Source organism: Mustelus asterias, chromosome 10 (genome assembly GCF_964213995.1).
Source record: "Mustelus asterias chromosome 10, sMusAst1.hap1.1, whole genome shotgun sequence".
Lineage (NCBI taxonomy): Eukaryota > Metazoa > Chordata > Chondrichthyes > Carcharhiniformes > Triakidae > Mustelus > Mustelus asterias.
This window is the reverse complement of record NC_135810.1, coordinates 121,906,468-121,978,556: the sequence shown is the minus strand read 5'-3', so window position 1 is coordinate 121,978,556 and position 72,089 is coordinate 121,906,468. Positions and strand designations below refer to the sequence as shown.

General features: G+C 46.2%; 1 protein-coding gene across 1 annotated transcript; it reads right to left on the bottom strand.

The window, feature by feature from the left end:
- Positions 1 to 12,836: 12,836 nt before the first annotated feature.
- dgat2 (diacylglycerol O-acyltransferase 2) lies at positions 12,837 to 62,477 on the bottom strand. The gene is made up of 8 exons (XM_078222589.1): positions 62,172 to 62,477; positions 46,118 to 46,246; positions 44,424 to 44,531; positions 43,611 to 43,681; positions 24,240 to 24,444; positions 20,575 to 20,749; positions 16,143 to 16,345; positions 12,837 to 13,169 (listed from the first exon to the last, which is right to left on the bottom strand). Exons 1-8 carry the CDS (start codon positions 62,209 to 62,211, stop codon positions 13,015 to 13,017), a joined length of 1,086 nt encoding a protein of 361 aa, XP_078078715.1. The 5' UTR covers positions 62,212 to 62,477; the 3' UTR covers positions 12,837 to 13,014.
- Between the last annotated feature and the right edge of the window lie 9,612 nt (positions 62,478 to 72,089).

The window sequence follows — 72,089 nt, the reverse complement described above, 5'->3', positions numbered from 1 at the left end:
GTGAGGCCCTCCCCTCTGTGAGGCCCAGCAGCAGAAGGCATCCTCAAGGACGGTACTTTCCACACTTGTGTGTCAATCCCCTGGTCTCCCCGAGTAAAACCACCCCCTCTGGTCTCCCAGTGCGTTGGGTTCCATATTAACAAGCGCCCCCCCTCCCATTGACCAGGGAGATGAGGAGACATTTTTTCACCCAAAGAGTGGTGAGCCTGTGGAATTCATTACCACAGGAAGTAGTTAATGCCAAAACATTGAATGTATTCAAGAGGCGGCTGGATATAGCACTTGGGGTGAATGGAATCAAAAGTTATGGGGAGAAAGCGGGATTAGGCTATTGAGTTGGACGATCACCCATGATTGTGATGAATGGCGGAGCAGGCTCGAAGGGCCGAGCAGCCTCCTCCTGCTCCAATCTTCTATGTTTCTACGCTTCCTGTCTTATCCCAGGACCCACGATTCAACCCTGGTGAGTCCCGAGTCCATAGAATCAGGATAGTGCAGGAGGGGGACAGTCATCCCATCGAGTCTGCACAGACTCTCTGAAAGAGAATCGTACCCAGCACCCTTCACCCCTGCAAACCTGCACATTTACTGTGGCCAATCCACCTAACCTGCACATAAGAACTAGGAGCAGGAGTAGGCCATCTGGCCCCTCGAGCCTGTTCCGCCATTCAATAAGATCATGGCTGATCTTTCCGTGGACTCAGCTCCACTTACCCGCTCGCTCACCATAACCCTTAATTCCTTCACTGTTCAAAAATGTATCTATCCTTGCCTTAAAAACATTCAATGAAGTAGCCTCAACTGCTTCACTGGGCAGGGAATTCCACAGATTCACAACCCTTTGTGTGAAGAAGTTCCTCCTCAACTCAGTCCTAAATCTGCTTCCCCTTATTTTGAGACTATGCCCCCGAGTTCTAGTTTCACCCACCAGTGGCAACAACTTCCCTGCTTCTATCTTATCTATTCCCTTCATAATCTTATATGTTTCTATAAGATCTCCCCTCATTCTTCTGAATTCCAATGAGTATAGCCCCAGTCTACTCAGTCTCTCCTCATAAGTCAACCCTCTCAACTCCGGAATCAACCTCTGCACCCCCTCCAGTGCCAGTATATCCTTTCTCAAGTAAGGAGACCAGAACTGTACACAGCACTCCAGGTGTGTCCTCACCAGCACCTTATACAGCTGCAACATAATCTCGCTGTTTTTAAACTCCATCCCTCTAGCAATGAAGGACAAAATTCCATTTGCCTTCTTAATTACCTGCTGCACCTGCAAACCAACTCCTTGAGATTCCTGCACAAGGACACCCAGGATCCTCTGCACAGCAGCATGCTGCAATTTTTTACTATTTAAATAACAGTCCATTTTGCTGTTATTCCTATCAAAATGGATGACCTCACATTTACCAACATTGTACTCCATCTGCCAGACCCTCGCCCACTCATTTAGACTATCTATATCCCTTTGCAGACTTTCAGCATCCTCTGCACATTTTGCCCTTCCATCCATCTTAGTGTCATCTGCGAATTTTGACACACTACACTTGGTCCCCAACTCCAAATCATCTATGTAAATCGTAAACAATTGCGGTCCCAACACTGATCCCTGAGCCACACCACTAGTCACTGATCGCCAACCAGAAAAACATCCATTTACCCCCACTCTTTGCTTTCTGTTAGTTAACCAATCCTCTATCCATGCTAATACATTACCCGTAATACTGTGCACCTTTATCTCATGTAGCAGTCTTTGGTGCGGCACCTTGTCAAATGTCCTCTGGAAATCCAGATATACCACATTTACAGGTTCCCCATTGTCCACTGCACATGTAATGTTCTCAAAGAATTCCACCAAATTAGTCAAACATGACCTGCCCTTCATGAACCCATGCTGCATCGTACCAATGGGACAATTTATATCCAGATGTCTCGCTATTTCTTCCTTGATGATAGATTCAAGCATTTTCCCTACTACAGAAGTTAAGCTAACCGGCCTATAGTTACCTGCCTTTTGTCTACCTCCTTTTTTAAACAGTGGCGTCACATTTGCTGTTTTCCAATCTGCGGGAACCACCCCAGAGTCCAGCGAATTTTGGTAAATTACCGCTAGTGCATTTGCTATTTCTCCAGCCATCTCTTTTAGTACCCTGGGATGCATTCCATCAGGATCAGGAGACTTGTCTACCTTTAGCCCCATTAACTTGCCCTCAGTTCTCACCTGCCATAGCCTTCCTGTCATCAATTTTTGGCATGTTATTTGTATCTTCCACTGTGAAGACCGACACAAAATACCTGTTCAATGCCTCATTTTCTCATTTCCAGTTATTACATCCCCCTTCTCATCCTCTAAGGGACCAAAGTTTACTTTCGCCACTCTTTTTTGTTTTATATATTTGTAGAAACTTTTAGAACATAGAACATAGAACAGTACAGCACAGAACAGGCCCTTCGGCCCACAATATTGTACCGAGCTTTATCTGAAACCAAGATCAAGCTATCCCACTCCCTATCATCCTGGTGTGCTCCATGTGCTTATCCAATAACCGCTTAAATGTTCCTAAAGTGTCTGACTCCACTATCACTGCAGGCAGTCCATTCCACACCCCAACTACTCTGAGTAAAGAACATACCTCGGACATCCTTCCTATATCTCCCACCATGAACCATATAGTTATGCCCCCTTGTAATAGCTCTATCCACCCGTGGAAATAGTCTTTGAACGTTCACTCTATCTATCCCCTTCATCATTTTATAAACCTCTATTAAGTCTCCCCTCAACCTCCTCCGCTCCAGAGAGAACAGCCCTAGCTCCCTCAACCTTTCCTCATAGAACCTACCCTCCAAACCAGGCAGCATCCTGGTAAATCTCCTTTGCACTCTTTCCAGCGCTTCCACATCCTTCTTATAGTGAGGTGACCAGAACTGCACACAATATTCCAAATGTGGTCTCACCAAGGTCCTGTACAGTTGCAGCATAACCCCACGGCTCTTAAACTCCAACCCCCTGTTAATAAAAGCCAACACACTATAGGCCTTCTTCACAGCTCTATGCACTTGAGTGGCAACCTTCAGAGATCTGTGGATATGGACCCCAAGATCTCTCTGTTCCTCCACCCTATAATCCACACTTAAATTTGCCCTACCAAAATGAATCACCTCACATTTATCAGGGTTAAACTCCATCTGCCATTTTTCAGCCCAGCTTTGCATCCTATCTATGTCTCTTTGCAGCCTACAACACGCCTCCACCTCATCCACTACGCCACCAATCTTGGTGTCATCAGCAAATTTACTGATCCACCCTTCAGCCCCCTCCCCTAAGTCATTAATAAAAATCACAAATAGCAGAGGACCAAGCACTGATCCCTGTGTCACTCCACTAGCAACCTGCCTCCAGTCCGAAAATTTTCCATCCACTGCCACCCTCTGTCTTCGATCAGATACGGTAAGAAGTCTCACAACACCAGGTTAAAGTCCAACAGGTTTATTTGGTAGCAAATACCATAAGCTTTCGGAGCACTGCTCCTTCGTCAGATGGGGTGGAAATGTGCTCTCAAACAGTGCAAACAGACAAAATCAAGTTACAGAATACTGATTAAATTTCACATCATTCCACATCATTCGATCAGTTAGCCAGTTACCTATCCAATCGGCCAACTTTCCCTCTATCCCACACCTCCTTACTTTCATCATAAGCCGACCATGGGGGACCTTATCAAACGCCTTACTAAAATCCATGTATATGACATCAACTGCCCTACCTTCATCAACACACTGAGTTACCTCCTCAAAAAATTCAATCAAATTTGTGAGGCACGACTTGCCCTTCACGAATCCGTACTGACTATCCCAGATTAATCCGCATCTTTCTAAATGGTCGTAAATCCCATCCCGAAGGACCTTTTCCATCAACTTACCAACCACCGAAGTAAGACTAACCGGCCTATAATTACCAGGGTCATTTCTATTCCCTTTCTTAAACAGAGGAACAACATTCACCACTCTCCAGTCCTCTGGCACCATCCCCGTGGACAGTGAGGACCCAAAGATCAAAGCCAAAGACTCTGCAATCTCATCCCTTGCCTCCCACAGAATCCTAGGATACATTTCATCAGGCCCAGGGGACTTATCGACCTTCAGTTTATTCAAAACTGCCAAGACATCCTCCCTCCGAACATCTATTTCCTCCAGCCTATTAGCCTGTAACACCTTCTCTTCCTGAAAAACATGGCCCCTCTCCTTGGTGAACACTGAAGAAAAGTATTCATTCATCACCTCGCCTATCTCTACTGACTCCATGCACAAGTTCCCACTACTGTCCTTGACCGGCCCTAACCTCACCCTGGTCATTCTTTTATTCCTCACATAAGAGTAAAAAGCCTTGGGGTTTTCCTTGATCCGACCCGCCAAGGACTTCTCATGCCCCCTCCTAGCTCTCCTAAGCCCCTTTTTCAGCTCACTCCTTGCTAACTTTTGCTATTTGTTTTTATATTCTGAGCTAGTTTACTCTCACAATCCATCTTACCTTTCTATAGAACATAGAACATAGAACAGTACAGCACAGAACAGGCCCTTCGGCCCACGATGTTGTGCCGACCTTCATCTGAAACCAAGATCAAGCTTTCCCACTCCCTACCATCCTGGTGTGCTCCATGTGCCTATCCAATAACCGCTTAAATGATCCTAAAGTGTCTGACTCCACTATCACTGCAGGCAGTCCATTCCACACCCCAACCACTCTCTGCGTGAAGAACCTACCTCTGATATCCTTCCTATATCTCCCACCATGAACCCTATAGTTATGCCCCCTTGTAATAGCTCCATCCACCCGAGGAAATAGTCTTTGAACGTTCACTCGATCTATCCCCTTCATCATTTTATAAACCTCTATTAAGTCTCCCCTCAATCTCCTCCGCTCCAGAGAGAACAGCCCTAGCTCCCTCAACCTTTCCTCATAAGACCGACACTCCAAACCAGGCAGCATCCTGGTAAATCTCCTCTGCACTCTTTCCAGCGCTTCCACATCCTTCTTATAGTGAGGTGACCAGAACTGCACGCAATATTCCAAATGCGGTCTCACCAAGGTCCTGTACAGTTGCAGCATAACCCCACGGCTCTTAAACTCCAACCCCCTGTTAATAAAAGCTAACACACTATATGCCTTCTTCACAGCTCTATCCACTTGAGTGGCAACCTTTAGAGATCTGTGGATATGGACCCCAAGATCTCTCTGTTCCTCCACAGTCTTCAGAACCCTACCTTTGACCCTGTAATCCACATTTAAATTTGTCCTACCAAAATGAATCACCTCACATTTATCAGGGTTAAACTCCATTTGCCATTTTTCAGCCCAGCTTTGCATCCTATCTATGTCTCTTTGCAGCCTACAACAGCCCTCCACCTCATCCACTACTCCACCAATCTTGGTGTCATCAGCAAATTTACTGATCCACCCTTCAGCCCCCTCCTCTAAGTCATTAATAAAAATCACAAAGAGCAGAGGACCAAGCACCGATCCCTGCGGCACTCCGCTAGCAACCTGCCTCCAGTCCGAAAATTTTCCATCCACCACCACCCTCTGTCTTCGATCAGATAGCCAGTTATCTATCCAATCGGCCAACTTTCCCTCTATCCCACACCTCCTTACTTTCATCATAAGCCGACCATGGGGGACCTTATCAAACGCCTTACTAAAATCCATGTATATGACATCAACCGCCCTACCTTCATCAACACACCTAGTTACCTCCTCAAAAAATTCTATCAAATTTGTGAGGCACGATTTGCCCTTCACAAATCCGTGCTGACTATCCCGGATTAATCCGCATCTTTCCAAATGGTCATAAATCCCATCCCTAAGGACCTTTTCCATCAATTTACCAACCACCGAAGTCAGACTAACCGGTCTATAATTACCAGGGTCATTTCTATTCCCTTTCTTAAACAGAGGAACAACATTCGCCACTCTCCAGTCCTCTGGCACCATCCCCGTGGACAGCGAGGACCCAAAGATCAAAGCCAAAGGCTCTGAAATCTCATCCCTCGCCTCCCAAAGAATCCTAGGATACATTTCATCAGGCCCAGGGGACTTATCGACCTTCAGTTTATTCAAAACTGCCAATACATCCTCCCTCCGAACATCTATTTCCTCCAGCCTATTAGCCTGTAACACCTTCTCTTCCTGAAAAACATGGCCCCTCTCCTTGGTGAACACTGAAGAAAAGTATTCATTCATCACCTCGCCTATCTCTACTGATTCCATACACAAGTTCCCACCACTGTCCTTGACCGGCCCTAACCTCACCCTGGTCATTCTTTTATTCCTCACATAAGAGTAAAAAGCCTTGGGGTTTTCCTTGATCCGACCCGCCAAGGACTTCTCATGTCCCCTCCTAGCTCTCCTCAGCCCCTTTTTCAGCTCATTCCTTGCTAACTTGTAACCCTCAATCGAGCCATCTGAACCTTGTTTCCTCATCCCTACATAAGCTTCCCTCTTCCTTTTCACAAGACATTCCACCTCTTTTGTGAACCACGGTTCCCTCACTCGGCCATTTCCTCCCTGCCTGACAGGGACATACCTATCAAGGACACCCAGTATTTGTTCCTTGAAAAAGTTCCACTTTTCATCAGTGCCTTTCCCTGACAGTTTCTGTTCCCATCTTATGCCCCCTAATTCTTGCCTAATCGCATCATAATTACCTCTCCCCCAATTGTAAGCCTTGCCCTGCCGTCCGGCCCTATCCCTCTCCATTGCAATAACAAAAGACACCGAATTGTGGTCACTATCTCCAAAGTTCTCTCCCACAACCAAATCTTTATAGCTTTTTTCGTGGCTTTCTGCTGACCTTTAAAGATTTCCCAATCCTCTAGTTTCCCACTAATCTTTGCCACTTTGTATGCATTTTCTTTCAATTTGATACCCTCTTTTATTTCCTTAGATATCCATGGCTGATTATCTCTTTTTCTACAGTCCTTCCTTATCACTGGTATATACTTTTGCTGGCACTGCTTTGAATGTCCTCCACTGTTCCTCAATTGTCCCACCACAAAGTGTTTGCTCCCAGTCTACCTTAGCCAACTCCTCCCTCATCCCTTTGTAGTCTCCCTTGTTTAAGCACAAGACACTGGTATTGGATTTTACCTTCTCACGCTCCATCTGTATTTTAAATTCAACCATACTGTGATCGCTTCTTCCAAGAGGATCCCTAATTGCAAGATCATTAATTATTCCCATCTCATTACACAGGACCAGATCTAGGATAGCTTGCTCCCTTGTCGGTTCCATTACATACTGTTCAAGGAAGCTAACGTGGATACATTCTATGAACTCCTCCTCAAGGCTGCCTTGACCGACCTGGTTTGACCCCCATGATAATTGCGGTGCCATTTTTATATGCATCAGTTATTTCTTTGTTTATTTCTCGCCCCACCATGATGTCATTATTTGGTGGCCTATAGACTACGCCTATCAGTGACTTTTCTCCTTACTATTTCTAATTTCCACCCAAATGGATTCAACCTTTTTTTCCATAGAACCGATATCATCTCTCACTACCGCCCTGATGTCATCCTTAAATATCAGAGCTACACCACCTCCCTTACCTTCCTGTCGGTCCCTCCGAACAGTCTGATACTCCTGGATACTCAACTCCCAGTCGTGACCATCCTGCAACCATGTCTCTGTAATGGTCACCAAATCATACTCGTTCACAATGATTTGTGCTGTCAACTCTTGTTTCGAATGCTACGAGCATTCAGATAAAGTGCCCGTATGCTAGTTTTTGTACCTTCTTTTTGAATTCTAACACTTCCATTAATAACATCTCCTGAGTTCTCCTTCCTTTTAACTTTTTTCCTGATTTTTGATGTAGTTGGAACCTTCTCCCCACATTTTGTCCTTGCTCCCTCCTTCTCTGACTCCTTACATAGCTTCCCATCCCCCTGGCATGTTAGTTTAAACCCTCCCCAACCGCTCTAGCAAACACTCCCCCGAGGACATCAGTCCCAGTCCTGCCCAGGTGTAACCCGTCCAATTTGTCAGGTCCCACCTCCCCCAGAACCGATCCCAATGCCCCAGGAATCTGAAACCCTCTCCCTGACACCATTTCTTTAGCCACGTATTTATCCGATATATCCTGTCATTTCTATTCTGACTAGCACGTGGCACTGGTAGTAATCCTGAGATCACTACCTGTGAGGTCCGATTTCTTAACTTTCTTCCTAGCTCCCTGTATTCTGCTTTTAGGACCTCATCCCTTTTTTTAACCTATGTCATTTGTACCAACGTGTACTGCGACCACTGGCTGTTCACCCTCCCCCTTCAGAATGTCCTGCAGCCGCTCCGAGATATCCTTGACCCTAGCACCAGGGAGGCAACATACCATCCTGGAGTCTCGTTTGCGGCCACAGAAACGCTTGTCTATTCCCCTTACAATTGAATCCCCTATAACTATCGCACTGGCACACTTTTTACCCCTCCACTCTGTGGCAGTACTAACCGTGATGCAACAAGTTTGGCTGCTGCTGCTTTCCCCAGAGAGGTCAGTCCTCTCAACAGTATCCAAAGTGGTCTATCTGTTTTGCAGGGGAATGGCCACAGGAGATTCCTGCACTACCTGCCTATCCCTCTTGCTCTGTCTGGTGGTCACTCATTCTCTTCCTGCCTGCGGAGTCTGAGCCTGCAGAGTCACCAACTCTCTATACGCGCTATCCATGATACTCTGACTCGTGGATGCTCCATCATGTCTCCAGCCGCCGCTCCAGCTCTGAAGCTCGAGCTTCCAGGAGCTGTAGCTGAAGACACTTCCTGCACACATGGTGACCCAGGGAACTGGAACTGTGCCCAGCCTGCCACATCGAACAAGAGGAGCAAACAACGGCTTGGAGTTCTCCTGTCATGTCTTACCCCTTTAAATTAAACTTTTGAAAGATGTTTTGTTTCAGATATATACAATTTTCTAGGGCCCTTCTTTCCTGCTCCTTGTTACTACCAGGTATACCCTTTTCAAACTATAAACCCCAGAAATTACACAGAAACACTATAGTAGTGTACAACAACAACTACAATGGCAAGAGTAAAAAGAAAAAATAACACTAATCAGCACTCTCGCTTGTAGCCTCTGCTGCCTGTTTCACCCTAACTCCGAGTGTTCACCCAACTCCAAAAGCAATCCTCTCCGTCAGACAGCACTCACGATGCAGCATCTTTGGACTGTGGGAGGAAATCAGAGCACCTGGAGGAAACCCACGCAGACACAGGGAGTACATGTAGACTTCACACAGACAAATGACCCAAAGCTGGAATTGAACCCAGGTCCCTGGTGCTGTGAGATAGCAGTGCTAACCACTGTGGAGCCTTGCCCCAGTACCCCAGATTCAAGCCTGTTGAGCCTAGAGTCTTATCCCTGGGCCTGCACACAACTCCAAGCTCCCCTCTGTAAGATGGTGCTCACCAGGTGCGTACGTTTTGAAACCAGTTGTGCTTTGTGCTGTTCGGACATCACGCTGCTGTGGATGGGTATTTTGACAGGGGTGGAGGGGGTTACGATTTTGGAGTACGGGCCTGATAATGAGATGCTAATGCATTCAAACGTGTTTCCCAACATTCAACGGTAGGAAGCGGATCCAGCCACCGACAGGGTGGACGGAACGGTCGCACCAAACTTTCACATGGAAGTAAAATGTGACTTTGGAATTCTCGTGATATTTTCCTCTCCCATTGCTGAACCCAGATTGGAAAATCCCCGTCACACTTAGTGCTGGAAACAGAGTAAATATTTAAGGTGGTAGATGGGGTACCAATCAAGCGGGGTGGCATTGAGCTTCTGAACTGTTGGTAGAGCTTCACTCATTCATAGGGTCAGAGGTTTACAGTGTGGAAGCAGGCCCTTCGGCCCAACTTGTCTATGCCGCCCAGTTTTTAACCACTAAGCTAGTCCCGATTGCCCACATCCCTCTATACCCATCTTACCCATGTAACTGTCTAAATGCTTTTTAAAAGGACAAAATTATACCCATCTCTACTGCTGCCTCTGGCAAGTGGAGAGTATTCCATCACACTCCTGCCAATGATACGTTTCCAAGTCAGGATGGTGAGTGGCTTGGAGGGGAACTTGCAGGTGGTGGTGTTCCCAGGTATCTCCTGCCCTTGTCCTTCTAGATGGTAGAGGTCGCTGGTTGGGAAGGTGTTGTTGAGTTGTTGCATTGCACCTTATGGATGGTACAAACTACTGCCACTTTCCACAGTGGTGGAGAGAGTGGATGTTTGTGGATGGGGTACTGAACAAGTGGCTGTTTTGGCTTGGATGGTGTCGAGTGTTGTTGGAGCTGCACTCATCCATGCAAGTGGGGAGCATTCCATCACACTCCTGACTTGTAGATGGCGGACAGACTTTGGGCCGGGCTGGGGGGCGGGGGTCAAGAGGCAAGTTAGTCACTGCAGGATTCCCAACCTTTGACTTGCTCTGGTCAATAGCAACACCCGGTGGGGGTTAGGTCCTGTAGTAACCCCCAGTGATCGTGGGGGGGATTCAGTGATGGTAATGCCATTGAATGTCAAGTGGAGTAGTTCGGTTGTCTCTTGTTGGCAAATAATAATTCTTAGAATCCCTACAGCACAGAAAGAGGCCATTCGGCCCATCGAGTCTGCACCGATCACAATCCCACCCAGGCCCTACCCCCATATCCCGACACATTTACCCACTAATCCCTCTAACCTACGCATCCCAGGACACTAAGGGCAATTTTAGCATGGCCAATCAACCTAACCCGCACATCTTTGGACTGTGGGAGGAAACCGGAGCACCCGGAGGAAACCCACGCAGACACGAGGAGAATGTGCAAACTCCACACAGACAGTGACCCAAGCCGGGAATCGAACCCAGGTCCCTGGAGCTGTGAAGCAGCAGTGCTAACCACTGTGCTACCGTGCCGCGGTACAGCACACAAAAGCCTCAATGTTGTCCAGATCTTGCTGCTTGGAGACACAGACTGCTTCCCGATGTAAGGAATTAAAAAAAACATTATAGATATGAACCCCTTCAAATCAGAGAACACAAGCTTGTTTTATTTTAAAAAAGGGGCTTTATTTTATCTCCACAATTTTGTACAAAAATCTGATTCTTGAACTTGTGCTGTGAACTGTGGAGGGGAGAGGGAGAGAAAGAGATGATGAAGGAAAAGATAAGAAGAATACAGAAAAACACCAGGTGGTATGAAGTAGCAAAGGTCACCTGCATCTAAACCCCTCAAACACTCAAAAACCGATTAACCATTCATTTAAAATTAGAGTAAGTCTATACAATTCGGCGGTTTGGTTTTAAATGATCAGATGTAAACAATTTTTTTTCCATAAAACTAGGCTTAAAAAAGTGTGGAATTTTTTTCCATAGTTATCTCCCTGAACTCTTGGTGCTGGTAATACTGTAGTGCAATTTGAATAGATTGGCTTGTTCTGCTGGTCTCCCTGAGAGAATGCAGGAGATCATCTCTCTCTCTCCATCTCTATTTGGGACCCAGATGTTCTCTTTCTTGTTTTGTTCCATGAAGATGACATCTTGTCCTCCTATATATAGATTTTGTTATCCTAACGCGAGTTGCTTTTATAAAAGCAAAATACTGCGGATGCTGGAATCTGAAACACAAACAGAAAATGCTGGAAAATCTCAGCAGGTCTGACAGCATCTGTGGGCAGAGAATAGAGCCAACGTTTCGAATCTGAATGATCCTTCGTCAGAGCTCTGACGAAGGATTCGTAACGTTGGTTCTATTCTCTCCCCACAGATGCTGTCAGACCTGCTGAGATTTTCCAGCATTTTCCATTTTCTGTTTGTGTGTACGAGTTGCTTTTGGTTCACCTCCACCTCAAGACATCAGAAAAGCACAGGCACAAAACACAGGCATTCTGCACTCAATAGCGAAAAGGGTTGATTCGTAGGGGAGGGGGCTGGAGGAATTCTCCCCTGCCCCCTTCCTCCATATACCTCACTCAACAATGCAAATGGATATTACCCTACTTAATCCAGTGTGCACATGCTTGCTCATGAGAAGGAAGGGAGCATCCCCAAGATGTAGGCAACCGTTAGTCGCACACTGGCTCAAGGCTTGTGTGATTGAACATGGCTATGGCACATTGTGCTCTCTGTACAAACAGCGAGTGGCTTCAGATGACCTGATTAATTGAGAGCGATTAATTAAGGGTGGCACATGACTTAGAATTCACTTTCCATCTTACAGCGCACTGAAAGCGCTACACTAACTCTGCCCAGTGGGAACGCTGTACTGTGCGGGTTAATCTTCCCTATCCAATCTCCCTTCAATTGATTCTGATGCTTTTGGATCTAGATTTACCAAAAGATTCCAGTCAAAGATCCGATTGCTTGGGTAGTGCAGTAGAATAGATCAGCCTTATTGCACAATTACTAAGTCACAGTGCTAAACATCATTCCAATACTGAACCCTACAACTAATCCCAACCCCTCCAACAGAAGAATAACAAGCTCCTCCTACCTTCCCCTTAAATATTAGGGGTTACAAAGGGCGATATATAAATTCAACAAAATAAGTCAAGGTGCAAAGAGCAATCACCTGATCCGATACTTTGGCATCATTGCATTGTTTGTGCATTTTATACATTCCTCCCACATATTGCCTTAAAACAAAACCCATGAATCACCAACCCCATCAAATAAAGGAATTAGTCACTAGGTTGCGTACGACAATTAAAGTAAAAATTACGACCAAGACAAAATTACATTTCCTAAGACGAATTCGTCTCAAAAAAAATTGTCCCGATGAATTTGGCAAGAATATTCCTTGGCAGAAAGACATTTTGTTCCCTTTTGTGATTATTAACAAAAAAAAAAGTGGTTTCCTTCTGTTATCCGGTATGCAGGTGTGGCTGGATTTTTTTTTAAGCATGCTTTTGAAACTGTAAGGGTGAAACTGCTGGAAAATTCTGCTTCTTTCAGGAGGTTCCCAGTCAACGGCAAGCAGACGTCTTACGAGGAGAATCCTTTACATCACCTCCAGCCGATCTGTTTCACAGTAACCAAATTTAGTCTTGTACTTGTTGAAGAGTTTGAGGAGGGAGCATATGTACATTTTGTGATAGGTGTCCACCTCCTCCGCACTCGGGTTTTCAATCCGTGGGACTGTAAATGGTTCCCCAACTGTAAAGACAAAAGGACAATGTTGTCTAAGTGGAGCGACGTAGAGGGCCTCTTACGACTCAGGACTTCTCCAAAAGCCTTCATAGATGGTGAGTGTCACTGTTTTAATGAAGAACCTCAGCTGCCATTTTGTGTGCAGCAAGATCCCACAACAGTAATGAGCAGGTAATCTGTTTTAGTCGTAGAATCCCATAGAATCTCAACTGTGCAGGAGGCGGCAATTTGGCCCATCGAGTCTGCACCGACTCTCCGACAGAGCTTCTTGCACAGGCCCTCTCCCCTGCTCTATCCCCGTAATCCCGCACATTCACCATGGCTAATCTATCTAGGGTGGCATGGTAGTTACCACTGCTGCCTCACAGCGCCAGGGATCCATTTGATTCCCAGCTTGGGTCACTGTGTGTGGGGAGTCTGCACATTCTCCCCGTGTCTGCGTGGGTTTCCTCCGGGTACTCCAGTTTCCTCCCACAATCCAAAGATGTGCTGGTTAGGTGCATTGGCCGTGCTAAATTAGTGTCAGGGGGACTAGCTAGGGTAAATGCATGGGGTTATAGTGATAGGGCCTGGGTGGGATTGTGGTCGGTGCAGACTCTATGGGCCAAATGGCCTCCTTCTGCACTGCAGGATTCTATGATTTAACCTACACTTCTTGGGACACTACGGGGCAATTTGTCATGGCCAATCCACCTAACCTGCACATCTTTGGCCTGTGGATAAAGTTTTTCTTTATTCTTTCACGGGATGTGGGCATCCTAGCCCATCCCGAACTGCTCGCTCAGCCATTTTGGAGTCTCAACCATATTGCTGGGGCTCTGGAGTCCCATGTAGCCACACCAGGTAAGGATGGCAGATTGTCTTCTCTAAAGGACATAAGTGAACCAGATGAGTAGTTTCATGGTCACCATTACTGAGCCGAACTTTCAATTCCAGATTCATTGAATTTAAATTCCACCAGCTGCCATGGTGGAATTTGAACCTATGTGTCCAGAACTTCTGGATTACTGATCCAGTGACATCACCACTACGCCATGATCTCCTCCCTGAATCAGTGAACTCAGGTGGTTTTGAACTGGATCCTTTGAAACGGCAGGGCAATGATGGTCACGTTTTGGATTATAGATCATGTGAAACTTGCACAAGAACACAACCTTTGGAATAAAGAACAGGAGGAGGCTATCCAGCCCCTCGAGCCTGTTCTGCATTCAGTGAGATAATGACTTAACTGTGACCTAATTCCATCTGCCTGCCTTTGACCCATACCCTGGAACAAATATTCATCAGAGGGTGGCACAGTGGTTAACACTGCTGCCTCACAGCGCCAAGGACCTGGGTTCGATTCCCGGCTTGGGTCACTATCTGTGTGAAGTCTGCAAGTTCTCCCCGTGTCTGTGCGGGTTTCCTCCGGGTGCTCTGGTTTCTTCCCACCGTCTGAAAGACGTGCTGGTTAGGTGAATTGGCCATGCTAAATTCTCCCTCAGTGTACCCGAACAGGTGCTGGAGTGTGGCGGCTAGGGAATTTTCACAGTAACTTCATTGCAGTGTTAATGTAAGCGTATTTGTGACAATAATAAATAAACATGTTTATGAAAGCAGTTTCACATTTAAAATTAACAATTGATTGATGCACCATCAACTGTCATTTGCGGAAGAGAGTTCTAAACTTCGAACCCCTTTTGTGTGTGTAGAATTATCTCTTAATTTCACTCCTGAAAGGTTTGGCGCTGGTTTTTAGATTTTTAGTCCCAGATGCTCCAACTCTCTTACCTACCCTATCTGAAACCTCTGATCAAATCACCCCTTAATGTTTAAATTCCAGCAAATACGATCCTCACCGTTTTAATCACTGCTCATACACCCTCGGTGTTCTCCACCATTCTAGTAAATCTGTATTGCACTGTCCCCATGGCCAATGTATTCTCCCCGAGTTGCTTACGATGACTCCAGGTGTGCTCTCGCCAGGGCTTTGTACAGCTAAAGTATAACCTCTGGGCTTGACAACTTTCATTGGTCCCATTCCAGAAGGCTCCACTATATATCTGCTTGCCTCCAATGGTTACATCCCTACATGGTGATGCGCGATATAACACGCGAGAGGCGTGATGTACTCGGGAAATAAAGGCTTTTATTGCCAACAATAACAGAGCTACCATATACAGTACACGATCCCAGACTAAAGGGTCACCAGGCAGAGCAGTGACCTTTATACCTCTCCCAGGAGGCGGAGCCGACTGGGGTGTACCATAACAACTATATTAACAGGTAGAACAGCCCAACCCTAACCCCAACAGTAACATATATACAGACTCATAGTACTGGCCAGACCATGGCTCAGCACTACCTAGTGGGAACCAACAATGGTTCACCACACATGGTCCAGCTATTAGCATCAAGGGGAGGTAGTGGCGCAGTGGTATTGTCACTGGACTGGTAATCCAGATACCCAGGATAATGGCTCTGGGGACACAGGTTCAAATCCCATCACAGCAGATGGTGAGATTTGAATTCAATAAAAAAATTTAGTGAGTTACCATGAAACCATTCTTGATTGTCATAAAAACCCATCTGGTTCACCTTTCGGGAAGGAAATCTGCCGCCCTTACCTGGTCTGGCCTAAGTGGGCCTCCAGAGCCACAGCAATGTGGTTGAGTCTGCCCTCTGAAATGGGTAATTAGGGACGGGCACTAAGTGCCGGCCCAGCCGTCCACTCCCATGAATGAAAAAAAGAAGTTGCTGGAAGCCTCCATCTTTGTGCAGCCCTGCATTCCCTCACTGATTGGACAGCCAGAATTTTCTGTTATCTGATTGGCTGGCAGTCAAAGATCATCATTTAAAAAAAAATATTTTTGTAACCAAGAAAACAAAAAGAAATTTTAAAAACCTCCATACAATTTGTGCGAATGGGTGGATGATGTTTCTTCCCCAGGGTTCTGCAACCAGCAGAGGAGTATGTTTCGGTTAACGGCAGGGACTTACCCACGGTGTTGATGGGTTTGGCGTAAGGCACCAGCCCCCAGGAGCTGCTTGAGAAAAAGCCACGGCCGTGGAAAACCAAGGGGGCAAATCCAATCAGCTTCTGAAACTTTCTCTGTATCGCTCGCATCAAACTTCCTTCCTTGAAGATGAACTGTCGATAAACCTCATTCTCACCGAAAGTATAAACTGGGACCAAATCGGCACTAGGAAACAGAATGGAAAGATCTAGAAAATCGCCATCGCTTACAACAACAACTTCCTGGAGCACTTTTACTGTGCTAATCCATCCCAAGCCACTTCATAGAATCCCTACAGTGCAGAAGGAGGCCATTCGGCTCATCGAGTCGGCACCGACCACAATCCCACCCAGCCCCTATTCCTGTAACCCCACATATTTACCCTGCTTACCCCTCGACACTAGGGTCAATTTAATATGGTCAATCAACCCAACCCGCACATCTTTGGACCCATTGGGAGCATTACCAAATGAAACTAGTCACTGAGCCACAATGGGAAGAGATATCAGGACAGGTGATCAGACGCCCAGTCAAAGAGGTAAGTTAGAGGTTTAGATTCATAGAGGTTTACAGCATGGAAACAGGCCCTTTGGCTCAACTTGTCCATTCCGCCCAGTTATTACCATCAAGCTAGGCCCAATTGCCCAAATTTAGCATAGATTTGAAAAGTTCTGACGAAGGGTTATCCTGACTCAAAACGTTGACTCTATTCTCTCTCATCACAGATGCTGTCAGACCTGCTGAGATTTTCCAGCATTTTCTGTTTAAGTTTGAAAAGAAACTCGAGAAGTTTGGAATATGCTGCCTGGGAGGGTGGTGGAGGCGGGATGCCTCACATCCTTTAAAAAGCACCTGGATGAGTACTTGGCGCGTCATAACATTCAAGGCTATGGGCCAAGTGCTGGCCAGTGGGATTAGGTGGGCAGGTCAGGGCCTTTCATGTGGACTCGATGGGCTGAAGGGTCTCTTCTGCACTGTAGGATTCTGAGATTCTGAAGTTTTTGCGCAAATTCTCCATTGAACAGCTTGTGTTTATTATCCGAGTTTTGGTGATCATCATCTCCCCCTTCTTCATGAGTGGAATGGTCTTCTCCACACCTACCCTATCGAAAACTTTCACAATGTGAAAGGCATCCATCAGGTCATCCCTCAACCTTCTCATTTTAGAGAAAAGTCGTCCCAGCTTGGCCAATCTTTCCTGATGAGGTAGTCATATGAGTTTTACAGCACAGAAAGAGGCCCTTCAGCCCATCTTGTCTGTGCTGGCCATCAAGCACCTATCGATTCTAATCCCATTCTCCAGCACTTTGTCCATGCCCTTGTATACTTCAAATGCTCATCTAAATGCTTCTTAAATGTTGAGGGTTCCAGCCTCCACCACCCTTTCAGGCAGCGAGTTCTAGATTCCCACCACCATTTAGGAGAAAATGTTTTTCCTCAAATCCCCTCCAAATCTCTGCCCCCCCCCCCCCCCCCCCCCAACCCCCCCCCCCCTAATTATTGACCCCTCTACTAAAGGAGAAAAGTTCCTTTTTATCTATCCTATCAATGCCCCTCATAATTTTGTACACCTCAATCAGGTCTCCTCTCAGCCTCCTCTGCTCTGAGGAAAACAACCCCAGCCGAACCAGCCTCTCTCCATAGCTGAAACGCTCCAGCCCAGGCAACATCCTGGTGAATCTCCTCTCGTGCAATCACATCCTTCCAATAGTGTGGTGACCAGAACTGCGCACAGTACTCTAGCTGTGGCCTAACCAGTGTTTTATATAACTCCATCATAGCCTCCCTGTTCTTATATGCTATGCATTGGCTAATAAAGGCAAGTGTCCCATAGGCCTTTTTACATAACCTCACAGTTCTAGTACTATTCTTGTAATTATTTTTTTGAATAGTTTGCATTGCCTTTTCAATACAGACACTAGAACAGTTCAGTAATCCAGATACAGCACAAACATGGTTCTACGCAACTCCTCACTTTTCAATTCTATCTGGTGCTGACTCTGTCATTAGCCTGACTGTGACTTTCAGTTAGGGTTACTGACTGCGATTAAATGTATTCCTGGAGGTTTCATCACATGACTTGCCCCCCACCGTTTCAGCCAATCCTCGGCTAACATATCCATCCTTGTGACACGCTGCCTTCCTAAGCCAATTGGAAAGCAAAAGACTCACTACCTAATTGGATGATGTTGGAGTGTCAGCCAATCAACCCTTTTGTCCCCATTTTCAATATTTTTATACCTGGTAGAGAGAAATTGTTAGTTTGTAGCATTCCAGGCGAGATTTTAGACTTCGTTAGGGACAAATGATATTTATTGATAAGAGAAACTAGTGACAAGGATTTGCAGCCCTAATCTACCTCGGGAGTGGTGCTCCAGTCTTTGAGGTTAACTACATGGCTGCTCGATGATGCTGCCCAAGAGAGGACTCCACCCTCTGGGGTGATCACTCACTCTCAGTTCCCATTGATCCCTCAAGTTAGGTGACTCACTTCTGCTGCAATATCTTAAACAGACAGACGCCACATCCACAACAGAACTGTTGAAAGGAAATGACGAAAGAAAAATTTTTTTTTATTAAAATGTCCCAGTGATGATTTTTCTTCAGGGTCACTCACAGCAGTGTCCTTGAGATTGATCTTTGATTCCTGGAGACTCCAGGATGATCCTGGAGGGTTGGCAACCCCAGTTTCAGTGCTTGTGTACTCATTCTGCTAGTTATCATAGAATCCTACAGTGCAGAAAGAGGCCATTTGGCCCATTGAGTCTGCACCGACCACAATCCCACCCAGACCCTATCTCCATAACCCCACATTTACCGTAGCTAGTCCCCCGACACTAAGGGGCAATTTAGCATGGCCAATCCACCTTTTTGGATTCCCACTGGTCCACTTTCCCTTACAGTCACTGAATTCCAAGGAGTATGTCACTCCCTTATCATTTCTACCACTGCACACGGAGATGCCAACCAAGGAAACACAAATGCACAATTCAATGGCTGACAGTACACCACAGTAAATAGCCATCCCTATTCTGGTTTACTTTTAGGGATACTGATGTTCTCACAGATAACGTTCTGCAATTCTGTGTAAGTTGAAATTCAGCAATTAATTTCCAGAGCATTGCAAGGGGCCAAAGGAAACCTGGAGGAGCACAGAAACATAGAAAAACTACAGCACAAACATGCCCTTCGGCCCCACAAGTTATCCCTACCTTCTAGGCCTACCTATAACCCTCCATCCTATTAAGTCCCATGTACTCATCCAGGAGTCTCTTAAAAGTCCCTATTGAGTTTGCCTCCACCACCACAGACAGCAGCCGATTCCACTTGCCCACAACCCTCTGTGAAAAACTTCCCCTTAACATTTCCCCTGTACCTACCCCCCAGCACCTTAAACCTGTGTCCTCTCATAGCAGCCATTTCCACCCTGGGAAAAAGCCTCTGAGAGTCCACCCGATCTATGCCTCTCAACATCTTATACACCTCTATTAAGTCTCCTTTCATCCTACGTCTCTCCAAGGAGAAAAGACCGAGCTCCCTCAACCTATCCTCATAAGGCATGCCACTCAATCCAGGCAACATCCTTGTAAATCTTCTCTGCACCCTTTCAATCATTTCCACATCCATGTGTGGGGAATTCCTGTACCTAGTGTTGTCCATGCCGAACTAGAACCTGGTACACAGTCCAAATGTACAGGAGAGAGATGTCCACCAGCTGTACCAAACTACATGGAGATGGTTTTAGGCTTACCGTGTACACAGATTGAGAAGGTTCAGTATATAATGGTCATTAACCACTTACATAAGAACACTGGAAATGGGGGCAGTAGACGGGTCAAAAAGGCCACCACCATCTTCTCAAGGGCAATTAGGAATAGGAAATAAATGCTGGTGCAGCCAGCAACACCCCCATCCCATTAGCAAATGAAAGGAAAGCCCACCAGAACTGGTCACTATACTGAAAATGTCTCATGGATTCTTTACTGATAAATAATTCTTGGCCAAGGTGTCTGATGCCCATGGGGAGGGAGCGGAAAAGGACACAACAGGGCCAGTGAGGGGGGGGCACTCAGCAACCACGATAGGCCTGGTGGATCTCAGACCTGGGCTTATCACGGGGCAGCACCCAGGTTCAATTCCGGCTTGGGTCACTGTCTCTGTGGAGCCTGTACATTCTCCCCATGTCTGCATGGGTTTCCTCTGGGTGCTCTGGTTTCCTCCCATAGTCTGAAAGACGTGCTGGTTAGAGTTGGGTTGGCCATGCTAAATTCTCCCTCAGTGTACCCGAACAGGTGCTGCAGTGTGGTGACCAGGGAATTTCACAGTAACTTAATTGCGGTGTTAATGTAAGCCTACTTGTGACACAAATAAATAAACTTTAGCTTTAAAACTTTATCACAGAGATCACTCCTTACCCATTCTGCAGAGCAATCTTCACAAACCCTTTCCGGTTTTTAAGGGTCACAACATTGTTTCCTGGGCTGCAGTCCAGAGATTCGGCCGCTCCTCCAATCACAATGATCACCGCATTCCCGGTCCCGTTCTTCGACAGCAGGAAGTCGATAGCGTCTCTTGTCACAGGGAAAATACCTGGGGCCGGGAGCAGAAAAATATAGCAAGGAACCATTACTCATCTGAACTGCGGATTGTCACCACCTTTAGTCACGCCTACAACAACATCAAGGTTAAATGGATCAAATATGACCAACACCATTCCATAGCAACCTGCATTTATATAGCACCTTGAATGTCACACTGTTGTTATGGGGCAATTAGTAAGCAATGTCTAGAAACTATGTTGGGGTTATTTCCAGAGCAACGGGGGAGTGATGGCAGTGGACGGTAGCATTGTGTTTATATCACTGGACTAGTAATCCAGAGGCCCAGATTAAGGCTGTGGGGGACGTGGGTTCAAATCCCACCACGGCAGCTTTTAATAAAAACTGGAATATAAAGCAAGTCTCAATGGTGACCATGACAACTATCATTGATTGTAGTAAAAACCCATCTGGGTCACTAATGTCCTTTAGGGAAGAAAATCTGCTGTCCTTACCTGGTCTGGCCTACATGTGACTCCAGAGCCACAGCAAAGTGGTTGATTCTCAACTGCCCCTCTGAAATGGCCAAATGAGGTACTCAGTTCAAGGGCAATTAGGGATGGGCAGAAAATAAATGCCGGCCCACCCACATCCCATGAAATATTTATCTTAAAACTGCACTTAGTCTGGGCACTGCACTTCAGTAAGGATATATTGGTCTTGTGGGGGGAGAGGGGCGGGATGCAGTGTGGATTGACCAGTATGATTCTGAGGGGGTCAAAGAACTAAGATACAAGTACAACTTCTGTTCCCGAGACTATAGAATGATCTAATGTATGTCGTTAAAATGGTTACGATAGTTGATATTTCCCTCAGGATTAGGGTTAGGGTGAGTCCAGAACAAAGGATCGATAAGGCGACTGATTTTGGCGCAAACTGTGATGTAATCCGACGATTACAGGTTCAGGTCCTTCTGTGATTGGTTGTTTGACAGGATGGGCCGAAGGGCTTCTTGTTGAGCTCTATGGCTTGTTGCAATGAAGGCTGTGTAACTTGAGCTTTCAAGCGCCTCTTGAATATTTTACACATTTCAGTTATTTGGGCCTCTCAATAAAGGCCAGAATTTTCCAGCCATTCACGCCCCGCTGCCGCTACAAACGAGGATAGTGAATTTGGCGTTCAGCCAAATCTCCGTTCACTGCAGCGGGACTGGAGAATCCTGTCGGTGCGAACGGCTGGAAAATTCTGGCCACGTATTTGTATTTGAGGTGGAGTTTATACAGGGATCACTGTCGTTGGCACAAAGTCAAAATAGATGAGACAAGTCCAACAACTGAGTCATTAGATTGCTCCACATTGCCGGCTCACACAGATGCAGCAAGCTGTCATCAGGTGTTAGAAATCAATTCGTTATCAAAACAATATGGCTCTTAAAGATACTTTGAAAAGCAGCCAGAATCATTGGGTTGGATTCTACATAGTTCCACTTCTCACCTTTCTGAAACTGATAAAGAGTTATTACGTTTGAACCTTGCTCGGAGAGACACGTTGTGTGAAAGGTACAAACACTTTTCTGGGACAGCACCTCTGGTACCAAGACCGAGACATCTCGTGATTAGATTAGATTTTTAAAAATCAAGGCAGCTCTGAAGCTGCTGACTCGTGAACCGAGAGATAGGAGGCAACCACTAGCAAAGGTGAACCTCCGAAAAGAGTAAAAACTTTCAGTCCCCCACAGAGGAGGGTCGAATCTCAACTCCCATCAACAAAACAGCCAGCCACGATTCAGTGGGCCACACACTCACCTCGGAATCAGTATTCCGTGGATTCCAAGTCTCACTCTTAAACACAAAGTCCAGTGTAGTGCCCAGTACTGCCTGTCGGAGGCGCCGTCTTTGGATGAGACATCAAGTCAAATCTCATCTAAGCCGACAGGGAATTCCCTCCCACCCCCCGGCACAATTTCCAGTGGGAGTTCTTCCTGGTAGGCCTGACCCAATGTTTAATCCCTCAATCAATGGATTACCTGGCCAGTGATCACATTGCTCTTCGCGGGATCTTGCTAGGCACACACTGGCTGGCTGTTGTGTTTGCTGCATTGCAACGGGGGCGCATTTCAAAGAGTACTTGTTAAAAAGCACTCTGAGGCATCCAGAAGTCGTGAGAGGTGCTTTCTTCCAGTGGTTTTGGAATGTTGCACAAGGGGCTTAGGGGAGAGGCAGGCAGTCAGTAATGAGGCAAAGAGAATGGGATTGAAGATCCAATGCTGGTTACAGAGATAGGGAGCCAATGTAGATGAGCAAGAACAGAGGGTGCTGCGTGAATGGGATTTGCCACGAGTTAAGGTATGGGCATCAGAATGTGGAATGTGCTCCAGTGGGTGAGGGATAGCAGGCCAGCTGCAAGTGCATTTGGTAGGCTCAAGTTTAGAAGTAAAGGCATGGATGAGGTGATGGCCTTGTGGTATTATCGCTAGACCATTAACCCAGAAACTCAGCTCATGTTCCGGGGACCCGGGTTCGAATCCCGCCACAGCAGGTGGTGGAATTTATCTGGAATTAAGGATCTATTGATGACCATGAAACCATTGTTGGAAAAACCCATCTGTCCTTTCGAGAAGGAAATCTGCCGTCTTTATCCAGTCTGGCCTACGTGCGACTCCAGAGCCACAGCAAGGTGGTTGACTCAACTGCCCTCCAAGGGCAACTAGGGATGGTCAATAAATGCTGACCAGCCAGTGATGCTCATGTCCCAAAAATGAATAAAATTCAGCAGTAGATAAAGTTTAAGTTTATTTATTAGTGTCACAAGTAGGCTTACATTAACACTGCAATAAAGTTACTGTGAAAATCCCCTAGGCACCACACTCCGCCTGTTCGGGTACACTGAAGGAGAATTTAGCACGGCCAATGTGCCTAACCAACACGTCGTTCGGACTGTGGGAGGAGACTGGAGCACCCGGAGGAAACCCACGTAGATGTGGGGAGAACGTGCAAACTCTACACAGATTGTGACCCAAACTGGGAATTGAACGCAGGTCCTGGCGCTGTGAGGCAGCAGTGCTAACCACTGTGCCACCCATGGGCTGAAGAGGGAGAGGGGAAAAATGAATGATCCCACAGTAAATCTGTATTGCCAGTGTTGCTATGTCTATACTTGCACCCCAGAGTATGGAAGATGGTGGCTGACAGTGGGAGATTCACCACTGATGGATTTGTAGGGATGTCTTTAGATAATGCAACAAATCCATTGCAAAGGAGGAGTGAGCGAGCAACTATTTATATAGTGTCTTTAATGCTTCGAAATGGTGCTGTGGGATCTTTTATGTCGACAGGGCTTCAGTTTAACATCTCATCTAAAAAGGTGACACCTCCGACAGTGCAGCACTCTCAGTTCCGCATTGGACTATCAACTTAGAATCTGTACTCAACTGTCTGAAGTGAACCCACAACCGGCTAACTCAGGGAGAGCACACTACAGCACCACGGCAATAGTGCTGGCAGCCACATCTGCGCAAGAAGCGTTTTCCCACTTTTACTCACCTCCGCTCATCAAGTAATCCCGCAGAATCGGCATCCGGAAGTTCCCAGCCAACGTGGCCAGGGATGGCCGAATCCCTGGAAATTTATTGGAAAACCCAGTGGCTTCCGTCCCGAAGTTGCAAAATGCTCCAAAGCAAAAGATGCCGTGGGGGTGGTAACCAAAGATGTAGTTCCTGGTGGGGTCGAGGTTGTGAGTTTTCACCAGCTGTGGAGACGGGAGAGAATAAAACTCAGAGTACATAAATGCGGAAAATTTAAACTACCCAACTTCACCTCATTAACCTAAAACTCTGGTCTGTTTTGAACTGGTTAGGGTTAATTATTTGAGAAAAAAAGATGGCGGAATCATTGACCGAAAAGTCCGAGCTTTTTTTACAAAATTCATTCGTGGGACGCGGGCGTCGCTGGCTGGCCAGTATTTATTGCCCATCCCCAGTTGAGAGTCAACCACACTGCTGTGGTTCTAGTCACAGGTAGGCCAGACCGGGTAAGGACGGCAGATTTCCTTCCCTAAGGGACATTAGTGAACCAGATGGGTTTTTCTGACAATCGGCAATGGTTTCATACTCATCAGTAGATTCTTAATTCCAGATTTTGTTTATTGAATTCAAATCCCACCACCTGCTGTGGTGCCACAGAACATTAGCTAAGTTTCTAGCGATAATACCACTAGGCCATTGCCTGCCCAATTTGTGTTATTTAATATTAACAGGTTAGGTAGGGTTCCTTATTGGAGAAGACAAAAAGTGGCAGTTAGGATTATATTCACAGGAGTTTAGAAGAGTGAGAGGGGATCTCACAGAAACTTATAAAATTCTAACAGGGTTAGACAGGATAGATTCAGAAAGAATGTTCCCAATGGTGGGGGAGTCCAGAACTAGGGGTCATAGTTAGAGGGTAAGGGGTAAACCTTTTAGGACTGAGGTGAGGAGATACTTTTTCACCCAGAGAGTGGTGAATGTGTGGAATTCACTACCACAGAAAGTAGTTGAGGCCAAAATGTTGTCCGATTTCAAGAAGAAATTAGATATAGCTCTTGGGGTTAAAGGGATCAAGGGATATGGGAGGGGGGGGGGGGGCGGAGAGGAGGAGAAATCAGGATACTGAATTTAATGATCAGCCATGATCAAAATGAATGGCAGAGCAGGCTTGAAGGGCCGAATGGCCTACTCCTGTTCTAGTTTCTATGGAAGGGTGTTCAAATAGGAAGAGATCTTCAAAATTATGAAAGACAGAGTTTGAGAGAGTGGACATAGAGAAGTTGTTTCCATTTGTGGATGCGCCCAAAGCTAGAGGCTACAAAGATAAGATAGTCATTAATAAATCCAACAAAGGAATGCAGGAAAAACCTCTTCACCCAGAGTGTGGAACTTACTATGGGAGGAAAAAAAGCACAGCTATGTTAGGGACAAGCCAATTTACCCACAGAAATGGGAGGTTAGCATGGCTTTAAGCTGGCGAGGATGTCCATAGATAAAGTCCAACCCAATCTTGGCAAAGCAGCAAGTCTCAAAATAGATAATTTGCTTGAATTTGGCTGATTCAACAAACTGCAAATCAGTTTTACTGTTCAAATATGTGTACAGTTACAGATGTCTAGACAGTGTTATCGCCCACCACCCCAGACTGAGGAATGCTCCCCCCACCCATTGCAGACTGGTCAAAGGACGCTGGCAATCCATTTCATCCCCATCAGCAACAAAGGCGGTGACCCAAGCCAGGAATCGAACCCGGGTCCCTGGCACTGAGTGTTCACGCTCAGCACAGGTAACTCTCGTCTCAAACAGAGCTCTGATTATTCAGAGAGATACAGTGAGTTATCATGGGAGTCGTCCCCTGAATAAAAGGGGAGCCGTGAGATAGAAGAACGACACTTGAAGTCAAGAAAAATCAGGACTCCTTCCACCTGGGATATCGTAATCCTACTTTTAGATGCGTTCTTTCACATACACACATTAGTGATTCATCCCTTGTGTAGAATTAAGACTGTACGCCAACCAGTTTGACAAAAGAACCCCCAGACTCGACATTCGTCAGCCAGCCAGGGCTGCATTCCACAGAATCCTACAGTGCAGAAGGAAGGCCATTCGGCCCATCAAGTCTGCACCGACCGCAATCCCACACAGGCCCCATCCCCATAACCCCATGCATTTACGCTAGCTGGTCCCCCTGACACTAAGGCAATTTAGCATGGCCAATCCACCTAACCTGCACATCTTTGCACCATGGGAGGAAACCAGAGAACCCAGAGGAAATCACGCAGACACAGGGAGAATGTGCAAACTCCACACAGACAGTGACCCAAGCTGGAAATCGACCCCGAGTCCCTGGTGCTGTGAGGCAGCAGTGCTAACCACTGTGCCACCGTGCTACCCCCATCATCTCATCGATCTTTAGCACGAGAAGTCTAGTTGCACTGCACCTTGAGATTTTTGTGGTGAACATGTCAAAGAAATAAACTTATTACAGATGCCCTGTATTTATTATTCTAAAGAACAAAGAAGAACAAAGAACAATACATCACAGGAACAGGCCCTTCGGCCCTCCAAGCCCGCGCCGCTCCCTGGTCCAAACTAGACCATTCTTTTGTATCCCTCCATTCCCACTCCGTTCTGTGATACACTTTCCTAACCATTTTATTTCCTTTTGATTGTTGCTAATCTAAGCATTGGCTCTTGCAATATATGCTCTCCAAGAATTGAAATGACTGGAAATTCAAAATGCAATTGGCCATGAGGGATTGGGTTAAAGGATACGTGACCTGTATTAAATCTCCTGCCTTTGAATGCTGAACCGATTGACTGCAATCTACAAACAGTCCCCATATCCCGGGAGTCCAGGGATAGGTGGGTTTTGTGGGATCTTGGGGCAGAGTGGGGAGGAGGAGGGGGGAGGGTTGGATGTTCGAAAGGAGATTGTTAATGGTGGCACCCCCACCCTTGGGCCCGAGTAGGGCTATTTTTCGGGCTCCTCTTTTCCCCCAAACTCCTTCCACCAGCCTGAAAGTGGAGGCTAGGTTGGAAATGGCCCTCAATTGGTCACTTAAGGGGCCTCAGTTGAGACAAGGGGGGGCCTGGAACCCACCCTTCACAGTGTAATGTTGTGGAGGTGTGGATGGGAGCCTAGTAAAAGCCCATCTAAGAACTTTTACAATCACACCCCCGCCTACAGACCTACTGCTGGGGCAATGGAAAATCCGGCCCTACAACCCCTGAAGAGAGGCAAAAAAAACAAACAACAATCGTCTTAAACAGTAAATAGGTTTGGTCTGGAAGACCATGTCTATGAGCTTGGTGGAGATATTTTAATCATAGGTTTGAAAAAAAGGATTGTTTTTTTAAATTCATTTACAGGATGTGGGTGTCACTGGCTGGGCCAGCATTTATTGCCTGTCCCTTATTGCCCTCGAGAAGGTGGTGGTGAGCTGTCTTCTTGAACCGCTGCAGTCCCTGTAGTGTAGGTACACCCACGTTGCTGTTAGGGAGGGAATTCCAGGATTTTAACCCAGCGACAGTGAAGGAATAGCGATATATTTCCAAGTCACGATGGTGAGTGGCATCTGAAGTGAACAAAATTGAAGGGTGAGTGCAAGAGAATGGGACTGGGAAGGCTGCTCTTGCAGAGGGCTAGCACCGGCACAATGGGCTGGATGGCCTTCTCCAGTGCTGTAACCATCCTAGGATCCCATGAAAGAGACAGACCGAGAGAGAGGGGGAGGAAAGACAGACATTAGCTCGTACGTGCTGGCAAACAGAGGACAAGTCAACAAAATTCACACTGAACAGCAGTTTTCCAGAACTTTTGCAATTGCTAGTGTAATCAAACCCTCTTGTATTTTTGCAAATTGAGCAATTTTGTTGCCAAAAATTGTAGTTTGTTCAGATTACCAAACCATTGAACAAATTTTCAGATAGTTACTGTACTGTCTGTGTAAACTTATTGCCTCAAACACACTTGCCAAGGGACATTGACCCCAGGCTGATTTTTCCTGCTGCCATTTATTTGTTATCTACAACATTTACCACCTCCCCCAACCCAACCCCACCAACTCTCCACACGGATTCAACCTCACTCCACAAAGACGCAACGGTAAAGAACAATAAAGGATTCTCCAAGCTATGGAAATAGGTCCTTCCAATTAAAGTGAATCCCGACATCAATAAATTTGTCTGACAGTAAATTATGTTTACATGATTCCTTTAATAAAACGACCCAAGGAGACTCACAGGATTGATACAAGTTAAAGTATAACACAGGGATTCATAAGGAGACCTCGGCCGGAACTCTACCACCTTGCCCGCCACAGAATCGGCGTGGGCAAGGGTCTGACGATGGAAATCTCCGGGCAGGAATTTCCGGTCTCACCCGAGCGAGGCCATAAAATCTCACCCATTAGGTTAGATGACCACAAGCTCGGTCAAAGAGATAGATGGAAGTGTGGGAGTGGTGCAAAAAAACATAGGGAGATTCCAGAGCTCAGGAAACAGAAAACACCAACAGTGTGGTGATTAAAATCAGGGGTATGCAAGAAGCGGAGGTCTTGTGGCACAGTGGGTTCGTGTCCCTGCCTCTGATCCATGAGCTCCGGGTTCGGAATCCCACCCCAGGACATGATGGCCAAGGAAGATGCATTCATAACATAGCCAGACAGACAGAGTGTCAGCCTGCAAATCCTTCCCAAACACACCAATGGCTGGCAGCAAGAGTGGGAGCGACTCCTGGTCAGCCATGCTTGATGTGGACTGGCGCCCCTCAAGCTATAAGCCCCTCTAGACAGAGAAGTGACCTGTTCCGTGAATTACCAGCTAGGGAAATGGACAAAAATCTGCCTTAGTGTGCCAGCAGGTGTTTGATTTGATTTATTGTCACATGCATTCACATAGCGAAAAGTATTGTTCCCTGCGCGCTATATAGACAAAGCATACCGTTCATAGAGAAGAAAACGAGAGAGTGCAGAATGTAGTGTTACAGTCAAAGAAGCATAGAATGAGAGTATAAGATAGAATTAGAAGGTATGCTGGGCACAGCTTACAAGAAGTCGCCTCACTCCAGCGCCATCTAAGAGAATTGGAATTGTAATATGCAAGAAGTCAGAATTGGAGGAGATCTCAGAGGGCAGTGGATTTGGTAGAGGTCAAAGAGAAGGGGCGGGGGGGGGGGGGGGGGGGGGGGGGGGGGGGTGGGGGGGGGGGGGGGGGGGAGGAGGGGGGGCGGGTGGGAGAGTCCGTGGAGGGATTTGAAGAAAAAGGATGAAAGTTAAAAGCCAAGGTGTTTCTCGATTAGGAGCCAGTGTAGTCCAAAGGTGATAGGGAATGGATCTTATTGTGAGTTACTGTTCCCACTAGTGCTTCCCTCTCCTCCTGAAGGCAAGAGAACATAGGTTTACAGATTTGTAGCACAGAATGCTGCCATTTGGCTGATCATATCTATGCTAGACAATTCAAAACCAGAAGGCACAGGTTTAAGATGAATGACAAAAGGCCTAGCTTATTTATGCTATAAATAAGCATAAGTGGAATGCATGGCTTGGGAGTATAAAGGAGGGAGGTTCAATCCAGGTTTGCAAAAGGGAATTCGATAATTATCCAGAGGAAAAAGGAGAGTGACTCTTTGTGCCAGCTAGCAGAAATGTGACGGGCTGAATGGCCTCCAATGCTGCAACCATTCTCCAAGTGTGGTTAATTGGATAGCTCCTTCGAAGGGCTGGCAGTGCCACGATGGAAAGCAAGGCCTCCATCTTTGCTTTATTTAAATACTTCTACCTCTACACTTTTTAAATATGAAAGCTCCCATCTTAAAATGGTCCATGGACAAAGTTTGTATAAATGAGTTACCATGCTTACAAGCTTTCTCCATTATAGCTGTCAGGGATGAGGGAGTTGGGATTATTGGTGTAACAGTTGACCAAGTGGATCCATGCATCTGCCTTCAACCATACATCAGAAATGCCGAGACCCAGCTGGGAGTGGGAGTGGGATTGGAGTGAGAATGAGGGGCTTTACAAGACACATTCTAGTAAACCGGATAAAGTAGGTAGAGTGTGTTCATGATTTAGGAGAAGCGATAGCCTAGTTGTATTATCGCTAGACTGTTATTCAGCTAATGTTCTGGGGACGCGGGTTCGAATCCCACCACGGCAGATGGTGCAATTTGAATTCAATAAAAGAATATCTGGAATTAAGAATCTACTGATGACCATGAAACCGTTGTCGATTGTCGGAAAAACCCATCTGGTTCAATAACCTCCTTTTAGGGAAGGAAATCTGCCATCCTTACCTGGTCAGGCCCACATGTAACCCCAGAGCCACAGCAATGTGGTTGACTCTCAACTGCTCTCAGGTAACTTGGGATGGGCAATAAATGCTGGCCAGCCAGCGACGCCCATGTCCCATGAATTAATGAAAAAAGGATTCTAGTATCAAATGTGCACTTGATCAGAGATTCTCCAGGGCCTGGTACCCACTTATATTGCAATTAAATAGCAAAATGCGTCAAGCCATCAATGGGCCATCAATTTTACTAAGTGTACAGTGAAGTTTTAAAGGCTTTTGATAAAAATACATAAGGAGAAATTGGTAGGAGGATATTGAGGGGTTTTGACAGGAAGAAACAGCTTCTAGAAGTAGGAGGGTTCATATAGAGGACGCACAGAGTGAAGAGAATTGGAGAAAGAGCCAGAGTTACGACGATCTGAGTATATTTGATGAAAGGCTGGTGGAAGCAGATTTAATGGCGACTTTCAAAATGGAACTTGAAGATCTGGTGGTGGTGGTGGGGAGGCGGTGGGGGGTGGGGGGGGGGGAAAGAGGCAGCAAAATATGTAGGGCTACTAGGAAAGCGGCTAACTGGAGAGTTCGTTCAAAGAGCTGGCACAGACACAGAGGCCCGAACTCTACCACCTCGCCCGCCCTGGAATCGGCACGGGCAAGGGTGCCACAATGGAAATCTGTTGGCCTCGGGCATGACCTTAAGGTCTTGCCTGAGCAAGGCTGTAAAATCCCACCCAATGGGTGGAATGGCTTCCTTCTAAGCTTTGTATGAAGCAGACATTGAAAGCAATGCCAGGATAAAGAAAGAAGAGATGAGCAGGGACATCACCCTTCCCATGACCCCACCCCCGCTACCAGAGGCCTGAGCAGGACCACTTTCCAAGTCTCCCCAACCCCAAACCTTCTCACAAAACCCTCCCACCTGCCTCAAAATGGAGGTTTGGGGGTTAAGGGAGAGGTGGCCCTAAAGTGGTCATCAACTGGCTAAATAAGAGCATCAATTAAAGGGAATGGTGGTGTGGGACGGGGGTGGGTGCAGCACTGGTGGTTGTCATGGTGATGGCCGGGGCTGGCCTAGGTCTTGCCCAGCCCACTGTAAAATTAGTGCAAGGCCGGGGCAGGCTGGGAGGTAGTAGAAAGATCATTGGGGGAATTTAGCGACCATCACCAACCCCAGCACCCCACCCTATGTGGGAGACAGTCGATGTCTGCCCAATGGTATGAATGAAAGGATACGTTTCTTTCCTCTAAATTTTAAAAGTTACAAACCTATTGCCCTAAATCCACTGTGAAAGAGAAGCGTACTGGTAACTGGGACCCAACACATCAATAGGCAGCAGAATTCTTGTGCGCTATCAACCAGTTCAGTTTAAATTGTTGAGCAAATATTGTAAAAGTGGTAGATAAGAGAGACGAGAATTAGAGCAGGTAGCCTCCACATGCACGTTTCAGTGCGAGGGCAGGGAAGCATGGCCAAACACACACAGCAACTTTTCCAGAGTTACTCAACAGTAATTGATGCAAAGTCCAGCCAATATTAGTAATCTAAAGTCTGCAATCCCCATGCTCCAGCTGGCAGTGTGGCTATCAGACTGTCTGCAGATTGATAAGAGGCATTTACAAGGGCCATCGGGTTTGACTTGCTTTGCTTTCTTCAGCGACAATTGCTCTCCACGTCTATTGCCTTTAAAAATAAGACAAACCTGTATTTTTGTAGCACCTTTCACCACCTCAGGATCACCCAAAACACTTGCAGTTAAAATTAAGTTATATTTATGAGTCACAAGTAGGTTTACATTAACACTGCAATGAAGTTACTGTGAAAATCCCCTAGGTTTTTAAAAATTTATTTGTTGGAGGGATGCGGGTGTCGCTGGCCATGCCCAACATTTACTGCCCATCTCTAACTGACCCTCGAGAAGGTGGTGGTGAGCCGCCTTCTTGAACGGTTGCAGTCCATGTGGTGTAGGTACACCGACAGTGCTGTTAGGGAGGGAGTTCCAGGATTTTGACCCAGCGACAGTGAAGGAATGGCAATATATTTCCAAGTCAGGATGGTGAGTGGCTTGGAAGAGAACCTCCAGGTGGTGGTGTTCCCATGTGTCTGCTGCCCTTATCCTGCTAGCTGGTAGAGGTTGAAGGTTTGGGAGGTGCTGTCGAAGCAGCATAATGTCAGTGTAGTCATTGTCCAAAAACCAGCAGCAAATTTGCACAAAGCAAATTGATTCTGAGCTGTTGGCCGAAGGGTAACCATTGGCCGGCATTCTGGTGGGAACTCTACACTCGTCTTAGTGTAATCTTGCACGCCTACCCGAAAAAGCAGACAGGGCCTCGGTTTAAAGCCTCATTCACAGGTTGGCACCTCAGACAGTGCAGCACTGCCTCAGTACTGCGCTGGAGTACACGTCCAGTATCCAGTACTCGAGTGTCCCAGAGTCGGACTTGAACTCTTAACCTGCGGACTCGGAGACAAGAGTGCTACCCACCGAGCCACGTTGACAACGGCGAGATGGGGATGGGAAGTGTGAGAAATTTTATAGAAATACCGCATTTTAATTCCAAGATTATATTGTAGAAACAGCCCAGAAGCGTTTCTGCAATATCGCAAAGCTATTGGCCAGCTGAAATTTCCTCTCAACACTAACTTGGCAAATAGAGAATAGGAACTTAAGAGCAGGTGTAGGCCATTCAGCCCATCGGGCCTGCTCTACCATTCAGTATGATCATGGCTGATCATCTACTTCAGTGCATTCCCTCAACAGAGGATCCCCATATCCCTTTGATTTGATTTATTACTGTCATATGTCTCAACATAGTGAAAAGTATTGTTTCTTGCACGCTATACAGCCAAAACATACCGTTCATAGAGAAGGAAAGGAGAGAGTGCTGAATGTAGTGTTACAGTCATAGCTAGGGTGCAGAGAAAGATCAACTTAGTGCAAGGTAGGTCCATTCAAAAGTCTGACGGCAGCAGGGAAGAAGCTGTTCTTGAGTCGGTTGGTGACCTCAGACTTTTGTATCTTTTTCCCTGAAGGAAGAATGTCCAGGGTGCGTGGGGTCCTTAATTATGCTGGCTGCTTTGCCGAGGCAGCGGGAAATGTAGACAGAGTCAATGAATGGGAGGCTGGTTTGCGTCATTGGTATTTGGAAATCTGTCAATCACTGCTTCAGACGAAGCGGCACGGTGGCACAGTGGTTAGCACTGCTGCCTCACAGCGCCAGGGACCCAGGTTCGATTCCCGGCTTGGGTAACGGTCTATGTGGAGTTTGCACATTCTCCCCGTGTCCGGGGGAGTAGCTAGGGTAAATGCATGGGATTATGGGGATTAGGCCTGGGTGGGATTGTGGTCGGTGCAGATCTGATGGGCCGAATGGCCTCCTTCTGCACTGTAGGATTCTATAATTCTAAACGAACTCAGTACGGAGCTTCCACAGCACTCTGGGGTGGAGAATTCCAAACAACTGGAGTTACATAACGAGTTCTGGTCTGGGACTCTTCCATCTTCTGAGAAAGGGAGGGGGAACAGAGTCAATAGTGAATCTCCAAAACAAATTGGATATTTGTTTACAGAAACGGCATGGTACAGTGGCACAGTGGTTAGTACTGCTGCCTCACAGCACCAGGGACCCGGGTTCGATCCCCGGCTTGGGTCACTGTCTGTGTGGAGTTTGCACGGGTTTCCTCCGGGTGCTCTGGTTTCTTCCCACAATCTGAAAGACGTGCTGGTTACGTGCATTGACCTGAATGGGCGCAGGAGTGTGGAGACTAGGGGAGTTTTACAGTAACTCCATTGCAGTGTTAATGTAAGCCTACTTGTGATTAATAAATAAACTTTAGAAGGAAATAAAATGCAATGCTACGGGACGGGTTGGATCTCGCTTTCAAAGAGATGACACAGGGGCAGAGGGGCCAAATGGCCCCTCTGTGCACTATCAGATGTGCTGTATTTGCCACCCCTGCCATGGCTATTTGCAATATGGGCTGTTTTACAATTGCAGCGTTCTAGCACAGACATTGTACTTACAATGTGGAACAGCGAAATGGCTTTTCAAATTAAACAGCGCTGATATATACAACAGATGCCAATATGTCAGAGTTTCCAAGTTAGTTTGGATGGTGTCTCCCACCCGCTCCAGATGATCACCCAGGACACAGCCTCATCAACAAGGTGAACATTCATCTCCCTTTACAGGAAGTTGCTTACCCTGGGAATCTCAATACAATGCCAACTGCTGGTGTGACACGAGTCATAAATTATCACCACCACCAGATATTTCTCAGACCAAGCTTTCATATTAATATTTCCATGGATTGTATAGGCCACAGCTTGAGTAATGTGCGCAGTTCTGGCCACCACATTATAGAAAGGCTGTAGTGCAGGGGAAGCCATTCTGCATCGACTCTGACAACCTCGGTAAGACATTCTATCAGTCTTCCCTCCAGTCATACCCCACCCTATCCCCATAACGCCACACATTTCCCATGACTAATCCATCTAACCCGCACATCTTTGGAGTGTAGGAGGAAACTGGAGAACCCAGAGGAAACCCACACAGAACAGGTGGAAGGTGCAAATTCCACACAAACAGTGACCCAAGGCTGGAATAGAACCCGGGTCCCTGGCGCTATGAGGCAGCAGTGCTAAGCACTGTGCTACCGTGCTGCCTGGACCCTCGCTATTTGTATTAGAGGGGTTACAGAGGAGATTTATAAGGATGTTACCAGGACTGATTGAGTTGTACAAAATTGTGAGGGGCCTGGACAGAGTGGGTGGGAAGGGCCTATTTACTTCAGCAGAGAGGTCAGTGACGACGGGTCATAGATTTAAAGTGATTGGTAGAAAGAGGATTGAGGAGAGATGAGGATAACATTCTTTTCACCCAGAGGGTTGTGGGGTCTGGAACTCACTGCAGATATCTAACATCTCCCTGTGGGAGCGAGTGCTACATTTTGCAGTGTTAATGTAAGCCTACTTCTGACACTAATAAATAAACTTCAAAGCCTGCTGGGTAAAGAAGTTCGGCCTGAATTTATTATTGACTATCTTATAATTATGATCCCTGGGTTTGGACTTCCTCACAAGTGGAAAGATCTTCCCTGTGTAATTTTAAAGAACTCCATTGGAGATCTTGAAATGCATTTGGAGAAAAAAGTCGTAACATCGAAGCGAAGTGTTCCAATCATCAGCATTAAGCGTCTCGCTGTGTGGGTTGGTGGAGTGGGCGGTAAAGTGGCAGATGGATTTTAACAGAGGAGTGTGAGGTAATGCATTTAGGGAGGTCAAACAGATAGAGAGTACAAAATAAATGGGAATATACCAAGAGGGGTGAATGAAGTGAGAGATCTTGGCGTACAAGTACACAGGTCCCTAAAGACAGCAAGTAGACAAGGTTGTAAAGGCGGTGTATGGAATGCTCTCCTTCATTGGCAGAGATATAGAATATAAAAATAAGGATATAATGTTGGAATTATATTGTGCAGTTCTAGTCACTACATTACCGGAAGGATGTAACTGCTCTGGAGAGAGTGCAGAGGAGGTTTACAAGAATGTTACCAGGGCTGGAAAAGTGTAGCTGCGAGAAGAGATTGGATAGGCTGGGATTATTCTCTTTGGAACAAAGGTGGCTGACTTGATTGAGGGAGACAGGCAGCGAGAGAGAGCGAGCAAGTGAGAACGACGCAGTGAGTCGCGCACGCGCACACACCTAGGTAGAGAGAGAGAGGCAGAGAGGGGGGGGGGTGGGAGGCAGAGAGAGAGATACACAGATAGGCAGAGAGAGAGTGAGAGCGAGAGATAGGCAGAGAGTGTTGAAACTTGGGGGAGAAATTTTCCCAGTGGGCTTTGTGTTCCAGACGTCAGGGTCAAATGGGTGGCCTGGCAGCCTGCAGTTGAAGCCACGCAGACTGGAAGGGTCTCACAGTCTGCCTGGGACACTAACCTCCACCGCCCTGCTGTCCTTACCCTGTCTGGGCTACACGAGACTCCAATGTGATTGACTCTTAACTGCCCCTCTGAAATGGTCGAGTAAGCCACACAATTCAGGAGCAACCAAGTACAGACAAGAAAAGCTGGCCTAGCCAGTGATGTCCACATCCCATAGAAGAATGAAGATTTTTTTTGAAAAAGTACTTGATGAAGAAAGAAGTGGAATGATATTTTGATTGGGTTAGGAGGAGGAGGATGGGAGGAATCTCTTTTAGAAACACAAGCACTAACACGGACAAGTTGGGCTGAATCACCGGTGTCGGCACGGTAAATGCTATGAAATACTTTCAGGGAAGGACAGAGAATGTGACAAGCAAATATGAACAGAAGTATTCCAGCAGAACTGGCAGCATCTGTGGGGGGAGAAACGGAGTTAATGCCCTGTCCTTTTGACCTGAGATAGTTCTGATAAGCAGGAGATCCACCCAAAACATTGTGTCTTTATTTCAGATCTGATCGGATTTGATTTTGTAACATAAAGAGGAAACTAGTTGTGTGGGGGAGACGTTAATCTACACGCCTGACAATGGAGCTGCTTTGTGCATTAAGCCCTCCTCCTTGCCCATTCCCCTGACAATCCCATTGCTGCTACACAATGCTCTGCAAAGGTTACTGTGCAGCTAAACTGGAGTCCCAGTGGCAGCTGGGTTGTTGAAGGGAATCGGTTTACTCTTACTGTAGCACCATAAAAACTCCCAACATCCATCACAAGTCTTCAATCAGGCAACAGTCATTGCCCAATAGCAACGCAGAGTACTGCCCCCAAGGTAAGCTTTTGGTTCACAAGGATGTTGCCGGGACTTGAGAAGCTGAGTTACAGAGAGAGATTGAATAGGTTGGGACTTTATTCCCTGGAGCGTAGAAGATTGAGGGGAGATTTGATAGAGGTGTATAAGATTTTGATGGGTATAGATAGAGTGAATGCAAGCAGGCTTTTTCCGCTGAGGCTAGGGGAGAAAAAAACCAGAGGGCATGGGTTAAGGGTGAAAGGAGAAAAGTTTAAAGGGAATATTAGGGGGGCTTCTTCACGCAGAGATTGGTGGCGGTGTAGAATGAGCTGCCGGATAAAGTGGTAAATGCGGGGTCACTTTTAACATTTAAGAAAAACTTGGATGGGTTCATGGATGAGAGGGGTGTGGAGGGATATGGTCCAAGTGCAGGTCAATGGGACTAGGCAAAAAATGGTTCGGCACAGACAAGAAGGGCCAAAAGGCCTGTTTCTGAGCTGTAATTTTCTATGGTTCTATGGTACATTCACCTCCTTCCCCCAAGATTTGAAGAAGTGTGTGGAAAAGAAAGAACTTGAACTAATATAGCACCTTTCACAAGCTCAGGAGAAGTGCTCACTGCTGTAATGAGCTTTGATTTGACCGAGGGTTGATAGGCAGTGACAGCTTTTCAATGGTGTGCTTTCTTCTAGAAGAGTCTACACTAACTTGAAATCATTTCCTATCTAAATTCTGTCACTGTCTGTCCGCGCACCATTATGCACCCACCATGTTTTTAATACTTCTCCGCAAGATTCAGCAAAACCAGTCTCTGTGCAGCCTAACTGGCACTCCTTAAAGGGACCACACCAGGCTGCCATCACAGGATCATTACCGCACAGGAAGAGCCCATTCAGCTCATCATGTCTGCCCCAGACTTCAGTGATGCACCTAGTGCCAGTCCCACCCACCCCCCGCAACATTCTTCCCGTTTGCATAATAATGCAATTCCTGCCCAAATGCCCTTTTCCCCCCACTCATTCCAGATCCTAACCACTCGCTACATGAAAAGGTTCATCACATTGCCATTGCTTCACTAGAATTGTGGCAGAATTCACTACCACAGAAAGCAGTTGAGGCCAAAACGTTGTGCAATTCCAAGAAGAAATTAGATATAGCTCTTGGGGCTAAAGGGATCAAGGGATATGGGGGGAAAGATGGGATCAGGATATTGAATTTGATGATCAGCCATGATCAAAATTAATGGTGGAACAGGCTCAAAGGGCCAAATGACCTACTCCTGCTGCTAATTTCTATGTTTCTATGGCCACTTTAAATAGAGCAAAGAACAGTGCACAGGAACAGGCATTTCGGCCCTCCAAGTCTGCACCGACCACATTGTCCTATCTAGACCAACCGCCTGTACCTCTCTATTCCCCGTCTGCTCATGTGTCTATCCAGATAAGTCTTAAATGTCACTAATGTGTCTGCCTCAACCACCTCACTTGGCAGTGCATTCCAGGCCCCCACCACTCTGTGTAAAAAAACTTCCCCCACACATCTCCACTGAACCTTTCCCCCCTTATCTTAAACTTGTACCCCCTTGTAATTGTTATTTCTGCCCTGGGAAAAAGCTTCCAACTGTTCACCCTATCTGTACCTCTCATAATTTTATATATATCTGTGCCTCGCGGTTCTTGATTCTTCCAGGAGCGGGCTCAGTTTCTCCCTAGCTGCTCGACCCCAGATTCCTTGTGATTTTGAACACTTCTATCAAATCTCCTCTCAGCCTTCTCTTCGCCAAAGAAAACCATCTCAGCCTCTCCAATCTCTCTCGTGACTGAACATCATTATCTTTCCCGGAACCATTCGCATGAAACTTCTCCACACTCTATCCAATGCCTTCACATCTTTCCAAAGGAGGTCTATTTAAAAAAAACTTGGAGGGGGGATTCTCTGCCCATTCACACCGGCAGGATTCTCCAGTCCTGCTGGAGATATCAATGGAAATCCCATCGACAGCAGCGTGACCAGAGAATCCCACCGCTAGCAAACTGCACGCCACCTCCCGCTACCGAGAAACATGTGGCCAGAGAATTCCCCCCGCTAAATGTGTCGGAGTGCTCCTCCCACCTCCATAACAACAAGGACTGCTCCTGGCCATCATAGAAAGCATTCTTTCTGGTTGTATCACAGCTTGGTATGGCTCCTGCTCTGCCCAAGACCACAAGAAACTACAAAAGGTCATGAATGTAGCCCAATCCATCATGCAAACCAGCCTCCCATCCACTGACTCTGTCTACACTTCCCACTGCCTCAGAAAAGCAGCCAGCATAATTAAGGACCCCACACAGCTCGAACATTCTCTCTTCCACCTTCTTCCGTCGGGAAAAAGATACAAAGTCGGAGGTCACGTACCAACCGACTCAAGAACAGCTTCTTCCCTGCTGCTGCCAGGCTTTTGAATGGACCTACCCCTCGTTAAGCTGATCTTTCTCTCCATCCTAGCTATGACTGTAACACTACATTCTGCACTCTCTCCTTTCCTTCTCTATGAATGGTATGTTTTGTCTGTATAGCATGCAAGAACCAATACTTTTCACTGTATGTTAATACATGTGACAATAATAAATCAAATCAAATTCAAACCAGTCTCTTCCGAAATGCTGCCCTTTCGCAATCTCCCAGACGCATTCCTCAAGAAAAGTGAAACAGGTTTAAGGTGCTGCGGGGTAGGTACAGGGGAGATGTTAGGGGTAAGTTTTTCACAGAGGGTGGTGGGCGAGTGGAATCGGCTGCCGTCAGTGGTGGTGGAGGTGAACTCAATAGGGTCTTTTAAGAGACTCCTGGATGAGTACATGGAGCTTAATAGGATGGAGGGTTGTAGGTAGGTCTAGAAGGTAGGGATGTGTTTGGCACAACTTGTGGGCCGAAGGGCCTGTTTGTGCTGTAGTTTTTCTATGTTTCTAAATGAGAGTGCGGAGCTAAAGAAAGGAAGTTTTGTACTTCAGTCGTGTTCCTCTCACAGCCTCAGGTCATCTCTAAGAGATTTACAGCCAATGAAGTATCTTTCTGAAGTGTGGTGACTGCTGGAATGTAGGAAACACACATCAAGGTTCCAAACAAACAATCACTTCATCTGTTTTTAAGAGATGCTGTTTGAGGCATAAACATTGACACGGAGTGAGGAGAATTCCCCCTGCTCTGACAAAATAAGATCATGAGACCTTACACAATCAAAGGAAAGTCTTTGGCCTTTGACCAGAAGTGTTAACCAGCTCTAACTTACTTGGAATTCAAATTTCAAACGCATAATCAACAATAATCTCTCCTTCAATGTCAACAAAATGAAGGAGATTGTCATCGACTTCAGGAAGTGTAGTGGAGAACATGCCCCTGTCTACATCAATGGGGTCAAAGTAGAAATGGTCGAGAGCTTCAAATTCTTAACTGTCCAGATCACCAACAACCTGTCCTGGTCCCCCCATGCCGACACTATAGTTAAGAAAGCCCCACCAATGCCTCTACTTTCTCAGAAGACTAAGGAAATTTGGCATGTCAGCTACGACTCTCACCAACTTTTACAGATGCACCATAGAAAGCATTCTTTCTGGTTGTATCACAGCCTGGTATGGCTCCAGCTCTGCCCAAGACCGCAAGAAATTATAATGAGTCGTGAATGAAGACCAGACCATCACTCAAACCAGCCTCCCACATATTGACACTATCTACACTTCCCGCTGCCTTGGAAAAGCAGTCAGCATAACGAAGGACCCACGCACCCCAGACATACTCTCTTCCACCACCTTCCATTGGGAAAAAGATACAAAAATCTGAGGTCACGTACCAACCGACTCAAGAACAGCTTCTTCCCTGCTGCTGTCAGACTTTTGAATGGACCTACCTTGCACTAAGTTGATCTTTCTCTCCACCCTAGCTATGACTGCAACGCTACATTCTGCACTCTCTCCTTTCCTTCTCTATGAATGGTATGCTCTGTCACAGCTCGCAAGGAACAATACTTTTCACTGTATAATAATGCATGTGACAATAATAAATCAAATCAAAACAAAAAAGGACCCAAAACCTATGCCCTCCAGTTTTAGACCCCCTACCTTTGGGAAAATATGTTGACTATCTAGCTGATCTGTGCCCCTTGTTATTTTATAGACCTCTACAAGATTACTCTTCAGCCTTCTACGTTGCAGAGAAAAAAGTCCCAGTCTATACAGCCTTTCCTTATAACTCAAACCATCAAGTCCCGGTAGCATCCTGGTAAATCTTTTCTGCACTCTTTCTAGTTTAATAATATCCTTTAATAATATCCAGAACTGTACACAGTATTCCAAGTGTGGCCTTACCAATGTCTTGTACAACTTCAACAAGACATCCCAACTCCTGTATTCAATGTTCTGACCAATGAAACCAAGCATGCTGAATGCCTTCTTCACCACTCTGTCCACCTGTGACTCCAATTTCAAGGAGCTATGAACCTGTACCCAGAGGTCTCTTTGTTCTGTAACTCTCCCCAACGCCCTACCATTAACTGAGCAAGTCACACTTACTCTTTTCATCACACTTTTCAGGGTTAAATTCCATTTGCCGTTGTTTTGTTCATCTGACCAGCCCGTGTATATCACCCAGTAATCTAAGGCTTTCCTCCTCACTATTTACCACACCACCAACTTCCGTGCCATATGTGAACTTACTGATCGTACCGCCTACGTTCGCATCTAGGTCATTAATGTACACTGCAAACAGCAAGGGATCCAGCACCGATCCCTGCGGTACACCACTGGACACAGGCTTCCAGTCACAAAAACAACCTTCGAGCAACACCTTCTGCCTCCTGCCATTAAACCAATCTCCCATGCGGAACCTTGTCAAAAGCCTTACTGAAGCGTATGTCGACTACATCAGTTGCACTGCCCTCATCTACACACCTAGTCACCTCCTCAAAAAATTCAATCAAATTTGTTAGACATGACCTCCCTTTGACAAATCATTGATTAATTCTTGCCTCTCCAAGTGGTGATATGGAGATGCCGGCATTAGACTGGGGTGGACACAGTAAGGAGTCTCACAACACCAGGTTAAAGTCCAACAGGTTCATTTGGAATCATGAGCTTTCGGAGCGCTGCTCCTTTATCAGGTAAGTCCCAATAAACCTGTTGGTCTTTAACCTGGCATTGTGAGACTTCTTACCGTCTCCAAGTGGTGACTAATTCTGCCCCTTCGAATTTTTTCTAATAATTTCCCTATCACTGATGTTAGACTCACTAGCCGGAATTTTACCACCCCACCAGCCATAGAAATTGGAGCAGACGAGGGATGGACAATGGGAAGGTCTGTGGACCTTGGGTGGGATTTTATGGTTTTGGGATGAGCGAGGCCATAAAATCCCGCCCACTGGCCTGTAATTACCTGGTTTACCCCTATGCCCCTCCTTGAGTAATGGTACCACATGAGCTGCCCTCCAGTCCCTGTGGCCTGAGAGGATTTGAAGATTAGTGTCCGAGCCCCTGCAATCTCCTCCCTTGTCTCGCACAACAGCCTAGGAGATGTCTCATCTGGTCCTGAGGATTTATTGCTAAAGCTGCTAACATCTCCTCCCTCTCAATGCTAATCTGTTAATCATATCAGTGTTCCTATCCCCCCGATTTCTATACCTACATCATCCTTCTCCATCGTGGACACAGATGCAAAATATTCTTTTAATACCTCACCCAGGTCTTCTGGTGTTCAGAGCTGTTGACCCTTAAGGATCATCTAGACTCCAGGTTAAAGTCCAACAGATTTATTTGGAATCACAAGCTTTCAGAGCACTGTTCCTTCCTCACTTCATCCGATGAAGGAGCAGCGCTCCGAAAGCTCGTGATGCCAAATAAACCTGTTGGTCTTTAATCTGGTGTTGTGAGACTTCTTACTGCTCCAAACAGTATCAGGGGATCTTTTATGTACACTTGAGGGCAGATGTGGTCTCCATTCAAAAGACAGTGCCTTCAACAGTGTAGCACCTCCCCCCCCCCCCCCCCCCCACCCCACTCCTCCCCGTGACAAGAGTACAGCATGGGGAGGGTCAGCCTGCCATTAGCACCAAAGTGAGACTTGATCCCATGACCATCTGGGCTGTGAAGACATGATGCCGGTATCTGTGACACAAGCAATGCTCACAGCTACACTGAAAGCAGTTCACAAGTGGATTGGACAGCAAGAAAGGTACAACGGAACATGTAAGTTATTTAAATCATACAAAAATGATCAGAAAAGGTGGGACTAATGCAGATTGCCCTCTTTCCCAAGGAAGAGTGAAGAAAAGTGAGACAAGGACTTCAGAAAGGGAAAACAAAATATATAAAGCAAGTTTTACTCATCGAAAAGTCATTGCAAAACTCTTGAAGTACTCACTCTGACAGGAAAGTATTCTCGGAAATATCTCCAAACAGCCCAGTTCCGAACCCACTCTGATCTCCGTCCTCCTGCAAAGAGAATGCATTTAGTTTTCCCCAAATGATAAAGTATAAATATAAAGTTTATTTATCAGTCACAAATAGGCTTACATTAACACTGCAATGAAGTTACTGTGAAATTCCCTTAGTCGCCACACTCTGTCGCTTGTTCGGGTCAATGCACCTAACCAGCACGTCTTCCAGACTGTGGGAGGAAACCGGAGCACCCAGAGAAAATCCACGCAGACACGGAGAACATGCAAACTCCACACAGACAGTGACCCAAGCCAGGAATTGAACCTGGCTCCCTGGCGGTGTGAGGCAGCAGTGCTAACCACTGTGCCACCCCCATAAATTGAACTTTTTTAACTTGCAAAGTACGTGTTTTACTCTCCCAAGCTTACTTTGTGTCGCCCTGGAAATTTCTCACTTTTCAAGTATCTATCCAATGGTGAGGGACTTGAGGGGGGGAGCTTGCAGGTGGTGGTGTCCCCAAAGAAATGTACATAGAAAATCGAAGCAGGCCTTCTCCACCATTCGTTATGATCATGGCTGATCAGCAACTTCGACTGCGCGTCGGGTGCTGGGGGGAGTAGGTATGTCAGCTGGCGGGCAGACTGTTTTGGCCTATAAGTTTACTCTGGCGGCAAAACTGCCAAATGAAAGATATACATTTGCTCCAGGGAAAAATCAACATGCACGAGATCAGATAGAGCGGCGACCTATTCCCATCCCAACTCGACCAGGTCCACTCCTTGCCGGAGTTTCTAACCTTGGTTTGGTGTATTCCAGTCGATGACAAGCCAGGAAAAGTATAAAGCTGCAATCGGCCAGAAGTTAGTGAAGAAGATGTAGCACAGGATTATGGTGCACGTAATCCCTATAACACAAAATCAGAAACATCAGTCAAGTCAGATCAAAATCAGGAGATGCTATAATGCTGATGAACAGAACATTCCTCCACTCTTGGCAATGGGGAGTCACCATCAGGTAATCCCATCCCCACATTATATACAGCGGGGCTCAAACTCGTCACTGTTTTTAGGACGTGGGTGTCACTGGCAAGGTTTCATTTATTGCCCATTCCCAATGTGATGGCAGTAAGCCACTTTGCTGCACACAACTAAATAGCTGGGCCATTTCAGAGCCAATCACATTGCTGTGGGTCTGGAGTCACATGTAGGCCAGACCGGATAAGGACGGTAAAATCTCCTTCCGTTGACTCGGTCTACACTTCCCGCTGCCTCGGAAAGGCAGCCAGTGTAATTAAGGACGCCACACACCCCGGACATTCTCTCTTCCACCTTCTTCCATCGGGAAAAAGATACAAAAGTCTGAGGTCACGTACCAACCGACACAAGAACAGCTTCTTCCCTGCTGCTGTCAGACTTTTGAATGGGCCTACCTCACATTAAGTTGATCTTTCTCTACACCCTAGCTATGACTGTAACACGACAATCTGCACTCTCTCGCTTCCTTCTCTATGTACAGTATGCTCTGTCTGTATAGCACGCAAGAAACAATACTTTTCACTGTATGCTAATACATGTGACAATAATAAAATCAAATCATAAAAAGACACAAATGATGGATTCTTTATTTAATTGACAGAATTGAAATTCCCAGTTGCCACAGTGGGATTTGAACTCACTAGTCCAGGATTATCAATCCGGTAACACTTTGTACCTCACCCTGCAATGGTGTCATTATTCCCTCCCCTATTCACAGCAGATATTAGCCATTCCAAAAGGGTTAGTCCAGTTTAACGTTAATTAACTAGGGACCATCAACAGGATTTATGAACTTTCGACTCGACAGAGAACCAAGAGAAGGATAGAGGAATCCCCGATAAAAACAAGGAACAAATGCTCCTCCCATTCTGGGCTCTCATGGTTACATTAGGTAATGGTTATGGAATCAAGGTGGATTGATAGAATTAACATACAAATCAGCAATAATCTGAATGGTGGGACAGCTTTGAGGGGCCGAATGACCATTCCAGTTTTTACATTCCCAATTCAACCATTTATAAGTTTATTTATTTGTCACAAGTAGGCTTACATTAACACTGCAATGAAGTTACTGTGAAAATCCCCTAGTCGCCCACACTCCGGCGCCTGTTCGGGTACACTGAGGGAGAATTTAGCACGGCCAATGCACCTAACCATGTCTTTCGGACTGTGGGAGGAAACCGGAGCACCCGGAGGAAACCCACGCAGACACGGGGAGAACGTGCAGACTCTGCACAGACAGTAACACAAGCCAGGAATCGAACACGAGACCCTGGCGCTGTGATGTAGCAGTGCTTGGGTGGCGTGGTGGCAGAGTGGTTATACACAGAAATATCGACCACACTTCAATTCTACAACCGTTTAAAAATATACAAACATTCTTCGATGGATGGCTTTCAATTTTCAACCAGGGAAAAGTGAAAACATTTACTATTCTTGAAAATAATGACCTTACCCATAATTAGAAAAGTTATAACCCATTGATAGACGGAGATCATTTGCAAGTGTCGTTCTATCTTGGACCTTGCCAACCAAGGAAGGGATGGTAGATTACTCAAGGCAGAGAGAATGCTTGCACCAGTTCCTAGAAAACATTGAAACAAAGACGGTAAGTCTATAACTTTTACAGGTTTTGCTTCATTTTAAATTGCACCCAGCATTTTGGCGAATGATTGCTTGGCTCAGGGAAAGACCGTAAGAAGTCTCACAACACCAGGTTTACTCGCAACATCAAAATATCAAGATTTGTGTCACAAATAGAAAGTTAAGACTTATTTCATTTGATAGATTCCTCCAGTGTCCCACATTAAATTCTCAGTTTCTTTACCTGATCAATGGTTATCCCTTCCCACAACCCCACACCCTCAGGTTAATCCATTCAAATAAACAAGTAGTCACTGGACCTTCTCCCTGGACCCTTGATCACTTTTCACCCTCATTAGATTGCTCACCTTGCTGCTGACAGACAAATGGGCCAAAGGCTGACACTTTGCACCTAACCCGAAAAGTGCCCCGTCACATAGAATCCCTACAGTGCAGAAGGAGGCCATTCGGCCTATCGAGTCTACACCAACTACAATCCCAATCAGGCCCTATCCCCGTAGCCCCACATATTTATCCTGCTAACCCCGACACTATGGGGCAATTTAGCATGGCTAATCAACTTAACCCACATGTCTTCGGACTGTGGCAGGAAACCAGAGCACCCGGAGGAAACCATGCAGACACAGGGAGAATGTGCAAACTCCACTCAGACAGTGACCAGAGGCCGGAATTGAACCCGGGTCTCTGATGCTGTGAGGCAGCAGTGCTAACCACTGTGCCACCATGCTGCCCTATCTCAAATTACCCTGGAAAAGCAAAATTTGACCAACAGACTAAGCAAGCTACTCTAACAGCTGCTCCAGTGGTATTTTCCACGAACAGGATATTTCCATCAGTGCTACATGACATTTTGCCTACTGCACAACTGCGTAGTGTGCTGTATGGATTTCAGTACAAGGGCACGGCTGGGTATATGAGCTGTACGTCCCAATTATTGGCTTCTCGAATCAAACAACTTCTTCCGTTTGTTCACAATGAGCAGAGCGCAGAGATGTACTCAACCAGCCCTCGCTTGCAAAAGCCAAAGCAAAAACGTCTGCTGTTAGATGTGATTCTGGAATAGGGCAGCACCTGCTGAAAAATCCTGAGTGTGCTAATAGACTAACAACCAGTTTAAGATAATCAGTTGAGCTTTGCGAGTTGTTCATTCACACTTGCTGGAAGCAACATACATTCACACAGTGGGACCCAAAATCTGCAAACAAAAGGCATATGTTCAAACCTTGAGCTTTTTTTAAAAAATGGATTTGAATTACCCAGGAGCTTCCGGCAGGCTATACTCCCCTATTACTTTTTTCAAGGTAGCGCCCTTGCCAGTTTCAATTTGCCAACCAATCACTATCCTTTTCTCCTCTGGCATAACTTGTGACCATTTGAAATTTGGCACTCTTGTATTTGTCCTGATGAGTGCTGAGAAAAGCTTCAGCAATTTGTCTCTCTTCCCAGCCATATTTTTGAAAGTTACGATTGATTCTGCTCTGACCATCTGTTCAGGCAATGAATTTGATCATTCCCAACAAAATTCCCATCTTTCCGGAGGACAATTTGCTAATTATCTTTAAGACTCTGTCCTCTGGTGTAAATATAAACAGTTCAAATGGACAGCGTGCTGGCACAGATTCTGCAGTGCCCACAATGAGGATTAAATAACAGCTATAAATAAAAATAAGCATTTTTGAGGAGTGGTTACCCAGGCTTAGGTTAGCAAGAAAGGTCATAAAAGGTTTCCGAAAGCTTTGATAGAAGCTAAATACTATGGATGCTAGAATCTGAAACACAGAATGCTGGAAAAACCAGCAACAGCTGTAAGGGAGAAAAAAAATAAAGTTTATTTATTAATGTCACAGGTAGGCTTACATTAACACTGCAATGAAGTTACTGTGAAAATCCCCTCGTTGCCACACTCTGGTGCCTGTTTGAGTACACTGAGGGAGAAGTTAGCACGGCAATGCACCTAATCAGCACATCCTTCAGACTGTGGGAGGAAACCGGAGCACCCGGAGGAAACCCACACAGACACGGGGAGAATGTGCAGACTCCACACACATACAGATACTGTTGAGTTTTTCCAGCATCCTCTGTTTTCTTTCCAAAACCTTCACATTGCTAACCGTGTCTCAGTTGGTAGCACTCTCGTCTCTGACTCACAAGGGTCCCAGGTTCAAGTTCCACTCCATACACACAACATACTATCATTGTGAAAATATCTGGCAGGCTATTCCTGCTCCATCAACTTTGCAATCACTAATTAAATTTATGGATCATAGAATCCCTACAGTGCACAAGCGGTCATTCAGCCCATCGAGTCTGCACCGACTTTCTGGCAGAGTATCTTACCCAGGCCTTCCCTCGCAACTCTATCCCTGTAACACCACACATTTACCACGGCTAATCCTTCTAGTTTGCACATCTTGGGACACTAAGGAGAAATTTAGCACGGCCAATCCACCTAAACTGCACATCTTTGGACTGTGGGAGATAACCAGAGCACCCGGAGGAAACCCACGTGGTCACAGGGAGAACGTGCAAACTCCGACCGACAGTCACCCAGGTCCCTGGCGCTGTGAGGCAGCAGTGCTAACCACTGTGCCACCCCCATATGACGTGCAAAATATTTTAATCAAAAGACAAATGTCCCCATTGAATGAAAGGCGATTACATATTGGAACCAGAAGCTAGAATGATTAAAAAAAAAACCACATGCCTTATTGATACATTAGCTCATATTTGTCCTGGGCTAATCATTACTGTAGCAGATAGTCTGCAGCAGTCCAAGGGAACTGGGGGGCCACACGTTGGCACAGTGGTTAGCACTGTTGCCTCAGAGCGCCAGAAGTCGGGTTGGGTCACTGTTTGTGTGGAGTTTGCACATTTTCCCCGTATCTGCATGGGTTTCCTCCGGGTGCTCTGGTTTCCTCCCACAGTCAGAAAGATGTGCTGGTTAGGTACATTGGCCGTGCTAAATTCTCCCTCAGTGTACCTGAACAGGCGCCGGAGTGTGGCGACTAGGGGAATTTTACAGTAACTTCATTGCAGTGTTAATGTAAGCCTCTCTGGTGACTAATAAATAAACTTATAAACTAAATAGGAATAATATGGAAGAGGACTTGTCTCTATGAGACAGCAATAGAGCATTATTATACTTACACCAGACAGGAACAGAATGTGCTGTGCGCATTGTAAAAAAAGGATATAAAGGTCTGATGAAATGGCAAAAGAGAAAAATTTAGAAAGATGATACTGGAACAGAGAGTTTATAACTACCAGGACAGACTGAGCTGGGTGGGACTTTTTTCCTCGATATAAAAGAGGGGTGACCAGAAAGAAATCTTTGAAATTAAAAGTTTTAAAGTTTATTTATTAGTGTCACAAGTAGGCTTCCTCCTTTCAATGGATACAGGCCTTAGGGGATCGATCGGCCCGGGCTCCCTTGAGTGCATGAAGTTACTGTGAAAATCCCCTGGTTGCCACACTCTGGCAGAATTTAGCATGGCCACTGCACCTAACCAATGCGTCTTTTGGACTATGGGAGGAAACCGGACCACCCAGAGGAAACCCACACAGACACGGGAAGAACGTGCAGACTCCGCACAGCACATTCTGTTCCTGTCTGGAGTTGTCGGCGTTGGACTGGGGCAGGCACAGTAAGTAGTCTCACAACACCAGGTTAAAGTCCAACAGGTTTATTTGGTCGCACGAGCTTTTGGAGCGCTGCCCCTTCATCAGGTGTGTGTCTATTCTATGATCCATAAATTTAATTAGTGATTGCAAAGTTGATGAGGCAGGAATGGCCTGCCAGATATTTTCACGATGATAGTATGTTGTGTGTATGGAGTGGAACTTGAACCCGGGATCCTTGTGAGGTGCAATGCTCACCTGATGAAGGGGCACTGCTCCGAAAGCTCATGCTACCAAAAACCTGTTGGAATTTAACCTGGTGTTGTGAAACTACTTACTGTGCCAACTCCACACAGACAGTGACCCAAGGCTGGAATCGAACCCGGGTCCCTGGCGCTGTGAGGCAGCAATGCCAACCACTGTGCCACCGTGCCATCAGAAAAGGATTTGACAAATAGACAAAGATATTAACACTCGAGGGAGAGCCCAATAACTAGGGCAGTAACTACAAGACAGTCACTACTACATCTGATAGGGAATTCAGGAGAAATCTTTTCACCCAGAAAGTGATGAAAATGTGGAACTATCTCCCACAATGAGTGGTCGAGATGACTAATGGAGAAGCATTTAAGGGAAAACTGGATAAACACACAAGGGAGAAAAGTCCCTTGGTAGGTTCAAATTCAACTGACAACTTACAACTTGTTCCAGCCCTCCTAATCCCTGCTTGTGTTCATGTTCGACACCAGCCTCCTCCCATCCTAATTCAGCCAACCCTATCACCATAACCTTCCATTCATATTGCTGAAAAGAGGCATAGTTGCCAAAGATTTTAATTTCACACTCATCAAGGCAAATGCAAGAATGCTACATTTTCTCGAGAGCTTGGGGAGCCTATAATTCCCCATGTTTTCTCCATGGCAACATCTCAGCCAATCAGAATCAACTTGCCAACCAATCACCGCCCTTTGATCCTGAAGTATAAATTGCTGTGATCGTTTGAAATTTGGCATTCTTGTGTTTGGCCCGATGAGTGCAAGATGAAAAACTTTGACAACATGTCTCCTTTCAGCAATATGAATGAATAGAGGGATATGTTGATGGGGGTGGCTGGAGGAGGATGGGAGGAGGCTGGTGTGGAACATGAACATACACGAATAGGATGGGAATAGAGGGATATGGTCCCCGGAAGGGGGCTTTTGTTCAGTTGGGCAGCATGGTTGGTGCAGGCTTGGAGGGCCAAAGGGCCTGTTCCTGTGCTATAATTTTCTTTGTTCTTTGGTATGTAAACCTACGATGAAACTACAGCAAAATGAGCAATCAGATCTGGCTCGATCTGAATCAAATGGCAGAGGACAAATATACGGCTGCAAATGTTTGGCAAGATTCTGTGAGTGTTCAGAATAATAGTTTGTGTTTTGATAAGTAAACACATATGTTATCGATTTCTATCTTAGACACATGGATATTCAATAAAAAAATTACTGCAAATGTTTATTTAAATGCACACTGGTGGACTTACAAAGTTTGCCCAAGGTAATATCATAGCAAATGCAACTTTTTTGATGACCTTTACGAGTTTGGATCCTGTTAAATCCAGTTTCAGCGACCAAAATTGCTCCAGACTTGCAGACATCGCTGACCCAGGTCATTTACTAACCAGCCTAATGTCAATCTAAGCTTGCATTGGTAAAGTCCCTTCATTCCAACTGGGTCGTTAAGCTGGACAGTTAGAGGGTAATGAAGGATTGGTCTTGCACACAAGCCAGACCCCAACCGTATCATTTATATATCTTTATTTATTAGTCACAAGTAGGCTTACATTAACACTGCAATGAAGTTACTGTGAAAATCCTCTAGTTGCCACACTCTGGCACCTGTTCGGATACACGGAGGGAGAATTTAGCACGGCCAATGCACCTAACCAGCACGTCTTTGGACTGTGGGAGGAAACCGGAGCACCCGGAGGAAACCCACGCAGACACGAGGAGAACGTGCAGACTCAGCACAGACAGTGACCCAAGCTGGGAATTGAAACCGGGTCCCTGGCGCTGAGGTGCAGCACTGGTAGCCACTGTGCCACCGTGCCACGCAGTCATGTCTTTAGAACGAAATTGGCTTTAGGACGTAAAACCTGAGGCCATTAAAAAAAATGTAAACACGTACCACTGCAGTTCAATTACAAGCAGGGAAAACAAAAGACGTGCTGGTTAGGGTGCATTGGCCATGCTAAATTCTCCCTCAGTGTACCCGAACAGGCGCCGGAGTGTGGCAACTAGAGGATTTTCACAGTAACCTCATTGCAGTGTTAATGAAAGCCTACTTGTGACAGTAATAAATAAACTTTAAAACCCTAGTCGCCACACTCCAGCGCCTGTTCGGATACAGTGACGGAGAATTTAGAATGTCCAATGCACCTAACCTGCAAATCTTTGGACTGTGGGAGGAAACCAGAGCACCCGGAGGAAACCCACGCAGACATGGGGAGAATGTGCAGACAGTGAATCAAGCCAGGAATCGAACCCGGGTCCCTGGATTTTGTGAGGCAGCAGTGCTAACCACTGTGCTGCCCTAAAAGCTTCTCCGTCACGGAGGCTAAACTGTCCGGCCTGCAGTTGCTAGGCTTAATTTCACACCACTTTTTTGAACAAGGATGTGAGGTTTGCAATTCTCCAGTCCTCTGGTGCCACCCGTGTCTCCAGAGGTTTATGGTTAGACAATTAACTTTTTATCTTTTGGGAGGGGGGGTGGGTTTAAACACCTTTTAATGAAAGAACTGAACAAGCATCTCTGTAAAACCCAATCCTGTTCACTTGTTTTGTTTTCCACAAAGAATGCCAGAGGAGTATATTCTTTCAGAATGTTGCAGCCCCTGTTGTGAGTCTGGGAGTGTCACAAACAAGTGTAGCAAGTGCCCAGGATTGAATAATGCAGATCGTAACATGAGACACTCTGGGGTTCAAGCCATAGCTTTAGGAAATGTCTGGAGATGTTTAGAGCAGTTTGTGCGGTGATCTGGTTGTAGACTGTTGTTAATCAATTGAACATTCCCGTCCCCCACACCCCCCACCCAAAACAGGAGTAACAGCATGGTTGACTTAAAGGACAAGCAGTACAATTCTCCTCTGTGCCCGCCCCAACCTCAAGTGAGAACAGAGAATTTGGCATTCCAGCCAAAACTCCATTCACCTTCAGTGGCTCCGGAGAATCCCAGCCGCGGCCAACGGCAGAGATTTTCAGCCATGGTCTGGGAGATGGGGGGCGGGAAACTGTTTCCGCTGGTGGAAGGATTGAGAACGAGAGGGCACAGATGTAAAGTCATGGGTGTAAGAAGCAATGGAGACACGAGAAACCTTTCTCACATTGAGAGTGGTTCAGGTTGGAGTGTGTGGGAGAGGCAGGTTCAATCGAAGATTTCAAAAGGGTATTGGATCACTTTCCGAAAAGGAAGAATGCACAGGGTTACGGGGAGAAGACGGGGGAGTGGCACCAGGTGCATTCATCATTTGGAGAGCTAGAGCAGACACATTGGGCCGAACAGCCTCCTTTGGTGTTGTAGCTATTCTCCCTTAGTCTGCCTGTCTGTATAGCGCGCAAGAAACAATACTTTTCACTGTATGTTAATACATGTGACAATAATAAATCAAATCAAATCTGTGCGTGCCTCTCTTTATTAATGTCCCCCCGCAATTCAGGGAGTCAGGACCTGCGAGCTCAGACTTGATCTTATAAAACAGCATCTCCGTCTGTACTGTATTGGAGCGCAAGCCTGGATTTATGTACTCAAGCCTCTGGAGTGTGAGCTGATTCCTCAACCTCCTGCCCGAAGATGTAAGAGTGCTATCCACTGTCATGGTTGACGCCATTCTTCAGTTAAAGCCTCATCCATTGTACAGCACTGACAACAGTGTTGCACTCCCTCAGTCCTGCACTAGGATGTTAATTGGCAGCATGAGTTTGAGACACACCTCTGGCCACATGTGAGGGTTACTGACCAAGGGCGGGATTCACCACCACTGCCAGTGAGAATGGAGAATTTGGCACTCAGCCAAAACGCCATTCACTGCAGCGGGACTGGAGAACCCTAGCCGCGGGTGAGGTCGGAGAATTCCAGCGCAAGCCACTCGGCAGAATCCCAATGGAAGGGATCGATGCAATGTTTTCCAGCTTGGGTATTGAGCAGTCTTCATGCTCGCTACCTCGTAGGTGTCAGGAGATGAAGTATCAGGTGTGATATAAAACCTGGAAGAGCAAGAAGGTGAAGCCCAACTTTCCCTATACTGAGTTGAGTTTTGAAAAGTTTTCAGAGTAAAATTGCAGCCCAGACATGGGAGCTGGGGGGGTTACTGATGCAACAGTTCTCTGCAGGGTTACCAACCCTCCAGGATTGACCTGGAGTTCCCAGGAATTGAATCCATTTTGGTCGGAATAACAGCAAAATGGACTATTATTTAAATGGTAAAAAATTGCAGCATGCTGCTGTGCAGAGGGACCTGGGTGTCCTTGTACAAGAATCACAAGGAGTTGGTTTGCAGGTAATTAAGATGACAAATGGAATTTTGTCCTTCATTGCTAGAGGGATGGAGTTTAAAAACAGCGAGATTATGTTGCAGCTGCACAAACTGCTGGTGAGGCCACAACTGGAGTAGTGTGTATAATTTTGGTCTCCTTACTTGAGAAAGGATATACTGGCACTGGAGGGGGTGCAGAGGAGATTCACTAGGTTGATTCCGGAGTTGAGAGGGTTGGCTTAGGAGGAGAGATGGAGTAGACTGGGGCTATACTCATTGGAATTCAGAAGAATGAGGGGAGATCTTATAGAAACGTATAAGATTATGAAGGGAATAGATAAGATAGAAGCAGGGAAGTTGTTTCCGCTGGCGGGTGAAACTAGAACCAGGGGGGGGATGGCCTCAAAATAACGGGGAGCAGATTTAGGACTGAGTTGAGGAGGAACTTCTTCACACAAAGGGTTGTGAATCTATGGAATTCCCTGCTCAGTTAAACAGTTGAGGCTACCTCATTAAATTTTTTTAAGGCAAGGATAAATTTTTGAACAGTAAAGGAATTAAGGGTTATGGTGAGCGGGCGGGTAAGTGGAGCTGAGTCCACAAAAAGATCAGCCATGATCTTATTGAATGGCGGAGCAGGCTCGAGGGGCTAGATGGCCGACTCCTGCTCCTAGTTCTTATAATGCTCAATCCCAGGACACTGCTGTGTACAACCCTTCGGACATTAAAAAAATACTTTCTTTTCGGACATTTTCTTCACCACCGTATATAAAAATTGAAAATGGGGTTGGCTGACAGTCAAGTGTCTTCCAATTGGGTAATGAAACTTTCTGCTTTTGCCACAATTCGATAGTAATCTTCAAAAAGAAGAATTGGATTTGTACTTGAGATGAAAACAAGCACAAGGCTATGGGGAAAGATCTGGGGCGAGTGGGACTAATTGGAAGCTCTTCAGTGAGATTCCACAGGTAGATGGGCTGAATGGCTTCTTTCTCTGCCGTACCATTCCAAGTGCTTAATATCGAGGTTCAAACACAAGTGTGTAAATACTGTCAGAGTACATTGCTCATATGATGGGACTCCAGAAAAAGCCAACATTTTTATAACGAAGAGTGTCCATTCAAAACTCCCAACATCTCCCTCGAACCTCCAACCGGAGTCAAGGACATTTGTTTTAATTGCTAAGAGAACAGGCCTCTGACAAGCCTGCTGCCAGGTCGACAGTTTTGGAACCGCACCAAACCACAAACACTGCAACTGCACCTTTTCAAACTAACGCAACTTGGACTTAATTCCCTGGCAGCCCTCAGTACAGTCAGAGAAATGACAAACCCATCGTGCCTCATGTCAATGAACCAACTACTCTCTAACCCAAATCTGTAAATCGATAGAGAAACCATTAAACATGGAACTACCCGTGAAAATCAAATGGAAAAGAATTCTGGTTTCAGTGAGAATCGCGACAGTACAAAGGATATAGCCAGCAGCTACAACACCTTTCATCTGTAAACATAGAAACTAGAAGCAGGCCCTTTCGAGCCTGCTCCGCCATTCATTTTGATCATGGCTGATCATCAAATTCAATATCTTGATCCCCCCTTCCCCCCCATATCCCTTTAGCCCCAAGAGCTATATCTAATTTCTTCTTGAAATCACACAATGTTTTGGCCTCAACTACATTCTGTGGTAGTGAATTCCACACATTCACCACCCTCTGGGTGAAGAAATTTCTCCTCACCTCAGTTCTAAAAGGTTTACCCCTTATCCTCAAACTATGACCCCCCTAGTTCTGGACTCCCCCACTATTGGGAACAATCTTTCTGAATCTACCTTGTCTAACCCTGTTAGAATTTTATAAGTTTCTACGAGATCCCCTCTCACTCATCTAAACTCCAGTGAACATAATCCTAACCGACTTAGTCCCTCCTCATATGAGAGACCCGTCATCCCAGGAAACAGCCTGGCAAACATTCGCTGTACTCCCTCCATTGCAACGATATGCTTCCCCAGAAAAAGGATACAAAAACTGCACTCTCTTCCATCGGGAAAAAGATGGAAAAGTCTGAGATCACGTACCAACCGACTCGAGAACAGCTTCTTCCCTGCTGCCATCAGACTTTTGAATGGACCTACCTCGCATTAAGTTGATCTTTCCCTACACCCTAGCTATGACTGTAACACTACATTCTCTCCTTTCCTTCTCTATGAATGGTATGTTTTGTCTGTATAGCACGCAAGAAACAATACTTTTCACTGTAAACTAGTACATGTGACAATAATAAATCAAATCAATACTCCAGGTGTGGCCTCACCAATGCCCTATACAATTGCAGCAAAACTGTACAGGCCCTTTAACAAAGTAAAACATTGCAAGATGCTTCAGGACCGTAATCAGGCACTAATTGACATTAAGCTAAAGGAGGAGACATTAGGACAATTGCCTGCTCAAAGAGCTGTATTTTAAAGGAGAGAGGGAGGTGAACAGGGGGAGACTTGGGAAGTGGTTACATTACACTATTGGTCATCCTGGTCCCATATCACAAGTCTGCCATTTATCTTCTTTAACAGAGCTTTTGCACCTTCAGCCTCAGTTTGGTCGGAGGATGAGAAGCAAAGAAGATAAATGGAGATATATCCACAAAAGTAGCTTTAAACCACAGATGGGTGCTTTTTCAATGTCATTATTGTTAATGTCTGGCCCTCATGGAAGCTCCTGCCCTGTTTACACAGCCACTCCATTCTGATCTGCGGAGGGCCTGTAGATATCATTTCAGGGCCTGGCCTGGCAGCATGTGGGGGTCGGCCGTTCAACACTGAGATGAAGGGTCATTTCTTCACCCAGAGGGTGGTGAATCGTTGGAATTCTTTATTACCCCCCCCCGCCCGGAGGGCTGTAGAGGCACAATTCTTACGTTCAAGTCAGAAATTGATAGATTTCTGGAGGCTAATATGGAGATAGCGCAGGAAAGAAGTGTTGAGGTGAATATACTAAATAATATACCGCATACAGGGTTAGCTGTAGCACTTCCAACTGAGTCAGAAGGTCGTCAATTCAAGTCCCACTCCAGAGACTTGAGCACAAAGATCTAGGTTGATGCTACAGTGCAGCACTGAAGGTATACTGCACTGTTGGAGGTACCATCCTCTGGAAGGGACAATAAAGCAAAGCTCTGCCTGCCCGCTCAGGCGCAAATAAAAGAACCAGTTGCACTATTCAACAAACAGCAGAGAATTTCTCCCTGGCATCCTAGCCAATATTTAAGTCCCTCAATCAACATTACTGAACGAAACAAATCATCTCATCCTCATCAGTGTTTTGGGGATCTTTCTGTGCACATATTGACTGCTGTGTTTCCTTTATTAGAAGAATGACTACACTTCGAAAGTACTTCATAGGCTGTAATGCTCTGGGGTATTCGGAGTTCTATATAAATGCAAACCTTTCAATATATTGCAAAGCTATTCAACTAAACTGCTACGCTGGCAATAATCTTGTAATTAAAGTACAGGTTTGATTTGATTATTGTCACATGTATTAGTACACAGTGAAAAGTATTGTTTCTTGTGCCCTATGCTGGCAAAGCGTACCGTTCATAGAGAAGGAAAGGCGAAAGTGCAGAATGTAGTGTTACAGTCATAGCTAGGGTGTGGAGAAAGATCAACTTAGTATGAGGTAGGTCCATTCAAAAGTCTAATGGCAGCAGGGAAGGAGCTGTTATTGAGTTGGTTGCTATGTGTCCTCAGACTTTAGTATCTTTATCCCGATGGAAGAAGGTGGAAGAGTGTATGTCCGGGGTGCATGGGGTCCTTAATGATGCTGGCTACTTTTGAGGCAGCGGGAAGTGTAGACAGTGTCAATGGGTCAATGCAGGATATATACAATGCTTATCTAAGGGTAGATTTCTCCCTTTGGGAAATTCTGCCCCCCTCCAACTGCTTTTCCATTTGCAAGTTGGTGGCCAGGCAAGTTAGTGTCTCTGCTTTCCTATCTCTCACACATTACCCACCTGACTCAGATCCCCCACAACCAAGACACAGGTCAACTCTGGACACAATACCTGATGCTTTTAGATGAGAGTCTGATCAACTTGGTACACCAGGCAGCCCATTCAGCATTAATATACCTGGGGAACCCCAAATCCTGCTCAGTAATGCACCAAGGTGATACATGGCCCACGTTTTATTTTATTCATTTGTCAGAAGTTGGGCATCGCTGGCTGGACGAGCTTTTATTACTCATCCCTAATTGCCCTTGAGAAGATGATGGTGAACTGCCTTCTTGAACCACAGCAGTCCCTGAGGTGTAGGTACATCCATAGTACTGTTAGGGTGGAAATTCCAGGATTTTGACCCAGCAATAGTGAAGGAACGGCAATATATCACCAAGTCAAGATATTGAGTGGCTTGGAGGGGAACTTTCAGGTGGTGGCATTCCCATTGTCTGCTGCCCTTGACCTTCTAGATGGTAGTGGGTTTGGAAGGTGCTGCCTAAGGAACCTTGCTGAGTTCCTGCAGTGCATCTTGTAGATGGTACACACAGCTGCTACTGTTTGTTGGTGGTTGAGGGAGTGAATGCTTGTGAAATGGGTAGCAATCAAGTGGGCTGCTTTGCCCTGCATGATGTTGAGCTACGAGTGTTGTTGGAGCTGCACTCACCCAGGCAAGTGGGGAGTATTCCATCACACTCCTGACTTGTGCCTTGTAATCATAGAAATCATAGAAATCATAGAAACCCTACAGTACAGAAAGAGGCCATTCGGCCCATCGAGTCTGCACCGACCACAATCCCACCCAGGCCCTACTCCCATATCCCTACATATTTTACCCGCTAATCCCTCTAATCTACGCATCCCAGGACACTAAGGGGCAATTTTTAACTTGGCCAATCAACCTAACCCGCACATCTTTGGACTGTAGATGATGGACAGGCTTTGGGGAGTCAGGTGGTGAATTACTCACCGCAGTATTCTTAGCCTTTGACCTGCACTGGTATCCACGGCATTTATATGGAGAGTCCAGTTTAGTTTCTGGGTTCAGTTTCTAGTCAATGGTAACCCCCAGGACGTTGATGGTGGGGGATTCAGTGATGGTGATGCCATTGAATGTTAAGGAGCAATGGTTAGATCCTCTTATGTTAAAGATGGTCATTGCTTGGCCCTTGTGTGGCAGGAGTCGCGAATGGTGCTGAACATTGTGGAGTCATTAGCAAACATCCCCACTTCTCACCTTATGATGGAGGGAAGATCATTAATGAAGCAACTGAAGATGGTTGGGCCTAGAAAACTACCCTGAGGAACTCCTGCAGTGATGTCCTGGTGCTGAGATGACTGACCCTCCACAACCATCTTCCTTTGTACCAGTATGACTCCGACCAGTGGAGAGTTTTCACCCCGATCCCCATTGACTCCAGTTTTGCTCGGGCTCCTTGATGGCACATTTGGTCAAATGCTGCCTTGATGTCAAGGGCAGTCACTCGCACCTTACCTCTGGAGTTCTGCTCTTTTGTCCATGTTTGAACCAAGGCTGTAATGATGTCAGGAACTGAGTAACCCTGGCAGAACCCAAATTGAGTGTCACTGAGCAGGTTATTGCTGAGTAAGTGCCACTTGACAGCATTGTTGATGACCCCTTCACTCATTTTACGGATTTGATTTATCATTGTCATCTGTATTAGTATACATGATAATCTAGAATAAACTAATGGGGCAGTAATCGGCCGGGTTGGATTTGTCCTGTTTCTTGTGTACAGGGCATAACTATACCTGCTACCCCGCTACAACCCTGAACAAATGCCGTTTTTATTTACATGGGATTGGGGGACTTTCCCTGGCCCTTAGGAAATCCCGCTCCCGAATTCCGTCTGTAACTCACAATAAGAAATGAAATGCCAACAGCCCTGATCATTATCCAGGCCATAAAGCTGCCGTTATTGGCTCATTAGGCAAGACAGTAACGAAATTCCTGAGAGTTCATGGAGACGTGACAACTGAGTGACCTACTTAAGAGGTAGAAATGATGCAATTGCATTAAATAAGCCAAGAGGTCACAGCCAGGCACATGCCAAATGTCTGTTGGAATAAGATCACTATCAGGAACTGGAACAGTCAAGTTTCAGAAGCTAAGTTCACTCGCTAACGCAAGATGCAAAACTAATTCTCATCACGCTTTAATTCAGAGTGGGAGAGGGATGAGAGGAACAGTTAATACTTTTACGTCAGTGCAAAAATGGCTTACACACTTCATATTTAAGCTCATAAAAGACTCACATTCATGCAGTGACTTTCCTGTTTCAAATCATTTTACAGCCAATTAAGTATATCTGAAGTGTGGCCACTGTTTTAACATCGGAAACACGGTAGCTAATTCAAACTCAACAGGGCCCCACAAACAGCAATGTAACGACCTGCTTTCATGGTATTGGTGAAGGGATAAATATTGACCAGCACAACTGGGGAAAACTTCCCTGCTCTCCAAAATAGTGCCATCGGATCATTTACCTCAAGCTGAGGAAGAGAGATGGGGCCTCGAAGCTTAGTGCCTCATCGGAAAGATGGCACCTCTGCACAATGGCAGAGTGGTTAGCACTGTTGCCTCAGTGCCAGGGACCAGGGTTCAATTCCCAGCTTGTGTTACTGTCATAGAATCCCTACAGTGCAGAAGGAGGCCATTCGGCCCATCGAGTCTGAACCGACCACAATCCCATCCAAGCCCCATTCCCGTAACTCCACATATTTATCCTGCTAATCCCCCCCAAGCTACACATCCAGGGACACTTAAAGGGGCAATTTAGCATGGTCAATGCACCTAACCCGCACATCTTTGTACCGTGGGAGGAAACTCGAGCACCCGGAGGAAAACCACGCAGACACGGGGAGAATGTGCAAACTCCACACAGACAGTGACCCAAGCTGGGAATCGAACCAGCGTCCCTGGCACTGTGAGCTGTCTGTGTGGAGTTTGTACGTTCTCCGCATATCTGCGTGGGTTTCCTCCGGGTGCTCCGGTTTCTTCCCACAGTCTGAAAGACGTGCTGGTTAGGTGCATTGACCATGCTAAATTCTCTCTCAGTATACCCGAACATGCACCGGAATGTGGCGACTAGGGAATTTTCACAGTAACTTCATTGCAGTGTTAATGTAAGCCTACTTGTGACACTAATAAGTAAACTTTAAAGCGGGATGGAGGGGGGGTGGAAACCACCAATTTAAAACTGACACACTTTTATAATCAGGACGTGGGGTGGACTTTACGCATTTAAAACCTCACACACAAGATTAAGGAGGGGGGAGACATAGAGAGAATCTTACTGGCTGGGCACAACAACTATGTGTCTCTTGTTTATACTACGATTGTCGGATCCAGAGTCCTACAAACAAGTGTTCCACTTTCAGATAGTAAGGCAGAGCAGACAGAGATAGTTGTGTGGATAATCCAAGCTACCGAATCCCTCGCTGGGTCAAGTTATAAAAGGAAAGAGATTCAGCATCTGCATACTCTTTATTTTTTAAAAAAAATCACACCACCCACCGCCTTCCCAAAGTCAGATCTGATCTAACTTTAGATTCTACCCTGAAACTCTGAACAATATTATTCCCAATTCCCATTCAGCCTCTAAGCACTTAACCTACCACTCAAGAGATCAGAAAAATTCAGCACACAAGGTACTTTGAAATGCAAGCTACTGAAACATTATTCAAAAAGAAAACACTTTAAAATCAGAGGGGAGATGGAAAAATACAACAAAAGGGTCAGTGACAAGCGGAGGTCTGCGCTTACCTCTTAACATTCCTGAATGGGCAGCAATGATAGTCTTCATTTCTTCCCTTTATGTCTTGACTTTCTGCTCTCCGGGTTAAATTAAGAGGCGAGCGTGAGACTCCACGTTTCAATGCGGCAAATTATATGTAAATGGATATATTTTGCAGCACTTAAAACAAAGGAGAGGGAAAATAAATGAAAGAGGTGGGAAAAAGAAAGGAATTGAGCAGCGCAGGGACCGGCTCTTTAATAGTCAGGGGAAACCATTGCCTTGTTACAAGGGTAGAGAAGGATCCTCCAAGCTGTGCTGTAACTCACAGCAACTGCTGCCACTCTCCACTCTCTATGCATTTTAAATGCTAACTGACCTCCCTTGAACAATGCACTAAAGGTCAGGGTGTATTTACAATGCATGTGAATATAAATGCAATTGTGCAGTTGATTTTCCGAGCTCTCCCCTCTTTCCTGTGATAGGGTTTGAATGGCACAGTCCCCCTTGCCCCGCCCCCCCCTCCCCGCCTTTGACCATTTCTGAATGGTTTACCCAGGGGCTGGAGTGAAGTTTGAGCTGTCAATGTCTAACTCCAACCTCGCCCCCCCCCCCAACTCACCTTCATGGGTAGCAACAACAGCAAAGAAGCTACACCATTACCTGAACCACAGCAGACAGAAAGACTTGCATTTCCATAGCACCTTTCACAGAATCCCTGCAGTGCAGAAGGAGGCCGTTTGGCCCATCGAGCCTGCACCGACTCTCCGGAAGAGCATCTTATCCAGCACCGCACCACCCCCGCCCTATCTGTAACCCTGCACATTTACCATGGTTAGTCCAGCCAACCTGCACACCTTTGCACATTAAGGGTGGAATTTTCTCGTCCAGCCCGCCACGGGAATCGTAGTGGGCAGGGTGGGGCGGATCATTCAAAGGTCCTTTGACCTCGGGCAGGATTTTCCGATCTTGGGGTGAGTGCGGCCGGAAAATCCCACCCTAAGGGGCAACTTTTTTTATTCATTTGTGGGACATGGGCATCACTGGCTGGCCAGCATTTATTGCCCATTCCTAGTTGCCCGAGGGCAGTTGAGAGTCAACCACATTGCTGTGGCTCTGGAGTCACATGTAGGTCAGACCAGGTAAGGATAGCAGATTTCCTTCCCTAAAGGACATTACAAAGAACAAAGAACAAAGAACAATACAGCACAGGAACAGGCCCTTCGGCCCTCCAAGCCCGCGCCGCTCCCCAGTCCAGGATTGAATCCTGAATCCAGGATCCCCACCCAATTTTCCAGCCTATCTACATACCAATATCCTATCCACCGAGCTGTCCCTCACAGCTACGATGCTTTGTTCATTACAACCTATTAACTTACCCCCACCCCCCCATTCCAGACCATGTGATCTCCAGGGAGAGGCGAAAACCCAGAGTGAAAAACCCCAGGGCCAATATGGGGAAAAAAAAATCTGGGAAATTCCTCTCCGACCCCCTGAGGCGATCGAAACGAGTCCAGGAGATCACAATGGCCCCGATCGGAAAATGCTTCCCAACCCTAGTCATTTCCACTTCCACGAACACCATATGAATCCCCTGCCCCCGAGACAGGTTCCCAACTATCCGCAGTATCACTCTGTACTGGCACCAGCAAGATGATCGTAGAATGAAGCCTTGAAACGAGAAACCAGGAACAATTAGCCCGCGCCGCTCCCTGGTCCAAACTAGATCACTCTTTTGTATCCCTCCATTCCCACTCCGTTCATATAGCTGTCTAGATAAGTCTTAAACGTTCCCAGTGTGTCCGCCTCCACCACCTTGCCCGGCAACACATTCCAGGCCCCCACGACCCTCTGTGTGAAATATGTCCTTCTGATATCTGTGTTAAACCTCCCCCCCTTCACCTTGAACCTATGACCCCTCGTGAACGTCACCACCGACCCGGGGAAAAGCTTCCCACCGTTCACCCTATCTATGCCTTTCATAATTTTATACACCTCTATTAAGTCTCCCCTCATCCTCCGTCTTTCCAAGGAGAACAACCCCAGTTTCCCCAATCTCTCCTCATAACCAAGCCCCTCCATACCAGGCAACATCCTGGTAAACCTCCTCTGTACTCTCTCCAAAGCCTCCACGTCCTTCTGGTAGTGTGGCGACCAGAACTGGACGCAGTATTCCAAATGCGGCCGAACCAACGTTCTATACATCTGCAACATCAGACCCCAACTTTTATACTCTATGCCCCGTCCTATAAAGGCAAGCATGCCATATGCCTTCTTCACCACCTTCTCCACCTGTGACGTCACCTTCAAAGATCTGTGGACTTGCACACCCAGGTCCCTCTGCGTCTCTACACCCTTTATGGTTCTTCCATTTATCGTGTAGCTCCTCCCTACATTATTCCCACCAAAATGCATCACTTCGCATTTATCAGGATTGAACTCCATCTGCCATTTCCTTGCCCAAATTTCCAGCCTATCTATATCCTTCTGTAGCCTCTGTGAACCAGATGGGTTTTTCCGACAATCGACAATGGTTTCATGGTCATCAGTAGATTCTTAATTCCAGATATTTTTATTGGATTCAAATTCCACTATCTGCTGTGGCGGGGTTCGAACCCGGGTCCCCAGAACATTAGCTGAGTTTCTGCATTAATAGTCTAGCGATAATACCACTAGACCATCGCCTTCCCCATCTTTGGACACTGAGAGGCAATTTAGCATGGCCAATCCACCTAACCTACACACCTTTGGACTGTGGGAGGAAACCGGAGCACCCGGAGGAAACCCACGCAGACACGGGGAGAATGAGCAAACTCCACGTAGACAGTGACCCAAGACCGGAATCGAACCTGTGTCCCTGGCGCCGTGAGGCAGCAATGCTAACCACTGTGCCACCGTGCTTCCACCAAGTACCAAAGTACACAAAACGTAGCCAATGAGATACTTGTAGTCATTGTTGCCGTTTGGCAATGTGGCAGCCAGATTCTGCACAGCAAGCTCCCACAAACAGCAATTGTGATAACGACCCACTATCTGTTTCTGGTGATCTTGACTGAAGGAGAAATGTTGGCCAGGACACCTGGGAAAACTCCCCTCTTCTTCTTCAAAATAAGCACCACGGGATCTTTTACATCTAATCGACAGGACAGACAAGGCCTTAATTTGGCATCCCAGCTGAAAGACAGCGCCTCCAACAGTGCAGCGTCAGCACTGTGTTGGAGTGTCAGCCTGGATTTTTGTGCTGAGATAATAGAGAAGGACTTGAACCTACAGCATTCCGATGTGGAAGCAAGAATTCTACCCTCTGAGCCACAGTCCACACTTAAAATCCATTGAATCCGTATAGTGCTGAAGGAGGCCATTTGGCCCATCGAGTCCACACCGACCACAATCCCACCCAGGCCCTATTCCCGTAACCCCACACATTTACCCTACTAATCCCCCTGACTTTAGGGTCAATTTAGCATGGCTAATGAACCTAACTCGCACGTCTTATGGACTGTGGGAGGAAACTGGAACACCCAGAGGAAATCCACGCAGACACAGGGAGAACGTGCAAACTCTGCACAGACAGTGATCCGAGGCTGGAATTGAGCCCCGGTCCCTGGTGCTGTGAGGCAGCAGTGCTAACCACTGTGCCACCATGCCGCCCATTGTCAATTGTCGGAAAAAACCCCATCTGGTTCACTAATGCCCCTTTAGGGAAGGAAATTTGCCCTCCTTACCTGGTCTGGCCTACATGTGACTCCAGTGCCACAGCAACGTGGTTGACTCTCAACTGCCCTTGGGCAATTAGGGACGGGCAATAAATGCTGGCCAGTCAGTGACGTCCATGTCCAATGAACGAATAAAAAGGATAAGATGCTTTTCCGCACAGTCAGTGCAGGCTCGCTGGGCCAAACAGACTCCATCTGCACTATAGGGATTCTATGATTCTATGAAAGCATTGATGTGGGATATTGGCTCCTTAGTTGTCAATTGTAGCTCAATGATTAACAGTTTCTCACCTCTGACTCAGAAGGTTGTCTGTTCAAGTTCCACTCCAAAGATTTCAGTTCCAAACCCTGGTGTTTCAGTGTGATGCCATACATACAGGATGATCTAATGGTGATCTTTAAACAAAATGATGGGACAACAGAGTAAAGCTCTGTCTTCTGATGAGGGAGAGGGGGGAGTTCACATCAGAAGGGAATTATCTTAAAATTAGAGCTAGACCATCGAGTGGTGATGTCAGGGAGCCCTTCTTCATATAACAATGGTGCTGATGTCACTGGACTAGTAATCCCGAGGCCCAGGCTATAGCTCTGGGAAATATGGGTTCAAATCCCACCATGGTAGCTGGTGGAATTTATAAAAAGAAATCTGTTAATAAGTCTGGGATACAAAGATAGCCTGGGTAATGGTGACCATGAAACTATCATCGATTGTCGGAAAAACCCATCTGATTCACTAATGCCCCTTTAGGGAAGGAAATCTGCCATCCTTACCTGGTCTGGCCTACATGTGACTCCAGAACCACAGCAATGTGGCTGACTCTTAAACCGCCCTCTGAAATGGCCGAGTGAGACACTCAGTTCAAGGACAATTAGGGATGGGCAACAAATGCTGATCCAGCCAGCGATGCCCATGTCCCACGAAAGAATATATTTTTAAAAAACCTGGATTCTCTGCCAAAAGGCTTGAGATTAGAGGTCAATTGAAAGTGGAAGCTGATGGATTTTTGATTGGTAAGGGTAATTGGTAAAAGTTATGGAACAAAGACAGATAGATGATGTTGATGTACAGAAATGATATACTTGATTAACAGAACAGGCTGGAGGGACCGAATGGCCTCTGCGTAACAACAACCAAATAAAAAGGACTGAACTTTATAATACATAATGCGCACCAATTTTGTGAAACTATTAATTCTGAGTTTTATTGAAAAGGTCCTTACTCGTGTGTTCCAAGAGAAACTATCACCCCTTGATTTTATTCACCCACTTTCTTGAAAGTATTGGTTTACGTGAGGAAAATGGTGCCTCAGGATTCAGCGGTGGTTCAGTATGTTGTTCTCTTATCTCTGCGGAAGAAGATTGTGGATGTTAAACCTCTTCCAGGAGCGGCACGGTGGCACAGTGGTTAGCACTGCTGCCTCACAGCGCTAGGGACCTTTGACTCCCGGCTTGGGTCGCTGTCTGTGTGGAATTTGCATGTTCTCCCCGTGTTTGTGTGGGTTTCCTTCGGGTGCTCCGGTTTCCTCCCACAGTCCAAAGATGTGCGGGTTAGGGCTGTGTTCTCAGTACCTTACTATACTCCTTATACACCAATGACTGTGCGGCCAAATTCCCCTCCAATTCGATTTTCAAGTTTGCTGACGATACCACCGTAGTGGGTCGGATCTCAAACAATGATGAGACAGAGTACAGGAATGAGATAGAGAATCTGGTGAACTGGTACGGCAACAATAATCTCTCCCTCAATTTCAACAAAATGAAGGAGATTGTCATCGACTTCAGGAAGCATACAGGAGAACATGCCCCTGTCTACATCAATGGGGATGAAGTAGAAATGGTCGAGAGCTTCAAGTTTTTAGGTGTCCAGATCACCAACAATCTCTTCTGGTCCCCCCATGCCGACACTATAGTTAAGAAAGCCCACCATCGCCTCTACTTTCTCAGAAGACTAAGGAAATTTGGCATGTCAGCTACGACTCTCACCAACTTTTACAGATGCACCGTAGAAAGCATTCTTTCTGGTTGTATCGCAGCTTGGTATGGCTCCTGCTCTGTCCAAGACCACAAGAAACTACAAAAGGTCGTGAATGTAGCCCAATCCATCACGCAAACCAGCCTCCCATCCATTGACTCTGTCTACACTTCCCGTTGCCGTGGAACAGGGGCACTTTAAGAGACCAATCACATGATGCCACTGATGGCGTCATCGGGCCTTTGCGCGGACACATGGACGGTCTATCTTAGCAGCCTGTAGTGTTAACATCCTTTCAATAAAGCTCTTTGTTCATTTAAACCTTAAAGGTCTGATTTTGATTTTTGATTTGATTTGATTTGATTTATTATTGTCACATGTATTAACATACAGTGAAAAGTATTGTTTCTTGCGCGCTATACAGACAAAACACACTGTTCATAGAGAAGGAAAGGAGAGAGTGCAGAATGTAGTGTTACAGTCACAGCTAGGGTGTAGAGAAAGATCAACTTAGTGCGAGGTAGGTCCACTCAAAAGTCTGATGGCAGGAGGGAAGACGCTATTCTTGAGTCGGTTGGTACGTGACCTCAGACTTTTGTATCTTTTTCCCGATGGAAGAAGGTGGAAGAGAGAAGGTCCGAGCTGCGTGGGGTCCATAATTATGCTGGCTGCTTTTCCGAGACAGTGGGATGTGTAGACAGTGTCTACACCGAGGCTGGTTTGGGTGATGGACTGGGCTTCGTTCATGACCTTTTGTAGTTCCTTGTGGTCTTGGACAGAGTAGGAGCCATATCAAGCTGTGATACAACCAGATATGCTTTCTATGGTGCATCTGTGAAGGTTGGTGAGAGTCGTAGCTGACATGCCAAATTCCCTTCATCTTCTGAGAAAGCAGAGGCATTGGTGGGCTTTCTTAACTATAATGTCGGTGTGGGGGGACCAAGACAGGTTGTCTGCCACCTATCTTTTAAAACAACCACATAGAAAACTGGCGACGAGGTAACTGGACCACACTTGCAGCCGCTCCAAAAGAAGATAAAAGGAGTGGAAAAAGTCCGGCAGCATTCTACACACCCAACAGAAGAATAAATAATTGAAATCATGGCTACACAAAAGCTGATGAAGGAGGAGCACCACACAACAGTCGCAGCCACCAGAGGAACCAAAAAATAATCAAAGAATCTGGAGAAAAATAACCTCGGGAAGAAGCTGACCACACGTTCTCCCCAAAAATATCTGTAACAGTACCGGGATAACCGTAAGAAGCAAGTACCCTGCAACCATAAATTTGGAGCTGGGTGTGTTTTAAAACACAAAGGCCACACGGTGGCACAGTGGTTAGCACTGCTGCCTCACAGCGCCAGGGACCTGGGTTCGATTCCCAGCTTGGGTCACTGTCAGTGCGGAGTTTGTGCATTCTCCCCTTGTCTGCGTGGGTTTCCTCCGGTTTCCTCCCACAGTCCAAAGATGTGCGGGTTAGGCTGATTGGCCATGCTAAATTGGCCCTACTGTCCAGTGGGGAGAGCAGGGTAAATATATGGGGTTATGGAATTAGGACCCGGGTGAGATTGTGGTCGATGCAGACTCAACGAGCCAAATGGCCTCCTTCTGCACTGTAGGGATTCTATGAAGCAGACTGAGTTCAGGTTTGCCTTGTTTTGGGGATAAAAGAAGCAAGGTAGTGCTGGAAATTCATGGCACTTTGTGCTCATGCAGCCCTTTCCATAGAAAAAATGGCAGGAGCTTTTGGCACCATGGGGCAATTCAATGAGAATACAGAGCGATGGAACTCAAAAACAGAGAGATTTGATTATTTTGTGCAAGTGAAAAAGATAGCAGCACTTATAATGGTCCCAACGCTCCTGAGCATAATGGGGGTGGGGGGGGGGGGCAATAGCATTCAACCTCCTGAGAAATCTGGTGCAACTGGAAAAGCCAGACATGAAAATCCACAATGAAATAATGGAAATATTTTGGGCCAATATTCACCGAAACCTTTAGTCACCGCCGAAAGGTTTAGGTTACATAAGCATGACCAACAAGAAGGAAAATCGATCACCACAGTTTGTAGCTACCTTGAAGAGGCTAACTGAACACTGTGAATCATGGGGATGTCTTGAATGACACCATCAGAGATAGATTAGTCTGTGGCTTAAAGAGCAAGTCTATTCAAAAGTGGTTGTTAACAGAAAGCTACCTAGCCCTAAAGAAAGCTTTGGAAATTGCTGTATCCATGGAATTAGCAGCCTAAGAAGCTCACTAGTTGTGTTCGAGCACAAGGATGCATGAAATGTCGGCCGAAAATTGAACACAGTCTCGTAAGTGTGCCATCGGTATGCAAAAACTGGGCACTCGGCAGCAGATTGTTACTGCAAAGTCATCATGTGCAGGAATTGTGGCAAAAGGAAACAACTTATCATGTCAAAACAGAAAACAGGGCGGCACGGTAGCACAGTGGTTAGCACTGCTGCTTCACAGCTCCAGGGACCTGGGTTCGATTCCCGGCTTGGGTCACTGACTGTGTGGAGTTTGCACATTCTCCTCGTGTCTGCGTGGGTTTCCTCCGGGTGCTCCGGTTTCCTCCCACAGTCCAAAGATGTGCGGGTTAGGTTGATTGGCCATGCTAAAATTGTCCTTAGTGTCCTGAGATGCGGAGGTTAGAGGGATTAGTGGGTAAATATGTAGTGATATGGGGGTAGGGCCTGGGTGGGATTGTGGTCGGTGCAGACTCGATGGGCCGAATGGCCTCTTTCTGTACTGTAGGGATTCTATGATAAAAATGGAAGTGGGTGGATCAGTGTGAGAAAGAAGAGGCATTATTAAAGTCAGAAGTCCTGACATACTTTGATCCACATTTACCCTTGCAACTGGCATGTGACAGACCACCTTATGGGCTGGGGATGGTATTTTCTCACATGATGCCCACAGATGAAGAGAAGCCGATAGCTTTCATACATCAAGCTCCTTGAATAAATCAATTATGCACAGAAAGAGAAAGAAGACCTTGGAATCATTGTCAGAATAAAACAGTTTTACCAATTCTTGTTTGGGAGAAAATTAACGTTATTGACGGACTATCATCCTCTGACAATGATATTTGGGCCTCACACCGGGATTCCATCGTTGGCAGCGATTCGGATGCAGAGGTGGGCATTGCTGTTGGCAGCGCACACATACATGATAAAGTACTGTCAGCATGGGAACGCAGATGGTCTCTCCTGATGACCCTTACTCAACGATTCATCAGTACATAGTTTGTATGGAAATATTTTCGACTTCAAGCAAGTAGAAAACACTCCTGTAACCACAGGACAAGTTAAGAAGCTTACTAGAAATGATCCACAACTCTCGGAAGTTATGGGCATATGGTTCCATGGTTAGACCTTGGGACCAAAGTCTGAGTTGGGGAAGCACGGTGGCTCAGTGGTTAGCACTGCTGCCTCACAGCGCCAGGGACCCAGGTTTGATTCCCAGCTTAGGTCACTGTCTGTGTGGCGTTTGCATGTTCTCCCCGTGTCTGTGTGGGTTTCCTCTGGGTGCTCCGATTTCCTCCCACAGTCCAAAGATGATGTGGAGTTGCCGGCGTTGGACTGGGGTAGGCACAGTAAGTAGTCTCACAATACCAGGTTCAAGTCCAACAGGTTTATTTGGTAGCACGAGCTTTCGGAGCGCTGAAGGAGCGTCGCTCCGAAAGCTCGTGCTACCAAATAAACATGTTGGACTTGAACCTGGTGTTGTGAGACTACTTACCAGTCCAAAGATGTGCAGGTTAGGTGAATTGGCCATGCTAAATTCTCCCTCAGTGTACCCAAATGGCACTGGAACGTGGCGACTCGGAGATTTTCACAGTAACCTCATTGCACAGTGTGAATGTAAACTACTTGTGACTAATGAATAAACTTTAAGTTAAAGCCATATTCCACCTGAAGACTCAGACTATCCGTACAGGCTGATTGTCTCCTTCAGGGAATGAGACTCATCATTCCGTCACTGTTAAGGAAAGGTGTATGAAACTAATTACACAAAGGGTTAGAGTGGGACAGTAAGGATGAAGGAGATAGCCAGAAGCAGTTTCTCGTGGCTGGGAATCGATGCTGAAATCGAGGAGAAGGTGAGAATACGTTTGCCTTCTGCAGAAGTACGGAATCTGCTGCCATTAGTTCCATTACACCCGTGGGAATGGTCAGAAGAGGCCTGGCAGAGTTCATATAGATAATACCAGACCGTTCGAAGGTCGCATCTTTCTCATTCTGATTGAC

Coding starts and splice junctions, on each gene's coding strand:
- dgat2 (XM_078222589.1), bottom strand. CDS start 62,211: ATGAAGACTATCATTGCTGCCCATTCAGGAATGTTAAGAG. Junction 46,247..62,171: donor CCATTCAGGAATGTTAAGAG/GTAAGCGCAGAC, acceptor AATGTTTTCTAG/GAACTGGTGCAAGCATTCTC. Junction 43,682..44,423: donor CTGGAATACACCAAACCAAG/GTTAGAAACTCC, acceptor TTCTCTTTGCAG/GAGGACGGAGATCAGAGTGG.